At 41.6% G+C, this 72,089-nt stretch overlaps 1 protein-coding gene across 4 annotated transcripts; it reads right to left on the bottom strand.

The window, feature by feature from the left end:
* Nucleotides 1–33,473: 33,473 nt before the first annotated feature.
* Pcmt (Protein-L-isoaspartate (D-aspartate) O-methyltransferase) lies at nucleotides 33,474–62,166 on the bottom strand. Of its 4 annotated transcripts, none has more exons than XR_012966741.1 (9): nucleotides 62,042–62,166; nucleotides 57,848–57,980; nucleotides 55,351–55,487; nucleotides 54,812–54,916; nucleotides 50,398–50,518; nucleotides 49,038–49,201; nucleotides 43,178–43,272; nucleotides 37,444–37,534; nucleotides 33,474–33,775 (listed from the first exon to the last, which is right to left on the bottom strand). XR_012966741.1 is itself a non-coding variant. In XM_076190845.1 (8 exons), the coding sequence occupies exons 2-8, from the start codon at nucleotides 57,969–57,971 to the stop codon at nucleotides 33,763–33,765; spliced, it is 759 nt and encodes a 252-aa protein (XP_076046960.1). In that variant the 5' UTR covers nucleotides 57,972–57,980; nucleotides 62,042–62,166; the 3' UTR covers nucleotides 33,474–33,762. The 4 variants fall into 4 exon arrangements, 1 of the variants encoding a protein (XP_076046960.1); XR_012966742.1 differs by having other exon boundaries at nucleotides 57,848–57,977; nucleotides 62,042–62,153; XR_012966743.1 differs by lacking the exon at nucleotides 62,042–62,166 and adding an exon at nucleotides 61,805–61,826.
* Between the last annotated feature and the right edge of the window lie 9,923 nt (nucleotides 62,167–72,089).

Below are 72,089 nucleotides of genomic sequence, written 5' to 3'. Positions count from 1 at the left end.
GTCGACCCCACCTCCCCCTCCCTATCCCCTCCCTTCTTAGCCGGCTAGCTCGAGCCGGGCGTCGCGTCACTTCAATGAGAAATGAAGGCTTCGCCTGTGGGAGGAGGGAGGGACCCTAAATCTGTGCAGGTTTCTTAAGCCGATAAGAAGAATTTAAGCGGCACGAGCCGCGACAAAGAAATATTATCGGCTGAAAGAAACCTGCACAGCGAAGCTATGCATGAGACGAGGACAGGTGGGAGGAGAGGTGAAGCCTGAATCAAACCGTTATTACGTGTGTCTTTCCTATGGGAGACTTATTCATTTTATCACTCAGTAGAGGGGAGAAAGAAACGTCAAGTACCCACGCCGAAGAATGTGACATGCACAACATTGCACTGTTCACACAATGCGTAAATTATACGAAATTTGTATCCTGTTCAACGGTTCCTGGCCCCTCCCCACTCCTCGGTCGCCCTTTGCCCCCTCCACTTTTTTGAGATGAGAGGGGTGGAGCCGTTTCCATGGCGACACATGGGACAGGGGCGACCGAGTGGTAGAGACACCGTGTCCCCAAGGGAGTCGTCGATGTCCAGTCCCTAGGTCCCGCACCCGCTCCACAGAGTGGGTGCGGAGAAACTCCAGCGATGCCACAAAGTCCCTGATGCTGTGGGCGTGCGGGGCATGGCCCGGGTCGGCTCTCTCCCAAAAAGCGGAAGGGCAGGTGCGCCCGGGACCTCGGGGTTAGGGGAATCCTAAATTTCGAGTTGTAGAAGAGATGATCCTCAGAAATCTCTTCCGTGTGGTCCACGTAGTCTTCGAACGCACGGACCGGGCGCAGTGGATGTGGGCGTCCTCCCTCCCGGAAGGATTGTATTCTGAGAGGGCCGATCATGTCGTCCGCTCGGCCGTTCCTGGCCAGGAATGTTGGTGATGGAGAGAGGGTTAGGGCCGAGCTGTCCTCCTCCAGTTTGGAGACGGACGGGTGGCGGGTGATTGCCGCCAGCTGTGAAGCCCTGTAGTCCGTAGTCAAGGCGAGCAGAAAGGCGACGCGTCGAGGGAAGTGTTCGTCCTCCATAATGGCCCTTTCGAACGCCAGGTACTGCAGAACACGATGCAAGGACCAGGCCAGGACCGGTTGATGTCTCGGCTCTCTCGAGGCGCTGATCCCCTTCATTAGGAGGGTTCACGCCCTCTGTGGCACTCGGATGTTCATGCCAAAGCGTAGCGGATCAGTGAGGGCTGTATAGTGAGGCAAGATAGTCGCCGGTGCCCTGTTGGTGGAGGTAGCCAGCCAAGTCAGGAAGTCCGGGACCATGCTGGCGGAGATGGTCACCATCGCGCGTCTCCGAAGGCAGTTCCGGAATCTCCATCAGCAGGACGGAAGGTGAGCTCTGAGCATCTTGTCTGCTGCCTCTGTAGAGAAGAGTTGGCTGAGAGCTCCCCGTAGAAACTCCAATTATCAAGTTGGAGTGACGCTTGGAGAGGCGCGGTAAGGCTGTTGGCTAGGCAGGCTGACCCCAGTAGAAGGGGAGAAGGGCCCCATCTCATTAGCTCCCCGAACCACGGCTGGGTTGGCCAGTAGGGAGCTATCAGGAGGACCTGACCCTTGAAGGATCTGAGGGTCTGCATCACCTTCAGGAGGACTAGTGTCGCTGGAGGAGGAAAATGAATACGTACCTCCAGCTGTTCCAGTCCTCCGTGAAGGCGTCTGGGCCTCCTGTGCGTGTCCTTTGGATGCAGATGAGGTAAAGGGGGAGCTGGGTCGTGTTTGGGGAGGCAAACAGGTCCACCTCTGGGGTGCCGTAGCGGAGGGAGAACGACTCGAACACTTGTGGGCGTAGTTGCTACACTACGTAGATCTCTTGAAACCTGGAAAGAGAGACCGGCGTAGGGCCCCCGACCGAAGCCAGGGACGCAACAACCTGTGGAGTGCTGAGGGTATCGGCCCGGGCAGGTCACGCGGGAGAAGCAGTATGCTCCTGTCGACCTCCCGTACCAGCCGTCGGCGCCCCAAGCGGCTCAGTGGAAGGGCCGGGGTCGCGAAGTTGAGGCAAACCCCCGCCACCGAAGGCGGTAGGACGTGTGAGAGAAGCACGCTCTTTTGGCGCAGGGGAGCACCCGAAGGACGCTGACTGTGTCCCACTCAATCCCGAGCCAATAAAGTCTCTGTGTGGGAGCAAGGGCAGACCCGTCCCAGTCCACCCCGAACTCCACGTCCGCCAACACACTCAGAGCCACTGAGATGTCGGCCGATGCACCCTCCCCGGTGGGCAAATGCATCAACTAGCCGTCTAGGAACATGAGTGTGGAGACGCTTGCTTCCGTCCAACGTACGCCTACCACTCTCACTAGTTTCGTGAAGATCCTCGGGGTAAGCGAGAAACCGAAAGGGAGTATGCGAGGCCAAGTTCGTTTCCGAGCGACCTCGTCCGTGGGCGTTAGTCAAGAGGCTTCGTCCTGGGTGAAGACGTTCCCTGAGCGTCTCCCACGAAGACGGGCCTGGACCCTCGGTATGTATCCAACTCACCCCAAGTCTTCCCGCGGGAAGTCCTCGAAGCCCGTGGCGAGCGTCTTCATCCAATAGTGTGCTATGGCAATTTGTGACGTCTCATCACCCACAAGCGGACTTCTATATGTTTAATACCTAGTGACATCATGTGATTATACTGTGACGTCACCAATTGATCATGGCGCCATAGGATCGTCTCGTGACGTCACAGGGACACAAATTGACGTCATAGGACTACATGGTGACGTCAATTTATCACATAATGACGTCATCTTATCATACCGTGACATCACTGAGTCACAGTGAGCGTTGAAATAAATTTTGACATGGTAAAATTCTGGACCATCATGACTGTAGAGTAAATTAAGTTGAATAGGAAAAGTCATGTTCATTTCGACCTAAGTCACAGTGAGCGTCGAAATTAATTTTAACATGGTAAAATTCTCGACCATCATGACTGTAGATTAAATTAAATTGAATAGGAAAAGTCATGTTCATGTTGACCTGAGTCACAGTGGGCGTTGAATTAGTTTAACATGGTAAAATTCTTGACCATCATGACTACAGATTAGCTTAAGTTGAATAGGAAAAGTCATGTTCATTTCGACCTAAGTCACAGTGAGCGTCGAAATTAATTTTAACATGGTAAAATTCTCGACCATCATGACTGTAGATTAAATTAAGTTGAATAGGAAAAGTCATGTTCATGTCGACCTGAGTCACAGTGGGCGTTGAATTAATTTAACATGGTAAAATGCTTGACCATCATGACTACAGATTAAGTTGAATAGGAAAAGTCATGGTCATTTCGACCTAAGTCACAGTGAGCGTCGAAATCAATTTTAACATGGTAAAATTCTCGACCATCATGACTGTAGATTAGCTCAAGTTGAATAGGAAAAGTCATGTCCATTTCCACCTGAGTCACGGTGAGCGTCGAAATTAATTTTAACATGGTAAAATTCTCGACCATCATGACTGTAGATTAGCTCAAGTTGAATAGGAAAAGTCATGGTCATTTCGACCTCAGTCACAGTGAGCGTTGAAATTAATTTTAACATGGTAAAATTCTTGACCATCATGACTATATATTAGCTTAAGTTGAATAGGAGAAGTCATGTCCATTTCGACCTGTGTTTTTTTTTTTTTTTTTTTTTAAGGTCAAGGCATTTTATTTATGTAATACCTAGCACTTTGCGCCAACTTAAACTGTACTATTTAAAACTTATTTTCCTCTTCTCATTACACTAAATGATTGTAGTTTCTTTGAACTAATTTATACTCATTTTAACTAACACTAGACTCCCTAAGTCTAAAGTTCTTTTGTGTTTTACTTGGGGGTGGAACATCAGGTAAGTCATCTTTAAACTCAAGCCAAGTGAAGTTGATAAGAGGTTGGCTGTGGCTCATGAGAAGGGCTGGGTGGTGATTTTTTTTTTTTTTTTTTTTTGCTTAAGAAACCTGGAAGGAGGGTGGTGCCGTGAGGCGTTAGAAGACCATTGAAGCTCGGAGGTATGGGGCTGCCGAGGCCTGATGATCCTCGGGGAGCCACCCTCCGTATCATAAGACACGTCCCCTTGTCCTCCAAGAGGCCCGGGTTCTTACCACGGACGACTTGAGGACGCATGGGGAACGGAGTACCACTGGAAAAGGTCAAAGTCTACGCCTAGGGCCTGACAAAGAAAGTTATAAGGCGTTAAAGGACCATTATTGGTCGAAGGTATGGGGCTGCCGAGGCCTGATGACCCTCGGGGCGTCACCCTCCGTATCATAGGACACGTCCCCTTGTCCTCCGAGAGGCCCGGATTCTTACCACGGACGACTCGAAGACGTATGGGGAACGGATTACGAGTGGAAAAGGTCAAAGTCTACGCCTAGGGCCTCACAAAGGGAGCCATTAAGGCGTTAGAGGACCATTATTGGTCGGATGTATGGGGCTGCCGAGAGGCCTGATGACCCTCGGGGGCACCCCTCCGTACCATAGGACACGTCCCCGTCTTCCGAGAGGCCCGGGTTCTTACCGCGGACGACCCGAAGACGTATGGGGAACGGATTACGATCGTATAAGGTCAAAGTCTACGCCTAGGGCCTGACGAAGCAAGCTATGAGGCTGTTAGAGGACCATTGATGACCGAAGGTTTGGGGCTGCCGAGAGGACTGATGACCCTGGGGGGCGCCACACTCCGTACCATAAGACACGTCCCTCTGTCTTCAAAGAGGCCCGGGTTCTTACCACGGACGGCCTGGGGACGGGGACGTATTGCGATCGTATATGGTCAAAGTCTACGCCTAGGGCCTGATACAAACCGTGAGGCAATAGAGGACCGATGATGGTCGGAGGTATGGCGCTGCCGAGAGGCCTGATGACCCTGGGGGGCGCCACACTCCGTACCATAAGACACGTCCCCCTGTCTTCAAAGAGGCCCGGGTTCTTACCACGGACGGCCTGGAGACGGGGACGTATTGCGATCGTATATGGTCAAAGTCTACGCCTAGGGCCTGATACAAACCGTGAGGCAATAGAGGACCGATGATGGTCAGAGGTATGGCGCTGCCGAGAGGCCTGATGACCCTGGGGGGCGCCACACTCCGTACCATAAGACACGTCCCCTGTCCTCCGAGAGGACCCGGGTTGTTTACCAGGGACGGCTCGAAGACGGGGACGGATTGTGCTCGTATAAAATCAAAGTCGAAGAATGGGACAAACCAGCAGCCAAGAGGAAAGCGATAAAACTAACAGACGATTAACCAGCAGGAAACGGGACCGCCTGCTCCCATGTGGGCAGCGAGTTAACCAGTCCGTCCCGTTTCCGCGATCTAAGTGACGCGACGCCCGGCTCGAGCTAGCCGGTTAAGAAGGGAGGGGATAGGGAGGGGGAGGTGGGGTCGACAATGCGCATGCCTGCACAGAGCCGGGAATTTTAAATTTCCGATGATTTTGGCGGAAAATTCAAACCACACTCAACCTTCGGGAAATGGCCATATGACCAGGAGTGTGGTATGGGATTATCGCTATAGCTTCGCTGTGCAGGTTTCTTTCAGCCGATAATATTTCAGTTTCCGATTGTAGATCTTCTATCAATGTTACTTTAATGCGGCCAGATATTCTTCTTTATGTTTAATTTCGTGTTGTTTGTAGGGTGTATTTGTTTTCTTAATTGTTTGACAGAATAGTGTGGATGCATTTTCAAGTGCAGTTATGGGCTGCTTGTAAACAAAGTTTATTGATGCTGTTCCAACTATGCGCCTGCGACTATTCTACGTATGTTCGATTTCTTATTTGCCTTCACTGTGAGGTTTTCAGTGTGTTTGGGAAGAGTGAAAGTCATGTGTACCTGACGTGAAATAGAGTATTCTAGAAATTTTGCCCAGTGGGAGGCGTTGCCCAATTGACTCTATCATGTGCCTCTGAGACTGTATCTATATCTACACACACACACACACACACACACACACACACACACACACACACACACACATATATATATATATATATATATATATATATATATATATATATATATATTGTATATAATAGCATGATGACAACTCACAATGTTTGTTCAGTACTACGTACAAGGCGACGTATTTCTTGCCTAAGGGAGAACATCCTGCCTAATTGTACGCATATATATATATATATATATATATATATATATATATATATATATATATAGATATATATATATATATATGACAGAATTCGCTTGCCAATTTGATTCACGGCAATGATTGTGCATCCGACCAGGCCATGGAGAGCGGTTGATGGTTTGAGAATACCATACTGTATACTCCCCTACGTCGAATTTAGATTAGGTGAGCTTAGAGGGCCCATTAATAAGAACTAAACCAATGAATGAATAAAATAGTAATTTAATAAAACATAAAAACGAGGGTTAAAATACTATTTCAGTAAATCAGACATGGATAAAATTTAAAAACATTAAATAATGCCATACGATCCATCTTAAAACTACGGTACACACAAAGAACAGCATTTTTGTAGTTTGAAGATGTAATATACGAAAGTACTTTCTACAAGTTTCCCTCCTGAGGTTACTTTGCATATATATATATATATATATATATATATATATATATATATATATATATATATATATATATATATATATATATATATATATATATATATATATAAACTTTGGTGAGACCGTTGAGCTGTGGTCCTTATCTGTAGCCTCTTTACAGGAGTCTAAATACGGCTTTGCCACTATGCAGTTATACGAGAATTTGGTGACAACATACGAATGCCATATGAAAGGTACTTGCGCATTCTTTCCATCAAATGCTCTCTCTTATCAGATCTAATGACCCTTCACACGCAAGCTACGCAGCATCAACTTCGAATTTTATTATTAACAAAAATGTCAACCTTCACCATATTTTGAATACCTACGACGCAAATACAGCAATGGGAACAAAGACTTGGCTAGCTGCTGATTCCGCATCAGCTAGTTTACGAACCGCGTTTTACGTATTTCGTTGCATTTATTCTACCTATAATCAGACGGAGTTATTCGTTTCTTTATTCAATATTCACTGTTCTTTTGTTACTCATTTATTATCATATACTATACATTTATAATTCTAAGAAGTATCTTATCTACCAGCAGACGTTTTTATTCAGTTGAGGACCTTCCCCCTAACGGAACGGTTGTGTCGGATACATTTGAAAACCGCTTGGCTCACTCTGACAGAGGCGGCTGTGTTCTCATTGCCACTAACCAAATCAGGTCTCCAAGACAAAAATAATTCTGACCTTGACACATACTGCAAAATGACCACTATTTTTTCTAACACAGGAGGCTTACACACCCATGCACCTTTCTTACATGTAAGCATAGACAGGCGCGGATCCAGGAATGTAATTTTTTTTTTTTGGGGGGGGGGCCGAACCGATAACCGATACTTGAAAAACGCCGATATTGTAACCCCAAGAATAATGCTGTTGGCTTGGAGATTGGTCCAGAAACCTAAGTCTGTTTTGCTCGTAATTGTATGTAAAATCATATATAATTCACAAATATAATTCAGATCATAAATTCGCACTAAGTGTTTATCCAAGGAGAATCCAACTCGAGATGGGTGAACAATGGTAATGGACCATTACCATTGTTCTTCATACTCAGGGCGTTGGGGGGGGGGGCTGGCCCCCTGCCCCCCCCCTTGTATCCGCGCCTGAGCATAGACGCAAAACATATTCTTTTAATCTCGACATAACGAGGAACGAGCACATGGTGATACGATGTAGTACACTGTATGTGCAAATCCATAAGAACGTGGAGACACCCATAGCATTCCGAGTTCAAAGTAAGAAACAAATATGTCTTGTACCAATGTGAGGCACAGGATGTAAGATATGTAACTGGATTCTGTACAGTTCGACCAAGTGTATTACGTAACCACGCTGGTGCGTATAGACATACTTTCAGCTAACCTCCCCCTCTCCCGCGGGAAATGGTGTCTTTTAGACCCAAAAATAAAAAAAGGAGCTCAAGGCTGGAAGAGCTACATGTGCGCTCGCACATACACATCTACGCAGACTCTGAGCTTGTAAAATTAGATACAAATAACTAACTAGCGTCGACGTGAGACAATTATTTACTAATGTCCCAGTGGAGGGTGTGGTAGAAGCTGTACGAAGAGTAGTTGGTAGTATGAGTGAAGAGGACCTTTCCCCTTCCGAAGATATCGTGTTTAGTGCACGTTCTTCTGTCTTTTGAGAGGAAAAAAGAAACTGCAACACAGGAACTCTAGCTGCAGTTGTTCTCGTCATAGAGAAAAAGAAGATACCACTATAGATCCATCACAGGAGAACAGTCCACGCCGAATGAATCATTATTCCTATCAAGGAAAGCTTGTAAGAGTTCACAAATCGTCAGAATGACAAACTTGAGGATTCTGGTCACGACGGAGGATGAGATGGAAGGGAATGCTATAGTAATATGAATATCAGATGGCTCTATATACAAGTTCTACAGGAAACCAACGAACTGGTGAGTTCTCGTCCTCGCGTCAGCCCACAGCGAGGAGACCAAACCAGGGTGAGCCGTAGGCTTCCTACATACCTACAGGATTTACAATGAAGATCTCCTCAGAAAGATATTGATTACATTACCTCTGCCTTCACAAAGATAAATTACCCCTAGTGGCCTTCTCGGTCTGTAAAAGAGGATGAAGAGGATACAGAGCAACCCAAACAAGAGGATACGGAGAGAAAATGACGAGAAATGCATGAGGGACACTACGTGATACAAATGAGTCAAGACATTATCAATATACTTAAGAACGCCACTTGTTAGCCGTGACATCAGGTACAAAAATTTGCTGACCTTGTGAAAGGAAAAAAGGTAAATAGGGACAATTTAGTAAGTTCATGATTAATGTTATGGAAAAAAGGAATTATGGCGAGGCTGTAAGTGAACATAAAGCTGGTCTATGCCATTGTTGGACTATCCACGTTATGGTGGGATATGTAGACGAGACTAGAAATTCCACGAACTGAAGAGGGACCAACATTTTACGCATGTACCTCAAAAAATGGGTGGTGCACATCATCACGCACCTCAACACAAGCAAAGCGAGTGGCTTTACCTGGGCTAGGAGAGCAGCGGAAGCGGTGACACTTGACTGGACAAACAGGTGACCGAATGTGATTAGACTATGAAAGGACAAACCGCACTGGGACAGGCCACATTTGGGGTAGGGGGAGGGAGAGCCACAAACAGCAGTAGACCGAGGGAGAGCGAGTCGGGATGGGGGGGGGGGGACCAGAAGCTACACTGGGACACAAGTCCCAAGGACACATTGGGATGGACTCAAGATAGTGGAAAGCTGCCGTATCATACTTTAGTTCATTCCATTGTTATAAAAAAAATCACAAACATACATGAACCCCTTTCATCATCACTTTACCTTTGTTCTGACTATGGCTATTCTATTATATTCATCTCTGTGCAACTCCCTTGGGAGCGAAATTATTAATATCTATACCTGCACATATACTGGGACCAACAATGGAAGTCAGAAAAAATAATCTCCCTCTCGTTTTCAAATCCCGCTAGCACCCTTCCCTTACCCCCTTTGGAAGTGAAGACCCGAGGTACTGGCATCCGGTCTCCCAACCAGAAGTATCTGTATCAGCACAAAATTCCTTTTAAGGAGATCTGACTGCGTACTCCTTGTTACTATAGCCTGGCGACACAGAAACTGATTCAAAATAATACAGTAAATGATAATTCAACATTTCTTCCTAGGGAGACTGGGAAAGCACAATAATCGTTGCTGGGCACTACAGGGTCACGGGTTTCCAATCGTGAAATTCGAAGCAACAATTATTACTGTTTCATACTTTTATGTGTAATCATCTACTAACGCAAAAGGCGATGTTTTGTCTAGATTCTAATTCAGAGGTTGAAATACAATATGTAACATTATTTGACACAGAGGACAACTGTGTGATGCAGGATAAAAGGAAAACGAAGAAATACATCCTTGCAGAATACTTTCAGTTCACTTTTGGGCAATAAAGTTTCCAGCTAAAAAAAAAACCGCAGGACAAGCGACTGTCAACAATAAACAGCGCGAAGGCGCGTGGCAATGTCTCATCAACTTTGCAAGCAGCGTTCAATAGAGCACCTTGTACGCCTTAGACATAATGATATTTCTTACCGTCGGCCGAGGCCTCCATGAAGTCGACGTACCTTATGAGTTGTTGGAAAGGAAGGGCGGTGTTGGAATATCCCTTCGTTATCTCTGTACTGACGAACTTCACCTCCTGACCTTTTTCTTTGACTGGGCTTGGGCGGAGTCTGCCTCAAACTTGTTCGTGGCACGCCATAACTTCTACATAATAGTTAAGTCTATGGAATACAAGATTATATATATATATATATATATATAATATAATATAATATTATATATATATATATATATATATATATATACATACATATATATATACATATATATATATATATATAATATATATATATATATATATACATATATATACATATATATATATATATATATAATATATATATATATATATATATTTATATTTATATATATATATATATATATATATATATATATACGCACAGATAATTGATTTGTTATATGCATAACTATGTCGTTGGCATTCTGTATATATGCATTGCAAAATCTAAGCAGAAACAACCCATGTCAAATTATTTAGAATAATTGAAATTATGTAAAACTCAGTTGTAGTATCTCAAACGGTGAAGGAGGGCATATTCTTTAATTTGCTTTATACCTTATAATTTATTCTAAGGTTGTATTGAAAACAATTGTGGCAGTCTGTTAACAGCACATCTTCCAAACCAATTAGAGATAGCTCGCAACTATAAATACAGAGACAATTCCCATAAACAACTCATGCAAGAGGTAGTACACTTTTCTTGTAGTTTTTCTTTGTTCAAACGTGCGTTTTGTGTGGGTGGGGGGAGGGGCAGAAGAGAAATACAGTAACATCCCTGGAGACGAATTACTTGCCAATAATTTGTTTTCATCTTCTAACTGCAGTGCTTGGATGGATTATGAAGCTTGCAAGTGGATTCAAACGGACGTAGATTGAATTTGAGCTTGGAGGCACAACAATGAAAAATATGATTGACACATTCCCATTACTTGAAAATGAAAATAAAATACAATTATCCCAAATTGTATAGTTGATTACGTTTAAATTGTATTACAAACTCCAATCCTATATAACCAATAATATTGATACAGTACATTCTGTCTGAGGAAGAGTTTGGTGGAAGGTCACGTGATCTTACTCCCCCCCCCCAACCCGCCTAAACCACTTGACTGCTAGCTTAAAGGGATCGAACTTATCTTAAGCTTATCAAATGTAGTAATAGTAGTCGTACTATCATTGCTATCATATCAACACATTTCCTGTCGCGCTGCTTCTCAGAGAGAGGACTGTTATCTCAGGGGGCATTGACTGATGCACTACCGTACGTACTGAGAAGAATTGTCGTACTGAACATAATTTCATTCTCTTTCATATGGGATGAAATCACGGTTTAAAATTTATGCATTCCCGATTTAGATAAAATTGTAGCACAATAGAATGCTCAATCGGACGACTTTAATTGGTGTTTGGTTATTCATCAGAGTACCCATGGTGAAGAAGAAGTGTGTAGATAATATTCAATTGGCGTCACCGCGTTTCCGGCCCGCAATTTTCTGGGACAAAAAACCACCGGAGCCGCGCAGACTGAGGCTTGCACAACATAGCTCAAGCTAACCTACTGATGTCCACGTCAAATGCTCGCATCCTCAATGGAAAAAGCAATAAATGCTCACAAATGTTTGCGATCTACGTGTCATGAAGCTACTTTGGCATGCGATCTGCACTTTATATTGCATACCAAAGTATATACTTATACTATATAATTTTTGTTTCCATTCTCAATATTCATTCTTATGCAATACATTAATTATCTATTTATTCTTATGCATGGTATATGTACGCCATGTTGGTTACGTAGATTGCATACCAAAGTATATCATATTTATATTATATAATTTGTTTTTATTATCAATATGTGTTCTTATGCAGTAAATTTATTAACATTACCTGGTGGCGGTCTCCCTAATACTAGAGGTTGTAAAAACACATATATGCAGTTTGAAGTGTTATTTGACCTATATTTACATTGTTTGAACATTTGTCTTTCAAATCTGTAAGTTTTTATATTATCTGATTGACGAAAAGTTAAAATTTTAGTCTCGCAATAAACCAACCACGGCTTCCAAAAGCCGCCGCCATGCATGGCAGATTTGATGTCTGTATTATTCCAGTATCACGCAAGCACGTTTTTCATTTCTTTCGTTTTTTTATATATATTTTTCTTCTTTGTGGAATGGTTACGTTAGGTTAGATTTAGATATGTTGCATTAGGAGCTATTGTATATACATACTAGTACATATACTAAAGGCTTTTCCCCCTTATAAAGGAGGTAACCAAATAACAAAAGCATTAAAACCATTCCCACCCATTCCAACCATAACATACTCCACTCCCCTCCACCCTCTTCCCTCCCTCTTATCTTGCCACCTGGATGACGGGTCATCCCTGCATCTCGCCCACTGCCCTGAGTCAGAAGCAGTGTCAAAAGACACATCCACAGCAAGGCCGCTTCATTAAATCGGCGACCCCCCCCTCTCCGTCCCCTAATGCAGAAAAGGAGAAAACGGGGAGAAATCACTTCGGGCTGCGTCAACTTATTTCTCACACATACTTCCTCACCCCCCCCCCCCATCCGCAATCACTCCACCTCATGCATCACAGTATCATCCATACACAACCATTCTCCATTTACCCTATCTTCTGTCCTCTCCCTTGCTTCCTCAACAGACATACCCCTCTTTCCCAATGCCCCTTATACCCTATCCATCCATCTCATCCATCCTACTCCTTCCACCTCTGCCTTCCACACCTCTTTTACTAGTATTTCTTCACTCATTCTTTCCATGTGTCCAAACCATCCCAATACTCTTTCATTAACCCTATCTCCTTGAACCATCCCCATTCCTCCTCCACTCCTAGTTAGTTCTTCTTTATCCTTCACCCCCCCCCCCGCACTCCTTTCTCAGCTTCTTATTGTGTTTTCTCCTTTTCTTTTTCATTTAAGCAGTTCACTCTAAGTACCTCTCTACCTTTTGTCCTTTTCCTCTTTTCTCCATATATCCTCCACTCTCAACTTACCTTCCACCAAAAAATGATCTGGTATTCCCCTACTCTCCCCCCTTAGAACATGTACATCCTTAACTCTTCCTACTATACTCCTAGATACCACTATATAGTCCATTAATGCTCTATCTACCACCCTTCCATCCACCATCCTCTCCTATGTGTACTTATACTTGACTTCTTCCTAAACACTGTATTTGCTATCATCAACTCTCTAGACACATCTCCACCATCAACTCTCCACTACGATTCTTTCCTGGAACTCCACACTTCCCAAACACTCCGTCTATTGGTTCATTTCATACCTTAGCATTAAGATCTCCCAATACCACTACATTGTCATTTCTCCCTAATCCCTCTATGTTTTCATTTAAATCCATCCAAAAGGCCTCCCTTTCCTCTACACTCTTCTCACTACCAGGCCCATATGCACTTACAAAAACCCACATTTCCCTTCCCAGTTTCACCTTCATCCACATTAACCTTGAAGAAACCTCCTTCCACTCCACAACACGCTTACCTATCTCTTTACTTACTAGATAGCCACCCCTTCTCTCCCTTGTCCCCTCTTCATTCCTGAGAACCTGCCAACTACACTCCCAAACTCACACTCGCCCCTCCCTCTCAACTTAGTTTCACTCAATGCCAACACATCCATCTTTCTGCTCACATGCTGCCTATCTCTTTCCTTTTACTTTCGTCTGTACCACATCCACGCACATTAAAAGACCCAAACCTTAGGGTACTGCCTTGTCCTAGTCCCTGTCCCGTTTTTGTTGCCTCTTACGACTCAAGTGGGAAGACTTGGTGGCAGTATTCTTTCCCCCACCACAGGGGCTATTGTACAACGTAAATTTCATATCAAATATATGTGCTTGTGTGATTCTGGATTTTTATCACATAACCTAAAATCTTAACTTCCTGTCAATCAAATTATATGAAAACTCAGATTTAGAGGACAAATATTCAATGTAATTATTGGTCAAATAAGATTTGCATAGACCTTAATTTTCTTTTAAAACTAAATATTTGAAACTAATACTGATGTTATTTCATTAAAAACTACCAATTCTGACAAGTATAATGTACCAATACCCTCTGTGTCAGCTTTTGTTTATAAATCACAAATAGCCTAGGACATTAAATCTCAACTCCTTAAATCATCGACAACAATTGCTTCCATTTGTAATCTACACAAATGCCACATTAAGTTTATTTCTACTATTTTACTAAATGCGGCGGACGTACCCTGCCCCACTAAATGACCGCGGCATCAATACGTCACCGCTTGGAATACTATTGGAGGACGGGAGAGGCGAGTGGTCATTATCATTGAAAAATTTTGTCGGCTATTTCCAGTGAATGCACTTGCTATATGGACGAGGTAATGCGTGGATATTTGTCAATTTTTTTATAGGTTAGTGTCTTCAATATTGTGGGATATTGGGTTAGTGATGAGTACTCTTAATGCAGCAGAGACCTTTTTGTCAGGAAGTGGTGGGTGCCAAGGGATGGAGTTGGATATGTCCGCTTTCTGAGAACGTGGAGTATTCTGCCCACACTGGTGTTTAATATTATTTAGACTGAAGTGTCTGCCATTTTTTTTTTTTTTTTTTTGGGTCACATTTTGTGTGTGAGTATGGGGGAGGGGTCACATTTATCTTCACAGTCAGGTCATGTAGGATTGGGTTTGGAAATGCAATGTTTCTTAGTGGTGACGCGAACACAGTCGTCGATTGCTGTGGTTTCGCTTCTCGATAACGTCGTCTAGTACAAGCTCGCTGGCGGGGTGATGGACTTCAAGGACTCATGGACCATTGGTCGCAGCCGAGCCAGGTCGTAGTATCACATGAAGAATAGTCACCCCAGACTTCGGCAGGGTCACAATTCTTCTTGTGGGCCATCCTGGGTTTACGATTCTTCGTTTGTATAAGTTGATGACAATAATCATAACCTTCATTCAACCTAACCTAACGTAACCTAACCTAATCTAACAAACCTAACCTAATCTAACAAACCTAACCTAATCTAACAAACCTAACCTAATCTAACCTAACTTAATCTAATCTAACCTAACCTAATTTTTTTCCACTGTTGATACTCGGTGTACTGGGGTGACAAACTATCACTGACAGTTCTTCAGGTGGAATCTCATGGGGTGACGATTCTTTATGTGGAGGTTCTGGGGTGACAATTCTTCATGTGCCCCGAAAAGTTGAAATCTGGCTCAGAGAGACGGGCCCGGGGAAGGCGGGACATCACCTGGATGAGGGCCGTCTTGAGCACGTCGCCGAACCAGTTCCCGGAGTTGAAAGGGCGCGAATCGGATTCACCGCATGGGCCGCCCACGAGTGACCGGTGGGGTCTCCCTCGGCTTCTAGTGGACTCCGGAAGGAGGGCTTCACTTCACTCTCCCTTGAGTCAGCCAAAAAACGGACGAGAAGACATGCAGAAAGCCTCGTAGCCCGTAGGCGAAGAGAGATAATTCCCGCCTCCTGTCTGAGATTCACCACCTTGGCCCATGGAGGGGCTGCGGTGACAATGCGGAGAGCCTGGTTTTGAAGAACTTCGAGCTTGTCCTACGAACTGGGCCAGAGGGAGATGAGAACCACAGCAGCATAATCCACCACCGTACGTACCGCTTGAATATAGTACAGCCAGAGGGCCTTGTGCCTGGCACCTAGCTAGGGGTCTCGTCATGGTCCTGTGGAGATTTAATCTCGTCTTCGTGGCCTTACGGAGGTACCCGACCTCCGGAGAGAAGGAGAACCTGACGTTAATCAGACGCCCAAGTATTGATAGGTGGAGATCCAGGGGAGGATGTTCCCCTGAAGAGTAAGGTAGGGCCGTTGTTTCCGCATCCTCAGACTCATTGTCCCGATAACCGAGCTAAGGAGAGTGAGGAACGGAAGCTCTGCTCTTCAGACGGAGCTTGCGGTCATCTCCAAGACCCTGGACCACATCCTCTCTGCTGGGCAGGGGGCAGTCGCGATCCATACAGACTCAAGGGGTGATATTGTCGTCATTCGGTCCACGAAGACAACGGATGACCTCTAGTTAGCGACATCAATCCAGCACTCGCTGCAGCCTTTGGACCAGAATGGAAGGTCTGAAACGTTTCACTGGATCCCCAGTCACATCGAGATTCCAGGGAACAGTATTGCGGATGCTACTGCCAAAGCAGCGACGAGGTTCGGCAGGATCGCACTGCCCTTGGCACCCATGATCACATTGATCATCATAGGCGTCACTGTTAAGACGGCCGGATTAATTGCCAGGGCCAACCACAACAGTCAACTTCATACTTCGGAATCAGCGCTGTGGTACTACCTCGTCACTAGTTACGAGGCAATCCATCTACCTCCTGGTAGAAGGGCGGAATCTACCGTCTACAGGATCCTCTTAGGATATCGCTGTGGGTGGCAAGTACGTCGCGCGGGAAGACACGAACGCTGCAAACTCAGTGGGGCCGAGATGCAACAGCCCCTCCACCACTACCTGCTAGAGTGTGGAGCCACGGCCATCCTTCGCCTAGGACTCATCCCGCCACTCACCGCGGCACCTCAGTCTCCCCTTCCGAGGCAACCCTCAGCTTCTTGGAGACACAGCCTCCCACTAGCGCCGCCTGCGGTTGGGGGGTAACCCCATTCCCCTGAGATCATGGTGCCCCGCTAATAAAAGTGGAATCATGTGGACAACAAACCCTGTATATGAACTGTTCCGGACTACCTGCCCCACAAACCAAGAAAAAAAAAAAAATTGACGGCGAGTCCCTCTGGAAAAAGGTGGACAGTTGGTCCAGTGCATTATAGATTGTTCTCAAGTTTGTCGGAGGGAGGGGGGGGGGTCAGTCTCTTTGAGCTGTTCACGGGGAAGTGCTCCTGGTTGAGGTTTGGATGCAACAATGGGACTTCGACTTTGGGGATGAAGGGTGTTGCTCCTTTCGTTGTTATTTGGTCACCACTGTCATTATTTTTACTGCATTAGGGTGACCTTGCTGGGGGCCTGCTCCCCAACCATGTTGGAATAAAAGCCGATCCCGAGGCACATTCTTTAGCCTCTTCTTCGTGTAGGGTGAGCAGGATGAGCCCTAAAGAGGGCTGCTCAGCCATAGTGTGGATTGTGACAAAGGGCTTCCAGACTTCAGCTCCTCTAGCCCCTACCATCATGCACTAATGCTGGAGGACATTTAGGTGTTAAGTGAAAGAATATAATTATTGATAAACAGTGTGAGGGCTGTTTCATAATGTTTTAGTTATTGCCTCACTCCTGACAACTCTAAGATGAGAGTAGGTACTAAGGAGCACTACTTGGAGGTGATAGGGAAGCAATTGGTCTTCCTCTTCCACATGTCTACTCTGAGTCTTGCCTAGAGATCCTGCTATCCTTTTCTTAGTAGGAAGATGAGGTGAAGGGAGTTGTGGGAGACCAACCTTTCCTCCCTGGTGAGAGTGAGGGGAGATGGTTCTTTTTGAGGCACATTTTTTAGCCTCCTCCCTCTGAAGGGTGACCTGAGTGGATCCTAAAATGAACTGCTCAGTCATGGAGGTTGCTGTCAAACTGTACAGCTCCCTCATTCCCAATACAGGGCATTGGGTCTACACCTCCTACCATATTGGTGGTATCCAGAGATCATATCTTATGATCCCACCAACACACCATCACTAGAAGCCTGGGTTAGTAATGGGAACAATTAAGTCTTGACAGTGCCTGAATATGTCACTCTCAATCATTACCTAATACTTAGCATGAACTTCCTTCGCGGGAGATGATAACAGAGGACACCATGAAGAAGTGGTAGGGCATATGTTCATCTCCCTCCAGTAAGGAAAGTCTGGAGAAAGGTCTAGGTCTCAATGTTTGCTGTCTTGTAATAAAAGTCATACTATTTCAATTATGTAATAAAAGTCATACTATTTCAATCAACAGACTTGCAGTTCCATTTGAAACTTGAATAAACTGACAAATAATTTTTCAGCTGTTTGACGCATTATTACTCTAATATTGTACTTGTATCTTCTAATCTTGATATGTTGTGGTGATGAATACCCATATTTAGTAGAGCATTTTAATATACAAAATCAGCACTACAGAAAATGCAAACCATGAAGAAAAAGTGCTACCTCACACAATGTTAAATTGCCATAACTTTAACAAGGAAAATGCAAGTTATATTGCAGCTCTGCATTTTTAAATACATAAAAAAGTATATGTACCCAAAGATAATCATATGTATAAAAGGTGTATTGGAACAGATCATATCTTCCTAATTTGACTAAAATATTTTTAAGTAAAAACAGCAAACAGTACATTATCCATAAGTTAATCCAAGATCCTTTTTTGTATTACTAACATATATAAACAAACTTTTCCACCCATTGAGTTAGTGTAAAAAGACATCTAAAACATAAATGACACACAATATGAAAGGTAAGGTGAAGAGTCAAGAAGAAACAAAACAAGTCTTCATTTTTCCATTACATACCAAAAAGGTGTACATCTAAAATTTCAAAGTTCAACATACAATAATTACCATATGTATGGTTATACACCAATTACAATAACAGATTCTGGGATAAGGAATGAACTGCAATAATTAATTTCTTTTACAGCTAACACACAACTGAATTTATAAAGGATTCATTACATAAATCCAAGGGTTTCATTAATACCTTAATACAGTATTTTCAACTTTAAAATGAGTTGCTATTTCTTTACAATTATTTGTTCTAACCACAGTGATAACAATAGATTATCTATTCATTCTTAGACAGGTCAAAACTTCTTCCCAAATTTTCCAGTATGATATTCATACCCAATGAAAATTTCAAATACATTTTCTTGATCTTGACTGAAATAACCCCCAAACTACTACCAGTTATCTGATACAACTGCTGGTACTGTATCAATTTTATGATATTTCTGAAATAGTTTAAATAAAACACTGCAGGCTGGGTGATTTCACACACTGAGTACCAGTGGGAATAGAAAATTATCAATAAAAGTAAATATTATTGAAAGCTCCAACATTATTCAAGTGATGCTACAATGAAGAACCTAGCAACCACACTAATACAATATCTCACTCAAAATAAAAGCAATACTCTCTCACTTTTTCTTACAATATGACCTAAAACATTCCATCATCACAGCACAATTAATCCTGTATACATTTTTCTGTGTAATACAGGATACTGGGCAACAATTTTCCAGTGAATAGTTATGTCCAACTTAAGTGAAGCATGAGTAAATGGCACTGCAATATTTTATACCTACATGGAAAATAAGCTGTTAATTATTTTACCACCGATTGCAGCTCACTTCATAATTCAGACTTCTTAAATACAATACCAGTGATTAGTTATTCTGATATTTATGTTTTTAGACACTTTTCATCATTTCATGCCTCCTTAAAAATAAAGCTCTCACTTCCTTGGAAATGAACACCAAATCAATACTATTCCTAGCTGTTCTCCCTTCATTTTACAGTACAGTAATGCTAACCAAATGATGCCCCACAGGACTTGTTATATATGTCCACTTGTGTTTCCTTGATTATACTGTTTCCTTACCATTATTTGTACTCCTTATCCCTAAGCCATTTCTAAGCATACTAACCTGAACACTCATTAATTCAAACAGCATTCCAATAAAAGTGAGTAAAATTTACATATTTGAAATTTCTTCCTACACATGTAACATTTCAATATACATACAATATGTGCCCAAAAGTTTTGTTGCAAATATGATCTTGTAACTAAATTTTGGTAATAAAATCACAGGCTCATTTCTTAACATTTACATTTGCACCATAGATCCTGACAATTTTCTGTTGTGATGAATACCATCAATGTGCATATTAATGCCCACAGCAATCTAAAGTGAACAACTCAATTGAAAATGTGCGATTATGGTATGATTTTCTTTAGTGGAGATCAATCCCTTCTGGTTGTCCTGCAAGATGTAGAGTTGAGCTGATCCTTTTCAAAAATCATTAACTCTTACCCCTCCATCAAGAAATGCAGACCTAAGGAACTGATACTCTGTCTCTGATCTGGGTCCAAGATCTTTCTCATCAGCTTAAATTGTATTAAACTTTCTCACACATGGAGAGCTAACAACTAGTGATTGTTCCTTTTCTCCTCCTACTTTCAGTCAGTTACAATGAAACAGTCCCACACCAATACAACACAGACAACAATTCAAAGTTTCTTCTCAGATATCAGTGGGAGGGAAAGAGGATAGCTAATAGTTGCTGTGAGGCTGCAGCTTTTCTACTCAGTGAAAATCAAAGCAACAATTACACCCATCCCTCAATTTATTGGACAATAGGGGTTAATGTGGGGAACATCAATCTAATAAACATAATAAAGTCAAAGATGGGATGGGATGGGGTGGGATGAGGGATGGGGTAAGGGGGTTAAAAAATCTATTGAACCACTGAATTTTGTCTGTTGCCTTCAAAATGTTGAATTGCGGGCAGATTTTATTACTGTTATTTTCCCTTGCAACTGGTTTGTGTTTTGTGTACTTAAGGTGTAAAATAGGAAAGAAACCTTATTCATCTCATGATGATGTGTTTGTACAAGGTAAGACAATAAAGGAAATTTGTGAAGTGTCATTTAAACGGACTTCATTGCAAGGGTGGGTAAAGCATTTTCCTGACAACAGAGGGGCTTGCATAGTGATTTCAATTTCTGGAAAGCCACATAAAACTCCATCCAGGACTTTGAAAATGATCAAGAAACAAGTTGATAAGGCTCCATAGAGAATGTACAGGTTTTAGGGACCTGAAACGCATACACTTCCTCCTTCCCAAAGCTTGAAGCATGCATTATGAATATTTGGAATAATTTTTTATGATTCAAGGCCACAAAACTTGCTTGATATTCTTTCAAAAGACTTAAACACAGGTTATCAATAATAAAGGATGACCAATAAATCAGGGTAAGTTCTAATCACAACACTTTCAACTTGTAGTTAGTCTATACACAGTAAGTCCTCGTTATATGGTACACATGCATTCCTGAAAACCTTAATGTAAATTGAAATTACTGTATACCGATACCATTATAATATGTAATAATAGGATATGGCAGACGTACCTTCTCCCTGCTCTTTCCTCTTCAAAATATCTAGAGGATACCGTATCCGTGAATTTTTCTTACCGTAAATAGAATCAAGGGTAGTAATTACCAAATACCGTAACTGAATTTACCAGATAAAGAATTAGCGTATAAGGAGGACTCACTGTACCTATGTTAAAGAAATTTGTAACAAATCTTTTGGCACATAATGTATGCAATCTCATAAATCCTTCACAAAATATAAATCTTACCTGTCTACTAGGCATTTTCATTCTAGTTTTCTTAATGTAAATATAAAATTATATTACTAAACAATAAAAAATTAAGACATAATCAAACTGAAAATTAAGAGAAATCTTACTATCTTAGGCAACATTTTTTTGTTTGGGGTAATAACAATGACTGAACTAATGTGAATGGGAGAATACAACTATGATTAATTTCTTAAAATCTTCCTGTATGATATAACTGAAACCACATATTTTAAAATTTCATGACCCATTACAATTTCTCTGAATCACTTAGCCATTTCTTGTCCACTTAGAACAAACTACTGTAGTTTTTGTAACCCTTGTAGCAACATTCATCATCATCATCGTCATTTTTACATAATATTATGAAAAAAGAAAAAAGTAATCCAAGAAAAATGTACCTGCTTTCCATGCCAGACTAATCAACAAATAATTTCCTTACTGAAAAAGGTTAATTTAGACTAAGCTCTTGTAATGTTATTTTCTTTTTCTGTGATGATGAATGTGTTCTTTATATTCACAGATCTACACTTTCTTTCCAGCAAAAATGCCACTCACATGCACATAGCCATTCTGAAGGAGGTAACATTAATATTCAAAACCAAGAGGGGCATGAGGTATATCTACAATTACACAGTGCCAATGACATAACACATTTAGTAATTTCCAGACAGTAATAAATATCATGTACAAAGTAAGTTGAATGCTTACAAGTTTAACTGCACCCAGTACTGATGATGAGACCACACATGAAACTTCTAAAGGAACAAAAGTATTTGAATAAAAAAACAGAAGAATGCAGTGCCACCTGCTTGGAACATGAAGACATACCACAACAAGAATCTTGGTAAATGCCACCATGCACTCAAATGGTAGTAGTTGAGCACTAACACTGCCTTAGCAAGTTTCATTAACAGACTGCAGTCTATCAAGACATACTTGGTCTCCAGTCCTATACACATTTCATAGCACTAAATACTACTCCAGCCTAATAAAGAAACTCCCACTATATTAAGCAGCTGTCTTTCCTAGATGTTACATGCATAGCAATACTTATTGTTAGGACACAAGTGGTTCTTTTGTGTAACTGCCTCCTGTAAAGTTGTATTACAATACTACCTTTAGCATGTACAATAATATATATATATTTTTTGTCAAAGTGCAAACCAGTAGTAATGGGCCAGGAACATTCACCACTTTTCACTGGACCCTGCTGTCTGAATTTGCTATTTCATTTGTATATTAAATGCTTATGATTTTTTTGTGAACACTCAATTCTAATGCACTTCTGGTCACCAGAACTTTGTAGTTCTGTATAGCAATATTCATGTGTATTGTGCATTTAGCAAATGGCTATCTTGTTAGTTGTAGTTTGGTTATATTGTGGTGCTCACTTCCTAAAATGTCTTATGTGATTATTTCATGAAGAACAGTAGCTTTACACAATAAAAGGGCTTTTGTCAGCCAACTTTTCCTGTGACTACTAATCAAGATCATTATAAAGGCATACAGAGCAGAGGCTGCTAGTACATAGCATCTTTGTGCCTAGCTCTGACCATTGTAAAAAGAAATGAGCAGTGAAAGAAGCAGGTGGTGACAAACTACCCCTGAACTATTGTTTACTTCTCATTACTAAATGTAGACCAAAGAGAGACAAGCTGGTCAACACAATCATGAAGTGGCTATTCAGTATTTTGTGTACATGTAGATGTGCATGTGTATACATATATGTAACATAATAGTGGAAGAAAATGTACTAGGAGTTGTAGAGGCATTGGTCAAATGGCAACATCATTTGACCAGAAGTTGACAGTTTATGTTTAGGTCTGTTACACAGTGGCAAGCCTAAGAACAAGTACAAATGTAAAATAATGTATAGTTTCCTTGAAAAAGAGAGAAAACATCAGCATATACATTTCCAGAAGTTACAGTTAAGCTTTAAATTCATGCACTGGTTGATTTTCCTCCTTCCATCATCCTTTCATTAAAGGTGTATACACTTTCAGCAAGCTCAACCTCTTGTCACTAGTGAGAACAAAATGTGATTTTCTACTTATCCAGACTATGTTGAATATGAGCCAAAATCCTATCAGGCACATGAGTCACACCTTAGCATACCAATGAACCCATAGATCAAGTGTTAATGGTCCATTACCATTCCTATTCCATAAATGACACCTGCCCTTCAATTTTAGGTGGTACCTTAATGAACACTTATTCTAAAACAATGTTGCCATTTCTCAATATTTTCCACAAATTTAGCAGAGCTCCATGTGCATCCCACAATAATGTATGTTATCTATACACCAAATTATTTTCCCCCCATATAAGGGAGGTAGCCAAGTCATGTATGCATACACTATGACCTTAATTTGGAATAATGTATGCATATGTTTTTGTATTTATATATATATATATACATACATATACCAAAGGCTCTTTCCCCCTACATGGGGGATAGCCAAAAAGAAAAAGGCATAGAAACCACTCCCGCCCATTCCATTTCCTATATATTCCACTCCCCTACACCCTCCTCCCTCCCTCTTATCTTGGCACCTCCTGGATGACGGGTCATCCATGCATCCTGTCCACTGCCCTGGGTCAGAAGCAGTGTCACAAGACACAGCACATCCACAGCAAGGCCGCTTCATAAATTTGGCGACCCCCCCTCTCCGTCCCCTCATGCAGAAAAGGAGAAGACGGGGAGAAATCCCTTCGGGCTGCGTCAATTTTTTTTCATACATACTTCCTCACCCCCCATCCCCCACCCACTCCCCCTCATGCATCATAGCATCATCTATACACAACCCCTCTCCAATCACCCCTATCTTCTGTCCTCTCCCGTCCTTCCTCCTCAGACATTCCTCTCTTTTGTAATGCCCATTTCACCCCATCCATCCATCTCATCCTAGGACGCCCCCTCATATTCACTCCTTCCACCTCTGCCTTCCATACTTCTTTTACTAATCTTTCTTCACTCATTCTTTCCATGTGTCCAAACCATCCTAATATCCTTTCATCAACCCTATCTCCCAGTTCCCTTTCCACCCCTGTTCTTCTCCTCACCTCCTCATTTCTTACTCTATCCAGCCTAGTAACCCCTATCATACTTCTCAGACATTTCATCTCAAACACATTCAAACTCCTCTCTCTCTCATGTTCCATGTTTCTGCCCCGTACATTGCTGTTGGTACAATCACTCCTTCATATAACCTCCTCTTAGCATCCATTCCCAGATGTCTATTTCTCATTACACTTTTCAATCCACCAAGGCATTTAATTGCTTCTCTCAATCTACATTCTACCTCCACCTCCACTCCTCCCTTTCCTGTCACATTCGCACCAAAATATCTAAAACTATCCACTTCCTCCAGTCTCTCACCCTTAATGCTCACCTCCAGCCTGCTGTCACTCTCTCCCTTTGTACATCTCATCACCTTTTACCCACATTTATCTTCAGCTTCCTTCTTTCACACACCTTCTCAAACTCTGTCATTAACTTCCTCAATCCCTCCTCTGATCCTGCTACAAGCACAGTGTCGTCAGCAAACAACAACTGGCTCACCTCCCACTTTTCTCCATTTTCTTTAATCATCTCCAACCCCTGACCCACTACCCTTGCATTCACCTCTCACACCACCTCATCCATGTAAAGATTGAACATGGATGGGGTGGTGTGTGTACACATACACACACATATATCTTCGAAAAATCCATTTCCCCCTTATAAGGGGGTAGTGGTCAAGCTGAAGGGAACACCTACCTTTCACCCATCCCACACCTATCCAAAAACCCTTCCATCTTAGCTTCTTGTGGAAAAAGGGTCATCCCTCTCCACTACCCACTCTGAAGTCAGAGGCTATCTATGTATCTATATACTAAGGGTTTTTTCCTCCTCAAAAGGGAGGTAGCTAAGTCGTTCCTCATGAATGACAAGTCATCCCTGTATCCCATCCACTGCCCTGGGTCAGAAGCAATGCAGCAATACACAGTGCATTCATAGCAAGGCTGCTTCACTTAATTGGCAACCACCCCGACTGTCCCCTAATGCAGAAAATAAAGAAGACAGGTTGAAAAAATCTCTTTGGGCTGCATCAAAATATCCACATACAAGTCAGAGGCATACATACATACATATACCAAGGCTTTTTCCCCCTAACAAGGGGGGTAGCCAAAAAGAAAAAGTCAGAGGCAATGTAGCAAAAATAATGTATCAACACAATATCTGGGTCCAAATTACTTCTGGGCATGCAGAACAAGAAATAATCACTTCAAAGCTCTAGCAGACTGACAGATCGTCAATTATCAACACCTCTTCTCCTTTAATACTCTGCAGTGTTCAACAAGAACACTGCCACCCTGTTCTCCCATATGTTGTAAATAGTGACTAAATGAGGTGGAATGAGGGAACCAGAAACTCTTTCTTTTCATACACTTCTCCCATGAATGGTCAAAACAAAGTTATGGTTTGACTTGGTCATTCCCTTTGTAAGGGGAATTAGGGCCTTTGTATATACAGTATATATTTTCTTTATAGGATCATGTTATATTTGCCTTTTTACTTAACTGAAATAGTCTTGCCACTATTTAATTTTTCCTTATGTAAAAACCAGTATGGTCTTCTTCCAACAACTCTCAATCAAAGACACATTTGTTTATATTCTATAAGTCCAATGGTTAAAACAATGTGACCAGATGTCAGCAGTGAAAAATGTTAGTTGGTGAAGGTGCTGAGGAGGAGCATACATCAGAAGGCTCCAAAAAGAATATAAAAAAATTAGAAAGAATACAAAGAGCAACAACAAAACTGGCACCAACTCTGGAACAAAGAAGGGAAAGAGGAGACCTACCATCTACAGAATTATGAAAGGAATGGAAATCTTAGATAAGAATGATTTATTGAAATGGGACAATGGAAAAACCAGAGGACACGAAATGGAACTCAAAAAAGATAATTACAGGATAAAAAAAGAAAAAGAAAACTTCCCACACAGTGATAGATACTTGAAACAAATTAGACAAACAAACAGTGTGTGCAAACACTATTCAAGATTTTAAGAAAAAACTTGATGCTGAAAGATACAAAGACGGGTCACCACGAGCATAGCTCCCTTCCTGTATAATACAACTAGGTAAATACAAAACTATTACCAATGCCATCACCTTTGTTCTATGTGCTTAGACTGCTGGAACATGTAACAGTTATTGCTGGATATTGGAAAAAAAAAAGTTGCAGGATCTGACCCCACAATTAGGAGGATGCAAAATCTGTACATTTCTGATTGTCTCACCAGCACATACCAAGAGAATATGAGCACTATATCTAAATCATTATCTGGTCTCAGTGTGCTTCATATTCAGAGGACACCAATAATAAGTACTTGATATTGAGAATTCTGCACAATGGATATCAGACTTATCTCATCACTCTCCATCTTCAAAATCTGTCAATACTCTAACCTCCATCTGGATCTGTAGGAATAGCCTTGAAAGTCTACTATTCATTCTGGACTAGACTCAAGATTTCTATTACCATTCCCCCTGCCCTTTTTCACATAAGGAGACCTGAGAGTAAGCAAACGTTCCCCTCCTCCTTCTCCATCCCTTGATAGCTGGGAACACAGAAACTGACCTGGACTAACACAAAGAAAACAATCCAAAGTTTCTTCCCAAATGACCTTTGCTGATTGCTGCAGGCTTCCAATCAGTGAAATCTGAAGCAACTGTTATGGCCAGTAGTGGAAATGAACATCTTAAACATTAATCCAATAACCTATTTACCTATATATCAAGGTCTTCTTCCCCCTTACAAAGGAGGTAGCCAAGTCAAAGGCACCCACCCACTCCCATCCACCATCCTTGTTTCCCTCCTATCTTAGCTCATCATGGATGATAGGTCATTCCTGTCTCCTGCCCCATGGTCAGAAGCCATGCAGCAAGACACAGCACATCCATAGCGAAGCCACTTCACTTAATCAGTGACCCCTCCCTCATGCGGAAATTAGATATGGGGAAGAAATCCCATAAGGCTGCATCCAACATTCAAATATCATCTACACACAACCACTCCCCCACATCCAATAATCCAATAAAAGTGCTAATTTTCTTACGTGTTTTAATCCATTAACCTTTTCATCATTAACATCAACTAAAATTTTTGTTGATGTTCATTAATCCATTACCTGTATGAAAGTGGCAGTTGCTGACAAGTCTATAAACACCACAAGTGAGGACGGAGCCTTTATTAGTATGAGGTTTCCCTTATTACAGCTTTTTCAAGTACTTGAAAAAACTGTAACAAGCAAAACATCGTACTAGTAAAAGCTCCATCCTGACATGGTGTTTATTTCGATAATTCCTTACCTATTTTCAGTAAAAGGTTAGTCTCTGAAAATTTTTATATAATTTAAATCATCACACAGATAATGTTCATGGTAACTAAAACAACAGAACTTTAGACTGTGGACAGTAATTCACAATTACTCTTGGATCATGTACTGGACTCATAATCAACAGCTCTTACCCTCCTGGACAAGAGCTCAGAACTCATATATTGCCCAAGTGTGTAGTGATGGCATCTCAATCAAGTACAGTGTAAAAGTCTAGGAAATTGTTATGGCTACTGAGAGTGATGTCAGCAAAGCTTAGATAGATAATTAATGACTGAGCTGCCTAAGAACCTCTGGCCTATTTTGACAAGTTTGTCCTACAGAAAAATGGAGGGGAACAATTACATTTCTCAATGTAAAGTCTGCCTGCTTAAACAGCAAAATATTAAAAACCACTTCAAGAAACATACTGTCAAGACTTGTAAGGCAGCATCAATTCACAGCAGGAAGAGGCATCTCTCCAGCCTTAGTCAGTTTCTTGCCATTGGTTTCTTTTGCAGGACATCCTTCGTCACTCCAGTGAGGGATCCACTCCACCTACCACCAAGAAGTTAATCAAGCAACCTTACCAAATGTCAGTAGGTAAGTCCTTTTAAATAAGTGACACTGGCACTTGCATCTCCCAGGCTTGTGTGGACAAGGTAATTGTCGACATGGTGGAGGGTAGTGGAATATATAGGAAATGGAATGGGTGGGAGTGGTTTCTATGCCTTTTTTTTTTGTCTACCCCCCATGTAGGGGGAAAAAGCCTTTGTTATATGTATGTAGATGGTTTGCTGCCCCATGACAGTGAACAAGCACCTGCTTGAGAGGAAGGACTCAAAGATGAAGCAGAGTAGTAGTATCACTTGCATTTCTATCAGTTTTTAATTCTGTATGGGAGAAAAAAAAAAAAAAAAAATCTGACAACTGACTTCATTTAATATGCTGGCAGAATTTACGCATTGATCTTAATATAACTACTTATTGAATTGATGGTTTATAAAGCTAACATTTTTCATTAATTCACCCACCACTATTAATTGTTATTCATATGGCCTTTACAAGGGGAAAGGACCACTGGTATATAAATATATGTTTGGAGAAAGATAACTAAATTCACCCATAAACACAGCTGGATATCAAGAGCATTTGATTCCACTCCATTTCCAGGTGTTGATTTTTGGATGGGACTGCACTCTAAAATGAAAAACTAAACGTCTTGTGTTTCCCTCTAAACTCTTAAGTGACGAAGAAAACATTTTATCTATATTCTTTTGATAGTTACAACACTGATGTAAAATATTTACATCTTTACTATTGGCCTAATTACACTTTATTATGCATTAGGAATGCTGTGTCAGAATATCTGCACCAGATAGTAATGCTTAAACTGTTGAACCAACAGTGATGAGAATACAGTGCACTACAAAAGGAAAGGGAAACTGATATTGTTTACACACTACATATAATTTGTTCACTGAAAATCTGCATCCAGGTATATCTTATTCCAGCCCAGGTATACAGTCTGAGTAACATTTTGTCACTGCCTATTAACAATTATATTCACACTCCTTTGCATACCACACCTGCCTTATTACAAATAAACAAACAAATAAATAAATGATAAACCTACCTATATACAAAATAAATAATAAGACATAAATCATGTCAAGTATTGTTCACAAATTCAGATAAGAATAATATTAATTACTGATTGCTTGTAAGTTACTAATTTTTACCCTTCCCTACAGATTACAATTGATGTCTATTCATATGAAAAACATCTACTCTATAAATTACATGTAACACCCATAATTCAAAGATATCATGGGTTATTGAAAAATCTTATTCCACGAAATATTTTGTTCTGTGGTTATCTCTAATGAACTATTGTAAATACCATATAAACTTTACTGAATCACAAAGACCCACCATGTCTGGCTAATTTCTCTCCAATTTGCATTCATAATGGTATCTATCATTCCTGAAATATTGAATCAACTAACTTGCCTATAGCGGGTGTATTTACCTAATTGTAGTACACAGGAAAATGAGTAATGCTCATTGGGTCCTCTATCCTACCTAGCCTCAAATGTACAACTGGTTGGATGATGGTTGATATACTGTTTAACTATTCTCCACGCAAGTCACATTAGCTCTCTTCATCTTCTTGGCAATACAACTACACAAACCAGCTGAATATAAGATGGTTATATATTTCTGAATAAATAATTAACTGAAATTTTGATGGTCTGAGCAAGCTTATTTCCAATCAAGTTAATTAGTTTTGAGTTTCTGATTTCATTAGCTTATGAAAACTGATGTGGAATCAGATGCTATAAGGGAATGTAGTAATTTCTCAATCAATAAAGTTCTGGCTTGTCTATGGCTAATTACTTATCTATGAATCTATAAATACAATTTGGGCAATTAACAACATGAATCACAATGGCAAAAGCCGACAAGACTGTGAGAATAAACACCTTGTGAGATCGAAACCTTTATTGGTACTACGTTTCGCTTGTTACAGCTTTTTCAAGGTTTCGATCTCACAAGGTGTTTATTCTCACAATTAACAACATCTTTGGCTACTGCCATATTTCTCTTTACCCTACTCAAAAAGTTCTAGAAATAACTTAAATTTGAAGATCCATTCAAATTCATGGAGATTACTCCTGTTTCTTGGAATTCTGTTAATACTTTTAGTGTACCTGTATGAACTTCTGAGGAAGTGATTTTCATGTTTCTATAATGCAGATAATATTTGGTTTTTGAATTTCACATTACTACCACTTCATAGGACTTAGGATCAACAGCAAGTACCTGCATGTGGTGGTCCTGAAAGATGGGCATCTGAGAGAATTATCTCCTTACCATCCATCTTCAAAACCCATTATCATGAACACATCTGTTTCAAGGTGCAACCCCAAGAGCTGGCACTCTGTCTCTAGAACTGTTAAAACTGTATATGAATCTGAGGCTAGGTATGATAAATTGGAGAATAGGAGACAGGATCCTATGAATGTTGCTTCTTTCCTGTAAACTACAATTGTAAATATAGCCATGGCTTTGCTGTGGATGTACTGTGTCTTACTGCATTGTTTCTGACCCAAGGCAGTGGGCGGAATACAAAGATGACCTGTCATCCATGAGCTAAGATGAGGAGGAAAGGGTGGTGGATGAGGGTGAAAGGGGTGGGAGTGGGTACACGCTTTTTGACTTGGCTACCTCCCTTATAGGGGGGAAAAAAGCCTTTGGTATATAGATAGATAGGTAAATACACTGATGTAAGTCTCTGGGAATGTTAGCCAGAGATATCTTCTCAGGTATTCATTTGATTGTATTTACATAACTATAATAAACTGGAGAGGAGCAATGCCCGAGGAATCTGTCTCTTACATATATATATATGTATATATATATACATACATATACATACCAGAAAGCCTTTTCCTCAGGTAAAGTAACTCTGCTGTGGATGTGCTGTACCTGGCACATTGCTTCTGACCCAGGGCAGTAGGCAGGATACAGGGATGACCTGCCATCCATGAGGAGCTAAGATGAGAGAGAGGAAAGGGGGATTGAAGTGGAAAGGGTGGAAGTGAAATGGGTGGAAGTGTGTACTTACCTTTTGACTTGGCTACCTCCCTTGTCAGGGGGAATAAGTCTTTCATATATTGATAGATATATTATCTATTATTATTTTACTTCTGGATGAAGACCTAGTCCTGTCTCCAACCCACTGCCTGGGTCAGAAGGAATGCAGTAAAACACAGCATCTCCAAAGTAGGGCCCAAACTAGCTTAAAACTCATGTCTAGTTCCAACTTCGACTATATCACTGTCTAAGCTATTCTAAGTGTTTATACATCTGTATAGAACATGACCAACACTCCCAGATTCTTATTTATCTATTTCTCTCTTTTTCCTTGTAAATTACGTATTTCCCATTCACTAAATAACTAAAGGTTGTTTAAAGTTTTTATCCATTTCCAATCATTTTAATTTTGTGGTGTTTAAAATGCCAAGTTTAGAAACTGGTAAAAGCCCAAAAAGACCTTCAGTGAATTGCTTAATGAGTCAATTACACAGCAAAAGAAGAGGACAACCTACACTGGTCATGGATAACTTCACCTTATAAAAAAAAATATCCGCAAAATTGTGGGTGACACCGACTACCCCAAGAAACATACAAATGGATTTTCACTCCAGAAGAAACACTGATCTGCCCTAGCTATATGTAGTGGAGGTATGATCTTCATACAATATGAAGGATATAAACAAGCTAGAGAGAATACAAAGAGCAGTAACCAAATTTATTCCCATGATGAACACTCCCAATCTTTTTTCCTTCTTTTAAATTGAGAAGAAAACAATGGGTGGTGGATGGGAGTGGCTGTGTGCCTTGCCTGGCTACTGCCCTTAAAAGCAGGAAGAAGCCCTTGGTATATGGATAGAAATGGATGCATTTCCCTTTGAATAGACTACGAGTCTTTTTTGTACTCGAGTCTAATTCCAATGTTTCACTTTTTTTTTAGCAAGTTTATTATCCACATTTGGCTCCAGTCATACATTATACTTTTTTTTCCTCTTTTTTTTTTAGCCATTTGTGGACTTCCTCTTTCATTCAGTGGCTGTCATTCCATCATGTAATTTACAGTAATCAAGAACATTATGGGTACCTGTACCGACTCTTGTTGACCTCTGCTACTGACTTCCCTCTATACTACTGTCCTCATGCATCATTCTCTTAGGAAATCTCTCATTCTGTATCTACATAAATGCTAAAAGGCCTAATTGTATTTATACAGCTGTATTTTAAATTATGGCAGTGTCTCAAAACTTAATTTACCCGAAGTTTTAACCATTAATAGGTTTTTGAGCACACAAAATCTGTTAGTAACATATTCCAGTGACTACTCTTTTATCTAGAAAGCCTTTTTTTTTTAATATCTCACACAATTTTCTTTTGCAATTTCAATTCATGACCTTTTCTCTTCCTTCTTATATCTTAATGTGACTTTATGTATGACCCCGTGGATAACAGTCACCCTATTTCTTGCTTAAGATGTGAATGATCCAGTCACATTTTCCCCTTTTTTCCTTCCAGATTTGTCAAACCAATGTCTCCAATAATGTATAGTCTTTATTAAAAACCCATTCTGTGATAAATCCTTAGATCTATACTAATATTTTCTAAGTAGTTCTATGTGAACTCCATGCTAACACAAGACAAACTAGTGTGAAGCAGAGTGGCTAGGAAAGCAGTGAGATGAATATAATGCTATGAGAATAATTCTTAAAAAAAGAGTGAAAAAGAGGGTAAATAAATTAAATGAGGAAAAGGTTATATCTAATGACTTAGAAGTTCTGACAGGTATATAACAGAATACTTACCTGTTATCAAAAACCCTGTATATCATATTATGTTCAATATCTACAGCAAAAGATTCTGATGGACTACACATTTTCAAGGCAGTTCTCTTACAATATTTACTGGTATGTATATTTTTCATTTATACAAAATTTGTAATGCAAAATATTTTAATTCTCCAATAGTAACACAAAATGTTTAATCACATGGTACAGCGATGAAAACTTAGATAAACTTGTGCCATTGCTAGCGCTAACATCTACAGGCTTAACGATACTGCAGCCACAGCTCTTCCAGCAGTCCAACATAAGCCAATGGATCAAGTACACTTTTCTTGCAGCCTGTTACGTTGGGCTCACAAGGGTGCGTGGGGGTATGAAGAAGCTGGAATCTATAGAAGTGGGCAGCACCTGCAGAGTATTATTATACACCTGGCGTCACTCACAGCTCACGTCTGTTGGAAAATTTTGACAACAGAAATATGAAAATCTTAAACCATGCACTAAATTTCTTCTCTAAGATAAAATAAACAAAACTATACCAGTATACCAAACACAAGTTGTGGAAAAAACAAACACTAAAAGCAAGAACTTATTTTCCAAAAAAATCTTTTTTAAAAAAGGAGTTTCAAAGCTGACATTCTCTCGCACTATTCACTGGCAACTGTAAGTGAAAATTCAATCTTACAAGAAGCCTAATTTCAGTGACCAGTTTCGCTTTTCATTTACTTCCTCCTTTACATACGAAAAACAAAAAGCATCTCAAATTTTGTGTTTAGCAATGTAGCAGTGGCAGTGGCTACTGAAGCATGACTGACTCACTTGATGGGATCTTCCTTTTCTCTATGATAAATTATAGATAATTCCTGGGGCATGCCTAAGACTGCAGATTTCAGATTGAGACGAGATCCTCACACTTATGAAAACTCAACTCTGTGCCACTAAACAAAGCCAATTTGATAGATACTGACAACAACATGAATACCAGTAACTACAAAGAAGTGGACATGGTGTTGGCTATGGTGTACTTACAACTATGAAAATATAATAAATATATACAATATATGTTTTATGAATTCAATACTAAAGGGCTTTTTGTGACACTCCTGACTAAATAGGATTTTTTTTCAGAGTGAAGGTGCAAAGTAGGAGGAGGAGGAGGAGAAGGATAGTGCTCAACACTGCAGATCTTACCCAGTAAGAGCAATCTTATTATAACTTTACATCAAATTAGTTAAGGTTATATGGCACCATATATGATGTTCTAATTCTCTAAACAATCACTCCCCCAAGATATTTTTTTTGCTTTTCTTACTCTATAATTCACCTCCACTCCTCCATTCCCTGCCACATGTGACCCCATATACTTAAAGCTCTCCATTTCTTCCAGTATGTTATCCTTTAAATTCCCTCTAATCCATTCTTACACACATTCCCAAATCCCACCACCAACAACAACCCTCTAAGCTACATGCGAACAACAACTGGCTCACCTCCTACTTTCCTCCACTCTCTCACCAACTTCGGCCACCTGCCTAGCACCTTTATGTTAACCTCCCTCACTGCCCTATATACATAGTGCATAACCATGGCAACATTACACAAACCTAGCATAGCCCCACCTTCACCTCAAACTACTCAAGTCTCCATTCCTGGCCCTCACATAAGCTCTAGTACCTACATAAATATGTTTGACCCCCCTCAACATTTTTTTTTCCTTCCCTCACCTCAGTAAGACAGATGGGCCAATTAATGACAGGTGCCTGCTTTTGGTGGTCCTGCTAGATGGACAGCACAGCTGTCCATTTTCAAAATTTATCAACCTCCCCTCACTTCCATCATGTTATGCAGCCCTGAGGAGCTAACAGAAGATCATCAAGGTCAACTGTATTTCTTACAATTTTTTGTACATAGAAAGCTCACAACCAGCAACTACTCCCATACTATTTTTAGCTGGAGAAAGAATTAGTCCCACACCTACAACACCCCAAAATTTCTTTCCAGGAAGATCTGTGAGAGGGCCTGAATAACATTGCCAGCCACTGAGGGGGTACAGGTTTTCCCCTTTACAAGTGAGGTAGCAAAGTCAAAAGACACGTACCCACTCTCACCCATCCACCACCCTTTCCTCCCTCTCATCTTAGCTCCTCATGGATGACAGGTCATCCCTGTCTCCCACCCACTGCCCTGGGTCAGAAGCAATTAAAGCACGACAGAGCAAGTGCACAGCACGGCTGCTTCACTTAACTGGCAACTGCACATCTATATCCCTTCAAAATATCATTCACACATAACCACTCCCTACTTCCCCCATCGCCCCTCGTTCAAGGGAACAATTCTAATTATTAATAAAACAGGAAAAAATAAAATAAAATAAATACATAAATAAACTGAATATGGAGTACAGTAATGCAATACAATTCTACCCTATTTGTTTACAGCTTGTCTTGAAAAATTTAAGGGAGTAATATTAGGAGGGGACATGTTTGAATATTAATGGGGAATATATCATGAGAGATTTACAGATGACATTCTCATTTCAGAAACAGCAGAATATTTGCAAGATAAGCTGAGTAGTCTCAACAAGTAGTCTCTAAGTAGATTTGAAGATACATTGAAATTGTGGTAAAATTCAGTTCAAAGTAGGGCAATTATACTTTATGGTGAGCATCTTGAAGATGTCAGATACTAAAACTAAATATCACGAAAATAATATAATACAATAATGTATCAGAATTGGTTGAAATGCTTTTTAATTAGGAACACTATGAGGAACTCTCTGGTTAAAATATAAATTCTAATCTGTGCATGGAATGCTTGCTGGCCAACCAGTTGTTATTTTGGGTCATCCAGTTTGATACTTTCGGTGTAGGTCAAGACTGGAGGCAGAGTGAATCTACCACACAGTAAGTTCATAGTAAGGGGCCTTGTCATTCTTTTATCCATTCATTCCTATCTTTTGCACTCTATCTTCCTTGCTCAACAGACATTCCTCATGCATCAAATGCTCCTTTTACCCAATCCATCCATCTCAATCTTGGTCTTTTTCTATAACTAGGTACATACATACATATACCAAGGCTTTTTCCCCCTTTCAAGGGAGGTAGCCAAAAAGGGAAAGGCATAAAATCACTCCCACCCATTTCATCCCTAAATACACTCCACACCCCTCCCACCCTCCCTCTCATCTGAGCACCTCCTGGATGACGGGTCATCCCTGCACCTTGCCCACCGCCCTGGGTCAGAAGCAGTGTCGCAAGACACAGCACATCCACAGCAAGGCCGCTTCATTTAATCGGCGACCCCCCCTCTCCGTCCCCCCTTGCATATAAGGAGAGGACGGGTAAATACAAATAAAACACAGACTAAAGTCCAATGTTTCTTCCTTGAGAGATCTGTGGGAGGACCTGATGATCATTTTGAACCACAGTGAGGTTACTCGTTTCCAATCAGTGAAACTTGAGGCAACAATTAGAATCATTACAATTATTTACTATCATATACCAAGGTATTTTTCCCCCTTATGCAAACTTTTGATGTGTATCATATAATAATCACTATGGGAACAAAGTGAAGATGTTATTCCCCTATGTTCCCACTGTGAAATATCTTGCCTTGCCACTGAAACACACCCCTTACATAAGACCGTCAACTCATGACTGCCACAAAAATATGATTCATGCACTGTTGTGGATTTCTCAAGAAAACAATATTCCCATGCTTAGCAATACTGATCAGAAATTGATCCTGTGAATAATGCTATCATAACACTTATCAATAAGACCTATGTATACATGAGATACACATATGCAGGCAGAGTTCACAGCCCAAAATACGATTTTCAGAAGTTCTCCGAGGTAAGACTTGTTAAATCAAGTTAACATTGTTCAACAGAACCTAATGACCAATCTGTATGACTAAAGTGCATAGAAACCTCTCTATGATCATAGTACCAGATTGTTATTGTTCACTGAAATGAAGTTTCAGTAGCCAAGAGTACAGGCAAAATAGGCATCAGTAAAATGTTTCATCCACAAACACAAAGATGCTAACAACGAGCATAAACAGAGCAAACCAGTGTTAATGATGGCTCTTCAGTTGCCTGGTGCACCGTCATGCTTACAGGAATATTGCCGTTGCAGGGGAGGGTTGGCTTCACCTGACCGTACTGGCAGCGTGCACCATGCCTCCTCCAGTCTTAATATTTCCATGGTCTGAGGAGTGTACATTGTGTAAGGAGAATTTATAGGACACAACAGGGTTATGGGAGAAAAATGGGTAAAGGTAAGTGTAACAATGACTAAGGTTATGATGAAATGGTATAATTCCACAAGGAAAGAGAAGGGAAGCAGGACAGTTTTATACAGACTGTATGCAGATTGAAAGAAGAGATGGAAAGAATGAAAACAATAAAAGGAAATGTTGCCTTGAGTTTTTTTCTGATTGGAAACCTGCAGAGGCATGGTCTCAACACAAAGTAAAGAATACAGGAAGCAGTGACCATGCTTGTTCACAAATTTGTAGATAAAACATATAGTTAGTCATTTTAAAGCTATTACCAAAGAAAGAAGGGTTGATATGATTGTAGTGTTTACATCATTAAAAGAAGTAGACGAAATAAGAAGGTTTCTTGGTTTGGAACAGTATTACAAAGTCATGGGAAAAAAATTGAAGACCACATGTCTGACAGATGTCACAAAACAGCTTTCAAAACAGATGCATCAATTCCTGGAATAACCTAGGTGATATAGCCCCTGCTACAACCATAAATGGATTTAAACAAACTTTGTCAGATATGACAGATGGAGAAAAGATGGGTCTACACAAAAACGTAGCTCATATCCTGTATATCACAATTAGATAAATATGGTTAGCTAAGCAATATGAAGATAATCTTCTTTCAGTTACAGTAATTGGAAGGATGTAAAAAAGCCACCTGTCTTTGTAAATGAGTGGTAAGCGAGAATCACCTGTGCCAGCCTGAGAACACACTGCAGCTATTGCACTACTTACATCAGTGGTTACATGAGAGCATATACCATATTTCTGCTTCTCTAAATAAGTAAAAAGTTTTCATTTGCTGTCCTTAGTTCAGAGTGGATACTGGAAATGCCAACGTAAAAAACACATGATATCTACATATGTATGTGTGCATAATAAGATATGAGAGAGAGAGAGAGAGAGAGAGAGAGAGAGAGAGAGAGAGAGAGAGAGAGAGAGAGAGAGAGAGAGAGAGAGAGAGAGAGAGAGAGAGAGAGAGAACAGAAACAAAAAACAGAGGCAGAGACACAGAGAGGCTGAGAGACAGAGAAGGAATGAAAGAGGGAGAGATGCAAAGAAAGGAAATAGGAGAGATAGTAGAGGAATAAAAAAAATACAGAAAAAATAAAATGAATAAAGGTAAAAGAAACTCATTACTTGAGTGTTGATTTATTCCCAAAAATCATACCTGTATGAACAGTCTTCTGGGATACATTAGAGAGGTGGAAATGCATTTTTAGAGATTATTCTTGTATTCAGATGCAGCGTTTAAGAGGGAAAGTTGTATGCACCTTCTGATATATGTCATCCATAAAGCTGTGTCCTACAAGGATACAAGTGTGCAACCTTTCCTCCCTTATCAATATCAATTCTATCCAAAATTTGGTGGTAGCGTTGGTGTCTTAGTGGTGCGTGGTAGTGACTGATGGGTGGTAGTGGGTGGTGTAGGTGGGTGTTAGTGAGTGTTGGAGATTATGGTGGTAGGTGGTGGTGGGTGATGGCGGTGGGTGGTTATGGTGTTCTATGAAATAGACACTGTAAATCACATCAGATGCAACATAAAGTAGTATACCAACAAACCTAAAAACAGTTACATGGTGAACCTACATCACACAAAAGTACAGTTTTTAAAAATAAGTTACACACATGCTTCTGAACATAATTTGTATTTACAATTGTGAAATTCTATCAATGAAGATTTCTGTCATTGGTCTTTAGCTTTCTTTGCTTATCTTTTGCATATAATTATTTCCCATTTCTAAAGCAACCAGTACAGACTGAATATCAAGTTGATCTGAACTTTATCTTCCAAACATGCTGGAAGCACTTATCAAAAAAATGTCTATTTACTCTTTAAAATCTTCCTTATGGCTTCCCATTTTCTCCAGGCTTTAACAACTCCAGTTTAATATGGGGCACTGCAAAATAAACTTTCTATGTTCATCCACTTCAAAACTGACAAGAAACAGACGTGATGCCTTGTGGGTTGACAGTCTTCTGACTGGGCACAGAATCTCTCTCCAACAACTTCAACTATTTCCTCTACCTTTTCACACAAAGAGAGCTGACAACTGGCGAGAGATTTCAATTCATAAACAGTTACAGACAGACATGTTTACCATTATTTGTGTTACTTTTGCTTGTCTTGAAAATTAATTCTCTACAGTGATGATTTCTGGGGAAATCTGGTGACTTGCAGAATCTAGTGTTCTGATGAGGTGCATTTCTTTACCGATTAATACATATGCTTTTGCATGGACATACCTTGGAAGAATAACTTGCTGTATACGCTTTTTTATTCTCATATTGGGAATCATTAAAGTAACATTATGTGATAGGTGTGAGAGTTCAAAAGCTTTTATTCACAAGTGTTTGCCTATCATTCTCATGTGATACTCTATGGGGAGGAGTGGTTTCTGTATGTAGGTATTCTTGTGATGTTACTCTTATTCTTAAGACTTTTGTGTTGTCTGCTGGTGAATGAAACGGAACCGGGATAAGGAAACTCTTAAATATAATAAAAGTGAGAACAGCAACTGAGAGAAGTGGTAGATGAAACATTAGTGCTCTATATAACCTCTAAGGTAAGGGCATGGGAGGACAAATACAAGAGAAGTGATAATGTGGCCCTGATGGACAACAATGAACAATATAAGGACAAAAGAGTTTAAAGAAACAACAAGAGTGTGGGGTGAACACACACCAGCCAGACAGGATTTGCTCACAACCTGAGACACAGATTCTTTCAAATACATGTCCTATGGGAAAAACACCTCACAGAATTGGAGTGAAGGGATCAATTGCAGAGTTTGAACAGTAACAAAATAGATTTCTTTTATAACAACCTTTTTATCTATGGATTAAATAATTATTTTTTCATAATGGAGTCTGCATGAGATTTTGTTTATATAATCTCTGGTGAGACTATATGCCAGGAGGATGGCAAAAAACAGTTTTCTGTAGAGATGCATCAACTCTTGAAATCACTTAGATGATATAGCCAAGCTAAAACCTTGAGCAAATTCATAACTATATATGACAGTTGAAGAAAAAGAAAAGAAATGAAAAAGGGGGGGTTGAAACAAATTTTATATACATAAATGAAAATAAATAAATAAATAAATAAATAAATTTATGAGTGTAACTCCTTTCCTGTATATCACAACTTGGTAAAAATTTGAGAAGAAAATATTTTCTCTTAAATACATATAATTTTTTTTAATTAGAGTCTTAGCCCTCCTAATATATACATAAAAAGTGATTGCCAAGACCCTTTCCCCAGATAAAGGGGTAGCTGAGTCAAAACACAAACTGATTTCATACACATTACAACCTATTTTATGCCCCTCACATCTCAACATCATATGGACAGAGGTTCCTCCCTGTATCTGCCACATTGTTTGGCAACCCCCCTCCTCATCCCTTCAAAAAAACTTGAGCAAACAAGAACATTCCTTCATGCTACACTTATAATTACTTTCTCTATTCACTCCCATTCTTTGCAATCTCTTTTTCTTACTCCAAAGATACTCCTTGTAATCCAAGTCCCCTTTGCCTTATCTACCCTTTGATTGATTGCTTCCAAGCATTCTTTTAGTGTCTTTCTTCATTCATCCATTCCATATGCCCTAACCACCTCAATACTCTTTGACCTTGACCTACCCTATCTGACAGCATTTTCCACCCTTGTTCTTTACCTAATCTCCACACTTCTCACTCTTATCTATCCTTGTCAGCAACTACTGTACTTCTCATTTAATCCACCAGTACACTTTCCTTCTTTAGACATACCCTGAACAATCTCACCAGCCATTCCACTACAAGTATTCCACATGATGACCATTCAACCCAGGTGTCTTTCTAGTTTTCATCTCTTTCCATAGTGTGTTCCCTCCTCTGCTACAGACTCGTCACTCTCCTCTCCTATCACAGTTATTTTCATGGCAATTCCTGTCACTATCAGAACTTTCATATCCTCCTGTACATTCAACAACTCACTGAAATACTCTAATTATCTTCCTCTCACAGCCTTCATCTTCATTATCTGCTCCCTTTATCTTTTCCTCTACCTGACTCACCTCTGCACTAATCTATTTTTTACTTTCTACCCTCCCCATACAGTTTTGACTGATATATATATATATATATATATATATACATATATATATATATATATATATATATATATATATATATATATATATATATATATATAATTCATTTGATGTGAACTCCCCCTTTCAGAGAGGACTTGGATGTTCTCTCTTTCTGGAGGACATTCTGAGGCAGGGAATTTAATGAAGTATCACCTTACTATGCACTCACCTGCTGCAAGACAGATTCAATCCATTTCTCCTAATCTTGTGCCCAATTACTAGCACTCTAAATCATTTGACCAGGAAGTATGTACACACACAGACACACATTATATATATATACACACATACATATACTAACAGCTTTTTCCTCCTTACATGGGAGGTAGCCTAAGTCAAATTAAAAAATCCACTCCCATCCATTTCACACACACACACCAAAATCTTCTTCCCCTTCTAAGGGAGGTAGCCTGCCAAGGCATTCTACCATGCCCTACTCATCCCACCATTCCCATCTATCACCCATTTGTTGGCTTTTTATCTTAGTTCCTTATTGATGAAGAGTTAACTCTGTCTCACATCCATGGACTGGGTAAGTGTGTATGTATATATATATATATATATATATATATAGATATACACACACACACACACATACACATTGATGAGATATTGACATGGCTGGCCCAAATGGATTTATTCTTGTCTGCTCTGTACATTTCTTGAGTGCACGGGGAGGGGGAAGCTGCCATGTAATGAAGTGGTGTGGCTAAACTAACTCTGGCTATAAGGCCCTATTGTGGAGGTAACATGTCTTACTAAATGGTCTCTGACCTGAACAGTGAGGCAGGGGTCAGGGATGACCCTTTATCCATGAGGTTAAGATAGGAAAGGCAACAAATGGGTTTTTGGATGGGTGTGTGATGAGTGTAGGATGGCCATATGCTCTGACTCAGCCACTCCCCATTACATTGGGAAAAAGGTTTTCTGGCATATGTTTAGTATATGAATATAGTTGCCCACACCCTTCTCCACCCTAGCAACTGATGGGAGTTGGAATCTAGAGATCACCTGGACAACTAGAGCTTAGACTGGTTCTGGGCATCAATTCTAAAGTCAATGTCTTCATAACTTGAAGAACCCCTGTATATTTAAATGCATAGATACACAAAACCACATTCATAAATATTACAAATTCTCACGCGCACACACACACACACACACAGAGTAATATGAAGGCAATTATAATCATACCTTTATGATGTCCAGAAGCAGATTAACTTTGCAAAAACTGACTAGAATGTTCTCATTACCATGACCTTACATCTTATCACTCTGAAATTCATCTTGCCCCAGGTCTTTTCAAAGCAAACTTTTCATTTTTCCTCCGTATTCTTACTTTCCTCCTTTTCCTTATTCTGACTGTCATGCTCACTGCTCGGTTCACCTTTTAGTCGCTCTTTCCTCACCTTAAGTTTTGCACACCAAGCACGTACTAACCTTCCTGGCCACTGGTAGTCCTTGTCCGTCAATGGTACGTAAATGACTCCCATCATTACTTGCCTCTTCACAGTGCCATCAGGTAACTTGTCGATCTAAGTAAAACATGAAATACCCTTAGAACACTACATGTAATCCTGCTCATCAAAATCCTAAATCAAACAATATAAGGGTCTAAAGAATCCTCTTTACAGCCCAAGACAATTTTCCAAAAATTCATATGAAGGAAAAGGATATGGTTTTGCTTATCCCATGTTAGTCTACGTGATTAAAAAAAAATAACAATGAAAATAAATTAAAAAATATATAAATGCAAAGAAGAAGAGGAATGAGAAGATTTTTTCTTGAGGGAGAGGGGACTTTCATGGATTTGAAGATGTATAACAGGGTAAACAGAGGCTCTATGGAATGTGTTGCAGACATATGGAGCTGGGGGTATGTCAACTGAAGGTGGTCAAAAGTTTTGACACAAGTAAAGAGCATTAATAGATTATATGGTGATGCCCATTACAAGCATTAGAACAGTTCTGGACCTAATCATGTTCATAGGAGAGCGGTGCATTGTCTGACCACCATTTGATGGAAATACATGAAGGGATGGAGAGGGAGGGGGGGGTCGCTGAATTTATGAAGCAGCCTTGCTGTGGAGTGTCTTGTGACACTGCTTCTGACCCAGGGCAGTGGATGGGATGCAGGGATGACCCGTCATCCAGGAAGTCCCAAGATAAGAGGGAGGGAGGAGGGGAGTGGAATATATAGAAAATGGAATGGGTGGGAGAGGTTTCTATGCCTTTTTCTTTTTGGCTTCCCCCTGTGGTGGGGGCAAAAGAATACTGCCACCAAGTATTTCCACTTGAGTCGTAAAAGGCAACAAAAAAGGGACGGGGGATGGGATTAGGAGTCCTACTACCTGTACCCCAAAAGGGGATATTCCTAAAAAAGAAAGTAAAGGCATAAGAGGGTCTAGGAGCTTTCCAACCAGTACCCTAAGGTTTGGGTCTTTTAACCCCTTCCATACGGTGCCGCACACGTAGGCGTCATGGACTTAGATCTCGGTGGCAGCAGCCAATGCCAGCCGTACGACGTGTCGTAATAATACTCGCATCATAAAATATAGTCACCGCTTATATCGATCGTTCTCTCTTCACCCGTGAATTTTGATAACCATAGAAAATGCGATTACAAAAGAATTAGAAAGAATGTCATTATGGAGGGGCGACTACAATAAATATAATCAAGACGCCGATATGGCAGCCTCGCGAATACACTCGCTCCCCATGACGCCTACGTGTGCGGCACCGTATGGAAGGGGTTAATGTGCATGGATGTGGTACAGATGAGAGTAAAAGGGAAGAGATAGGCAGTATGTTTGTGAAAAGAAAGATGGATGCACTGGCTTTGAGTGAAACTAAAATGAAAAGAAAGGGCAACTGTGAGTTTGAGAGTGTAGCTGGGAGGTACTCAGGAGTGAAGAGGGGACGAGGGAGAGAAGGAGTGGCTATACTAGTAAGTGTAGAGAAAAGTAAGCAGGTAGTGGAGTGGAAGGAGGTGTCATCAAGGTTGATGTGGATGAAGGTGAAACTGGGAAAGGAGATGTGGGTTTTTGTAAGTGCGTATGGGCCTGGTAGTGAAAAGAGTGTAGAGGAAAGGGAGGCTTTTTGGGTAGATATAAATGAGTGCATAGAGGGATTAGGGAGAAATGTCAATGTAGTTGTATTGTGAGATCTAAATGCTAGGGTAGGAAATGAACTAATTGACAGAGTGATTGGGAAGTATAGAGTTCCAGGTAAAAATCGTAGTGGAGAATTGATGGTGGAGATGTGTCTTGAGAGTTCATGATAGCAAATACAGTGTTTAAGAAGAAAGTCAAGCATAAGTACACATGGGAGAGGGTGGTGGACGGAAGGGTGGCAGATAGAGCGTTAATGGACTATATAGACTATATAAAGGTGACCAGGAGTATGGTAGGTAGAGTTAAGGATGTACATGTTCTAAGGGGAGAGAGTGGGGGTCAGATCATTTCCTGGTGGAAGGTAAATTGAGAGTGGAGAATAGGTGGAGAAAGAGGAAAAGGGCAGAAGTTAGGGAGGTACTTAGGGTGAACTGCTTAACTGAGGAAAAAAGGAGAATGAGTATAAGAAGAAGTTGAGAGAAGAGTGGGCAAGAGTAAAGGATAGAGTAGAACTAGGAGTGAAGGAGGAATGGGGATGGTTCAAGGAGGGAGTCATAAGATGTGCAAAGATGGTGTGTGGAACACGGAGGGCGGGAGGAAATAGAAGGAAGGGTAGTGAGTGGTGGGATGAGGAAGCAAAGAAGAGTGTAAAAGAGAAGAAGCAGGTATTCATAGAGTGGTTACAAATTAGGACGAGGGAATCGTATGAGAGGTACAAAGTAAAGAGAAAGGAAGTTACATACATACATACATATACCAAGGCTTTTTCCCCCTTACAAGGGAGGTAGCCAAAAGGGAAAAGGCATAAAATCATTCCCACCCATTCCATCCCTGAATACACTCCACACCCCTCCACCCTCCCTCTTATCTTAGCACCTCCTGGATGACAGGTCATCCCTGCACCTTGTCCACTGCCCTGGGTCAGAAGCAGTGTCGCAAGACACAGCACATCCACAGCAAGGCTGCTTCATTAAATCGGCGACCCCCCTCTCCATCCCCCCATGCATAAAAGGAGAAGACAGGGAGAAATCCCTTCAGGCTGCGTCAAATTTTGCTCACGCATACTACCTCACCCCCCATCCCATTCCACCTCATGCATCACAAACTCATCCATCTACAACCATTCTCCATTCACCCGTCTTCTGCCCTCTCCCGTCCTTCCGCAACAGACATTCCCCTCTTCCCCAAAGCCCCCTTCACCCCTCCATCCACCTCATCCTAGGACGTCCCCTCATGTTCACTCCCTCCACATCTGGTGGTAGATAGAGCATTGATGAATTATGCTGTGGTAAATAGGATTATGATAGGAAGAGTTAAGGATGTACATGTGCTAGGGGGAGAGGGTGGAGGAATATCAGATCCTTTTCTGGTGGAAGGTAAGTTGAGAGTGGAGGATAGATGGAAAAAGAGGAAAGGGACAAAAGTTAGGGAGGTGCTTAGAGCGAACTCATTAAATGAAAAGGAAAAGGAGAAGGAGTACAAAAAGAAGCTGAAGGAGGAGTGGGAGGAAGTGAAGGATAGAGTAGAGCTAGGTGTGGAGGAGGAACGGGGGTTGGTTCAAGGAGGGAGTCACAAAGTGTGCAAGGATGGTGTGTGGAACAAGAAGGACAGGAGGAAATAGAAGAAAGAGTAGTGAATGGTGGGATCAGGAAACAAAGAAGGTTGTAGGAGAGAAGAAGCGAGCTTTCACAGATTGGTTACAAAATAGGACAAGGGAGTCATATGAGAGGTACAAAGAAAAGAAAAGAGAAGTAAAGCAAAAGGTAAAGGAGGCAAAGAGGAGAGCAGATATGAAGTGGGGTAAGAGTATGACAGAAAATTTTGAAAGTAATAAAAAGATGTTTTGGAAAGAAATTAAGAGAGGAAGAGGAGGTGAATCAAGTAGAGAAGACAAGGTAAAAGGTGCAGATGGAGAGATGATAATGGAAGAGAAGGCAGTAAGGGGAAGATGGGGAGAGTATTTTAGGGAGTTGCTAAATGTGAAGGAGGTAAGGGAGGGAAAGATAGTTGCAGTGGGAAATGCTAAGAAAATGAGAGTGATGAGAATGGAGGAGAAATAAGGAAGGATGAAGTGAAGGCAGTTGTTAAGAAGATGAAAGGAGGTAAGGCACCTGGTCTGGATGGATGCCATGCAGAATGTCTAAAAAAAGAAGGTACAGTGATGGTGGACTGGCTGGTGAGGTTATTTAATGTTTGTTTAAGAGAGGGTAGAGAGGGTAGAGTGCTGGAGGACTGGAGGAGTGCCTGTATAGTTCCGCTTTATAAAGGAAAGGGGGACAAGTGTGAGTGTAGTAGTTACAGAGGGATCAGCTTGTTGAGTGTAGTTGGGAAGGCTTATGGGAGGGTCTTGATTGAGAGGATTAGGAGAGGAACAGAGGGAGTAATTGGTGAGGAACAATGTGGTTTCAGGACAGGTAGGGGATGTGTAGATCAGATTTTTGTGGTGAGGCAGATATGTGAGAAAGCTATAGGAAAAGGTAAGGATGCTTTTTGGGCTTTTATGGATCTGGAAAAGGTTTACAACAGGGTAGACAGGAAGGCACTGTGGGAGGTACTGCAGATATATGGGATAGGAGGAAAACTGTTAAGAGCCATCAAGAGTTTTTATGAGAGTAGTAGAGCTTGTGTTAGGATTAGAAACAGAGACAGTGAATGGTTTGAGGTAAAGGTGGGACTTCGTCAGGGATGTTTTATGTCACCCTGGCTATTCAATCTTTACATGGATTAGGTGGTGCAAGAGGTGAATGCAAGGGTAGTGGGTCAGGGGTTGGAGATGATTAAAGAAAATGGAGAAAAGTGGGAGGTGAGCCAGCTGTTGTTTGCTGACGACACTGCGCTTATAGCAGGATCAGAGGAGGGATTGAGGAAGTTAGTGACAGAGTTTGAGAAGGTGTGTGAAAGAAGGAAGCTAAAGATAAATGTGGGCAAAAGTAAGGTGATGAGATGTACAAGGGGAGAGAGTGACAGTAGACTGGAAGTGAGCATTGAGGGTGAGAAACTGGAGGAAGTGATTAGTTTTAGATACTTGGGTGCCAATGTGACAGGAAAGGGAGGAGTAGGGGTGGAGGTAGAACGTAGATTGAGAGAAGTAAATGCCTTGGTGGATTAAAAAGTGTAATGAGAAATAGACATCTGGGAATGGATGCTAAGAGGAGGTTATATGAAGGAGTGATTGTGCCAACAGCAATGTATGGGGCAGAAACATGGAACATGAGAGAGGAAGGGAGAGGGAGTTTGAATGTGCTTGAGATGAAATGTCTGAGAAGTATGATAGGTACTAGGCTAGATAGAGTGAGAAATGAGGAGGTGAGGAGGAGAACAGGGGTGGAAAGGGAACTGGGAGATAGGGTTGATGAAAGAGTATTAGGATGGTTTGGACACATGGAAAGAATGAGTGAAGAAAGATTAGTAAAAGAAGTGTGGAAGGCAGATGTGGAGGGAGTGAACATGAGAGGACGTCCTAGGATGAGATGGATGGATGGGGTGAAGGGGGCTTTGGGGAAGAGGGGAATGTCTGTTGAGGAAGGACGGGAGAGGACAGAAAATAGGGCTGAATTGAGAAGGGTTGTGTATAGATGAGGCTGTGATGCATGAGGAGGAGTGGGTGGGGGATGGGGGTGAGGAAGTATGTATGAAAAAAAAATTGATGCATCCCGAAGGGATTTCTCCCCGTCCTCTCCTTTTCTGCATGAGGGGACGGAGAGGGGGGGTCGCCGATTTAATGAAGCGGCTTTACTGTGGATGTGCTGTGTCTTGCGACACTGTCTACCCAGGGCGGTGGACAGGATGCAGGGATAACCCGTCATCCAGGAGGTGCCAAAATAGGAGGGAGGGAGGAGGGTGGAGGGGAGTGGAATGTATTGGAAATGAAATGGGTGGGAGTGATTTCTATGCCTTTTTCTTTTTGGCTACCCCCTGTGTAAGGGGAAGGAAGCCTTTGGTATATGTATGTATATTTATGTATGTACATTTAGAGTTAAAATATAATAAAGGGAAAAGAAAAGGGAGGGGGGGAGATAATGGCTGGCAAAGAACTAGTTGTATACAAAAGAGAACAAAAGAATAACTGGCAAGGCTGTGAGAGTGATGTGTTGAAAGTTATATGATGTCCCCTACTCATTCTCTTGAAAAAGGGAAAAACAACTCAATAAATACACCAATAAATAAACAAATAAAATAACAACTTACCTGTTCAAGATTCTGATTAGCCCCTTCTGGACCAATGGGAACAATAAGTCTGCCTCCAGGTGCCAGTTGATCCACAAGAGGCTGCGGAAGGCTCGGTGCAGCTGCACCTACGTGAATCGCATTATAAGGTGCTTCAGCCTCGTAACCCTTCCGTCCATCACCAACTGTATGTAAATAAAAATCAAGTAAATCAGTCCAGCTAAAGGTTTGTGCTTTTCATGTAGGATAAATTTATTGAAGTAGTTTAAAATTATACTTATATACCTAGGGCCTCTTCCTCATAAAGTAGGTCATCAAGTCAAAGGCATGCACCCATTCCATTCCCATCCACCACCCGTCGTTTTCTTCTTATCTTAGCTCCTTATAGAGGAAAGGTCATCCCTGTCTCCTGCCCACTGCCCAGGTCAGAAGCAATGAAGTGAGACATAGCACATCCACAGCAGGGCTCCCCCCACTTCACTAACACAGCAACCCTCACCCCTCATCCACCCATGCAAAAATTAATAAACAAATATATAAATATCAATGATAAATCTATCTATAGATTTACCAACGATAAATATAAAATAATTGCAGATTCAATTTTTATGCTGAAATTTGACTCATGTTTACCTCCTTTACAGCCCCATCCATGTACATATTAAGCGACCATGGAGAGATTACAGAACCCTAGTGTAACTCCATCTTCACCTCAAACACCCACTTTCTCATTTTCCAATCCTAACACATACTCTATTATATACATACATACGTATACCAAAGGCTTTCCCCTTACAAGGGAGGTAACAAAAAAAACAAAAGTATAAAATCCACTCTCACCCATTCCATCCTCACATACTCCACTCCCATCCACCACCCTTCCCTCCCTCTCATCATGGCTCCACCTGGATGACGGGTCATCCGTGCACCTTACCCACTGCCCTGGGTCAGAAGCAGTGCCGCAAGACACAGCACATCCACGGCAAGGCTGCTTCATAAAATCAGCGACACCCTCTCTCCGCCCCCTCATGCAGTTTCACCACCCTCAATAGATTTCCCCTAACAACCATAACACATTCCATAATGCACCACTACCAACCCCTGTCATTCCCCTTTTCCAAATCCATATACCCCTAGACATCCTTGCCCTTCCAAAAATTTCTCAGTGCATCAGTCTTGCTACAAAAAGTTGATCAATACAATCTCTTCCTTTCTTAAACCCACACTACTCTTCCCAAATTACTCTCACTCTTACCTTCCTAATCCTATCAATTAACACTCTCCCACCTTAACAACTATGTTTAATAGACTGATCTCTCTTATAACTATCAAATTCATACTTGTTCCTTTCATTCTCATCACACTCTTAACTAAAACTCACCAACTAGAGAAACTACTCCAGATGTGAGCAGTTCCGGACTGTCCTTCTTAATATTCTCTTCCGAAAACTTGACCAGTTCTTCTACATGATCAATACCTACAGCTTTACCTGTCTTCCCAACCTGAAAGTTTAAACACATTTAAACATGTACAAAAATAAACAAAATAATAACTTTATCATCTGCATATCATATCTTTAATTAGTCTATATACAAGTTATTGCAATTATACATACAGGAGTCCCTCAAATAACGCGGATTCAAATAACACGGATTTTATTTCAAAACTATCTCAAATGTAGAGAACCGTTTTAAAATTCGCGCCGAGTCGGGCACGTATACGCACACGCGTGGCAACATCGCAAACATTTGTGGTGACTGCAGACATTTGGGAATGGATGCGAAGAGGAGACTGTATGAAGGAGTGATTGTGCCAACAGCAATGTATGGGGCAGAAACGTGGAACATAAGAGAAGAAGAGAGAAGGAGTTTGAATGTGTGTGAGATGAGGTGTCTGAGAAGTATGGTGGGGGTTACTAGGCTGGATAGAGTGAGAAATGAGGAGGTGAGGAGGAGAACAGGGGTGAAAAAGGATTTGGGAGATAGGGTTGATGAAAGAATATTAGGATGGTTTGGACACATGGAAAGAATGAGTGAAGAAAGACTAGTAAAAGAGGTATGGAAGGCAGATGTGGAGGGAGTGAACATGAGGGGACGTCCTAGGATGAGGTGGATGGATGGGGTGAAGGGGGCTTTGGGGAAGAGGGGAATGTCTGTTGAGGAAGGAAGGGAGAGGACGGAAGACAGAGGTGAGTGGAGAATGGTTGTATATGGATGATGTTGTGATTGCATGAGGAGGAATGGGCAGGGGGGTGGGGGGTGGGGTAGTATGTGTGAGTAAATTTTGACGCAGCCCGAAGGGATTTCTCCCCGTCCTCTCCTTATATGCAAGGGGGGACGGAGAGAGGGGGGGTCGCCGATTAAATGAAGCGGCCTTGCTGTGGATGTGCTGTCTTGCGACACTGCTTCTGACCCAGGGCGGTGGGCAGGGTGCAGGGATGACCCATCATCCAGGAGGTGCTCAGATGAGAGGGAGGGTGGGAGGGGTGTGGAGTGTATTTAGGGATAAAATGGGTGGGAGTGTTTTTATGCCTTTCCCTTTTTGGCTACCTCCTTTGGAAGGGGGAAAAAGCCTTGGTATATGTATGTATGTATGCTTTCTATTTTACCATATACAGTCGATCCTCATATAACGCGGTCATTATATACACTGGGAACTGCTCAAACAAGGGTGTGGGGCGAGGGGATAGCCGCAGGTGGCTGCCTGCGGTCACATGTCAACCTCCGGGTACTGATGCAGGAGGGGAGGGAGGGGAGGAGAGGGGGAGTAGGGGTGGTAGGGGGGTAGCCAACAAGCTTTAGCTTGTCACTTCCACCACCTGCACTGTGCTATCGTGAAATTTTACCGCCCTAACCTGTTGAAGTGTAACGTTTCTTTTGTTTGGAACACAACTAATAAGTCTGATAATGACTGCGCTTTCCGTGTCTTAATTTCTCTTATAAGGTTCTTGTTGTTACTGGCGGTGGTGGTTTGGGAGATCAAAAACAGACATATACACGCTTACACACATGTAGACACGCACACGTAGACACGCGTTAGACAACCAGTGTATGTTGTGAATGCACGTGCATGTACACACAAATATGAACACAGACACATGCATGTAATGCTTACTTGTACATGTGAACACAGAAACATACACGCATGTACGCACACACGTGTATATGCCACATACACACACATATGTATATACGCCACATACACATATGCATATATGCCACATACACACACATGTATATACGCACAAACACATACATACGCCACAAACGCCACATACACCACATACACGTGCACACACACACACACACGTACACATACACATACATACGGTTCTTGGTATTTAATATGGAAAGTCAGCTTATGCGGTAATTTCAGGAACCTAACCCCCACGTTATTTGAGGGACTCCTGTACATATATATACCAAGGGGTTTCCCCCCCTTACAAGGGAGGTAGCCATATATATACCAAGGCTTTTTCCCCCTTGTAGGGAGGTAGCCAAAAAGGAAAAGGCATAAAATCATTCCCACCCATTCCATCCCTGAATACACTTCACACCCCTCCACCCTCCCTCTTATCTTAGCACCTCCTGGATGACGGGTTGTCCCTGCACCTTGTCCACTGCCCTGGGTCAGAAGCAGTGTCGCAAGACACAGTACATCCACAGCAAGGCCACTTCATTAAATCAGCGAACCCCCCTCTCCGTCCCCCATTGCATAAAAGCCAAAGTCAAAAGGCATAATTCCACTCCCACCCATTTCATCCCCACCCACTCCATTCCCATTCACCAAACTTCCCTCCCTCCCTCTTTTCTTAGCTCCTTTACCCATTTTCCTTTATAAATACATACATATACTAAAGGCTTTTTCCCCCTTATAAGGGAGGTAGCCAAAAAAACAAAGGCATAAGATACACTCCCACCCATTCCATCCCTAAAATACTCCACTCCCCTCCCTCTTATCTTGGCACCTCCTGGATGACGGGTCATCCGTGCATCTCACCCACTGCCCTGGGTCAGAAGTAGTGTCACAAGGGCGCTTCATTAAATCAGCGACCCCCCCTCTCTGTCACCTCCTTATATATATATTTATATATATATATATATATATATATATATATATATTATATATATATATATATATATATATATATACATATATATAAAACAGCCTAATATATCCGAAAACTGTGGCATTCAATTTAAGCATCCACAGTAACCTTCCCCAGCACCTGCCAATATCTGTCTATATCTACACAACAAGAGCTTTTTCCCCCTTACAAGGGAGGTAGCTAACTCAGTGGCATGTACCTATTCCCACCCATTTCACTTCCCTTCACCACCCTTCCTATCTCAGCTCCTCATGATGAAGGGTCATCCCTGCATCCACCAACTGCCCTGAGTCAGACACAGCACATCCACACCAAGACCATTTCACTTAATTGGTGACTCCACTTCTCCATCCCCTCATGCAGAAAGAGAAAATAGGGAGAAAGCCTTCAGGCTGTGTCAAAATATCATTCACACATAAGCACCCCATATCCCTCCCTTCCTTACATAACAATATCATCTATACACAGTCATTTTCCACTACTCCCTATCTCCTGCCTGCTCCCTTCCTTCCTCAACAGACTTTCCCCTCTATCACAATGCCCCTTCACCCCATCCATCCATCTCATCCTTGGTTGTCCCCTCATGTTCACTCTCAATCTCTGCCTTCTACACCTCTTTATCTAATCTTTCATCACTCATTCTTTCCATGTGTCCAAACCATCCCAATAGTCTTTCATCAGCCCTAGTTGCCATCTCCTTTTCCACTCCCAATCTCCTCCTCACCTCATTTCTCACTCAAACCAACCTTGTAACCCCTACCTCATTCTCAGACATTTCTTCTCAAACACATTTAAACTTTTCTTCTCTGCCTCTCTTAAATTCCAAGTCTCTGCCCCATACAATACCATCAGCACAATTACCCCTTCATACAATCTCCTCTTTGCATCCATTCCCAGTTGCCTATTTCTCATAACACTTTCTAATCCTGCAGGAAGCCTCTTGCTTCTCTCAGTCTACAACTTACCTCCACCTCCATTCCTCCTTTTCCTGCCACATGCGACCCCAAATAACTAAAGCTATGCACTTCCTACAGCCTCTCTCCTTTATGACTTACTTCCAACTCACTACCATCCTCTATCCTTGTATATCTAATCACCTTGCTTTTACCCACATCTACCTTCAACTTTCTCCTATCACATACCGTCCCGAATTCCATCACTAACTCCCTTAATCACTCCTCTGACCCTGCTACAAGTACAGTGTCATCAGCATACAACAACTGGTTCTCACTTTTCTCAATTTTCTTTAACAATCTCCAGTCCCCTGCCCATTGACCTCACCTTTACCTCCCACACCACCCCATCCACGTACACATTGAACAGCCATGGCAACATGACACAGCCCTGATGCAGTCCCACCTTAACCTCAAATTGCAGGCTTTAATACTCTCATAAAAACCCAACATACCCATTCATGCACACATACATACAAAGGGATGGTTGTGACAAGAAAAGGGACAGCATCAGTGCTCAAAAAACTAAAGCAGGTTATCAGCCATCATGGGACAGTAACTGTTAGAATCAGGAGTTGTTCTTAGAGCATAATTGGTGGTTCTGAACTATGTGAAGAAAACCAGAAGGAATAATCTGTGGAATAATCTGTGCCACTGTTCCAAAGAATTAACTCTATGTGATTGGATAAATAAATCAGAGCATTATTTCAATACATGAACTATACAATACCCACCATGTGGCCAAAGCAGGAGGTAAGATAACCACTACCAGATCCAACATCTAGGGCTCGATTTCCTTCTTTCAAATGGTTCTTCAATAACTCTAAAGCATGGGCATGCTGTAAACAAAGAGAATTCCTCATATAAATTTTCCAAAGTAATAAATAATTGCTGTTGCCTCAAGTTTCGCTAATTGGAAACTGATAGATCCAGTGACTGCTATGACTGGCAATAGTCCTCAGTTTCTCCTACAGTCCTCTCTTGGAAGAAACTTTAGACGGGTGTCTGTATTGTACATGTGTGGGATTGCTTATGTCTTTGTAATGCAATTTCTTCTAGATAATGAAGCTAATCACATAACAAGAAATAACATTAAGCAATGGGTATTGCAACCTACCTACAAATATATATTCCCATCTAAACACACAATACAAAAATCTTTGTTTCTTGCACATAAAACCAATTTACAATGCTATACAATTTTTTAAAATATTCATACAAGAGACAGTATATTCAATGGTTATTCAAATACAGAAAATAATGTGACACAAACCATGTGAGGTGCACTAATTGTAACACCATAGCCAATGCCTTGGGGGGAATCCATGTAGGCATTGTGGCGTGCATATTTTCCACGGTCCACTTTGAGCATCACCCTCTCAATCTCAGGGGACTTTATTATTTCATTGGCTGGAAAATCATACATACAATTGACCAAAAAACATAATCTAGTGTCATTCATTTTTACATACATATACCAATGGTTTTTCCCCCTTACAAGGGAGGTAGCTAAAGTCAATAGGCATAATTCCACTCCCACCCATTCCATCCCCATTCACTACTCTTCTCTCCTTCCCTCTCATCTCAGCTCCTCATGGATGACAGGTCATCCCTGCATCTTGCCCATCACCCTAGGTCAGAAGCAATGCATCAAGACACAGCACATCCACAGTAAGGTTGCTTACGGTAATTTAACCCCTTCCATACGGTGCCGCACACGTAGGCGTCATGGACTCAGATCTCGGTGGCAGCAACCAATGCCAGCCGTACGACGTGTCGTAATAATACTCGCATCATAAAATATAGTCACCGCTTATATCGATCGTTCTCTCTTCACACGTGAATTTTGATAACCATAGAAAATGCGATTACAAAAGAATTAGAAAGAATGTCATTATGGAGGGGCGACTACAATAAATATAATCAAGATGCCGATATGGCAGCCTCGCGAATACACTCGCTCCCCATGACGCCTACGTGTGTGGCACCGTATGGAAGGGGTTAATCAGTGACCCCCCACATCTTCATCCCCTCATGCAGTAACATTGAAGATGGGGAGAAATTCCTTCAGGCTGCATCAAAATATCATTCACATATAACCACTCCCTAATCCCCAACCATCCCCCACCCACTCCCTTCCATGTATCACATTCTCTACTCTCCTCTATCTTCTGCTTTCTCCCTTCCTTCCTCAACAGATATCCCCCTCATGCTCAACGCCCCTTTTACCCCATCCATTCATCTCATCCTTGGTTGTCCCCTCATGTTCATTCCCTCCACCTCTGCCTTCCACAATTCTTTTACTAATCTTTCTTCACTCATTCTTTCCACATGTCCAAGCCATCCCAATACTCTTTCATCAACTCTATCTCTCATCTCCTTTTCCACCCGCTTTCCTCCTCAACTCCTCACTTCTCACTTTTTTCAACCTTGTAACCCCTACCATACTTCTCAGACATTTCATCTCAAACAAATTTAAACCCTTCCTCTATTATGTTCCATATCTTTGCCCCATACAGTGCTGTTGGCACAATCATTCACTTTTAACAAGTCCAAGTACATAACAATGGGCTAAAAATCCTGAAAATGTTTATATCATGTAACAGTTCTAATCATGCACCTGTGGTTTCCTAATAAACATCTTTGTCATTTAATAAACAAGGTCCTAGACACAATTACACAGAAACATTGAAAAATATAGATATCTGAGGGAAGGAGGAGGGATGGGGATATCCATTTATGTAAATGGAACAAATAGAAGTATAGCTATGGACTCAGTTTGATCCTTCATTCCTGGTTCCCTTAAAACCCATCTTTGTTTCACTCATTCATTTAACCTTCTCTTTCCATTTTAGCTTAAATTATATTTCTCATAATTTTCATCCTACCCCAATGTACACTTGCCTCTTTTATTCTATAATTCACCTCCACATCCACTCTGTTCAATGCCACACGTGACCCCTAACAGCTCTCAATCCACTCCAGCCTCACCTCCTTTACACTTATCCAACCTACCACCATCAAACTTGTACATCTCATTGCTTTACTGCTGCCCAATTTACTTTTAACCTTCTCCTCTTGCAAACCCTTTCAAATTCAGTCCTCAACTCTTTTGGTATCTCCTCATATTCAGTTACAAGCCCAGTGTCACCTATAAACTGGTTTACCTCCTGCATCCTTCCACCCTCACCCACCATCTGGAAACCTCTACCTTGCACTGTCACATTTACCTTCCTTTCCAACTCATCCATATATATATAATAAACAACAATTGTGACATCACATGACCCTGACACAGCCCTACTTTCACTTCAAACCACTCTCTTCATTCAAAACCTTCAATATATGCCCTATTACTCATGTAAAAATATTCAAACAACTTCAATCCTTCAACAAGGTTTCCTATATTCCATACATCTGCAAACACTCCATAACACTGACTGAAAGAGGTACATGGAGGGGATCAGTTCCTGGCTGTCAGCTCTCCGCATATGAAAAGGTGAAAAAAATACACTTTAGTTGTAAGGGATCATAGGCCAAGTACAGATACCAAGTGTCAGCCCCTCAGGAAAAGAAGACAAGGAGAAAGGAAAAAATACATAAATAAAAATATTCTGAGTCAGTTGTCTAACCCCCCCCCCTAAAAAAAAAAATAATAGATTTAAATTACTCAATTTTGAGGCATTTTGTGAATACAAAAAATTAAACAGATTTGTGATCACACACACACTGCCCAACTTCATTAGCTGTGGTAAAAATATCTAAGTTACCTTTAAGATGTTGGACCATGTCCTTGTTATCTCTTCCATGGGATCTCCAGGCCATGGTTCTCACACCGATGTTCAAGGATATTAGTGTCAACAACGTACTTTGATACGCTCTTGATATATGCATTAACACCTTCTGTGGAAAAAAAATTATAAAATGACTTGACAGGTAAAATGGGAGATTAGGCACTGTTACAATTTGTGCCCATTATGCACCAATTGCCTTAAAGATTTCAGTAAGGTGAATGGACAATAATTTGTGGTAAAACTTTGACAATTTGTTTCTATCTATATATTAAGGCAGTGTTGTCCAAACAATTTTGCCTATTGTACCCTTTATTACCTTCTCCTACTGTTACATATCCCCTTCCGCCCACCATGGCTGAACAAACTCAGTTTTATTTAAGATAATGCAAATAATATATTAATTATGTGTGTGTGTTCCTTGTTTGTTCATGTACCCAGCCCTCCACTCCCTCTCTCTTTGCCATCATAGAACATGGGATGTTTCTGTTGTGTGTGTGTGTCTGCCTTGTTTGTTCATGTACCCTTATTATCTATGCTGTATAGCCCCCAGGGGGTACATGGACCCCAGTTTGAACAATGCTGAGGTAAGGGTTTTTTTCTCTCTTATAAGGGGGGTTAGCCAAGTAACTTTGTTTCAGCTAAAGGTAAAACCTCAGCTACATAAATTTCTAAAAAGATTATGACCTTCACTTAAATAAAATCCAATAACAAAATCCTATTTCAAACATGTGACCTTTCCTATAGGATAAGATTTCAACCAGTAGACAACACTGATCTTTCCTATAATTATAAGACAGACCCCTAAAATTTGTCCCCATTTCCTGTACACAAATTACTGAAATGTATCTACTTGCAAAATCATCCAAAAATACATGTATGAAATTACATGTAACATTCATCAATGAACATAATTGCATGTAACACTGTTAAGCATTTAAATCCATTCACCAATGAACATGCCAACACTAGCACTCCATGTGCTAATTAGGTACTATCAGATAAATACATGGATTACTACCGGGAGGAATATTCTGTTTACCATTCTAAACATATTACACAAGTTACCCTAGGAAGGGATATACACATCTCTTAAACATTCATGGGTTACACCAGATTCAAAGTGCATGCAGCTTGTTATCCCACGCTGCACACGCTACACCATGTTCTTGTTACTTCTTCAGTCTCACTGTAACCATGCTTATGCTAAATGAGATTATGTCTATCATGTTTATTGTTAACAATAATGCATGGTACAATACTGTTGGCAGTGGTAAGTATGTGGAAGTGAGAGTAGGGAGCAGGAATGAGTGGAGGGAGACCCCATAAGTTTTAGAGTACAGTGTAGTGTTCAGTAATGAACTGTTCATTAGTTTTTGTAACACCATTTCCATTTGACCATTAAATTGTGTGAATATGTATCCAGGGTTTTTCCTTACTCAAGTGAGAAAATGGGAAGCCAGGGGTGTTTTTATGGTGGGTACAGCAAAAATACACAGGTTTCATACACAGGTGTCTCTGTTGCCTAACTTCCACATGTTAAGAGACAACTGTCTTATCTTTAATGCGTGTGGTGAAGGTCATAAGTGTATAAAATGTGTGGCCCAGTATTTTAGTTTTTCTTTTTCCCAGTGGGTGTTTCTTAGATTTATGGTGCTCAGAGATAAGCAATGTCACTGAGGTCTCCTGAGAGAGGGCTTTATTTTGTGTCAGTCGCAGTTCCACCTTAATGAGATAAATTTGCATGTTTTTGGCTGTCATTTCATTTTTTTCAACACTAAGCTATTATTGCTAAATCATCTACTTTTATGAAAACTTTAATGTTGTGCTCTGGCTTTGATGCTGGGAGGTCATGCATAACCAGATTAAATATTGATGGTGATAGGACATAAACATAGACAAGTAAACATTGGCCCAAGGAAGAATGGCATCCAACCAGAAAAACTTGTTATTGCCAAGCAAACTTAGTCTACTTTGCAATAACACTACAATCAGACCCCGTCACTTTGGCATTTCTCATTTCTAACTCTGGCCCACAGACTTCTCCTGAAAATGTTATCTCAACCAAGTCTCATTTAATTGTCTGTCTGTGCCTTCCCTAAAGGGGAACCATGTATAAGCTTTAGGTCTTTGACAGGTGGCTGTTCTGTGATACTCTGCAGACTGCCACCCAGGAGGCTTGTCAACCATTTCTAATCATTCCTATGCATACAAGTTTCTATTTTTTTTTTTTTTTTCCCTTTTCTTTTTTGGAGAGAATGTTTCTAGGGTCTGTCAAAATCCTTTGGTGGATATTGGACATATCCCACTAGGTCTTATTGTCCAGATCTTCAATCCTACATTGATATTTGGTTGATGTGTGACACAGGAGACAGTGGTGCTTTGTAGCCGAACTTTATTTCTTATTGATCCCTGTACTTGTCAAATCTCCTCTCAAATGCTTGCACATTTGGGGTCTCTACAACAGATGATGGGAGGTTGTTCCAGGTATAAACTATCTTGTATTGAAAAATTTTAATTGTACTCTTGTATTACACATCCTCATGGATAATTTCTATCCATGACCTCGCATTTTTGGGCCTGCCCTCACATCATACTATAGCACTGGGGGGCTCCCTGGCATTGTACTCCTTGAAGATATCTTGTATGCTTCAATCATTTCATCCTTTAGCCTCTTGTACACAAGCGTTGGAAGATCGCATACTCTCAGTATTTCTTCACGAGTTTCCTCAACACTGGAATCAGCCAAGCTCCAATCTCTGAGCACTCAAAGGAAGTGATGTCCATCTTTCTGATTGGGTTCCATAGTGCCAAACTCAAGATGGGGTCTAGCCGGTGCCTAATAAAGTTTCAGCTAAAATTAACCAATCTTTTTTCTGAAGTAGCCAGATAATTCAAGAAAAGGAAAAGCTGTTCAACGATCATAATTTGGAGACAATGTTTGGGTTGACAGGCTGATATAAACAATGAAATGCTTCAAAATTTCTGCACCATCTAAATACACTAGAGAGAAAAAAAAAAAAACAGCCACACCCTGTCATTCTAATTATCAGTTGAAAAATCACTTTCCCCTTGAATGATAATATTAATATGTCATTCAAACTGACACCTCCCTCATTTCTTGAGATGAACATTTTATCAATTGATGCAAAAGGGGTCTTAAAAATCTGATTTTCATTAATTTCACATATCAATCAGAACATACGTTTACACACCTATATGAAATCCATTCTTGGTTAACAGTGTATCTCTAAGAACCTAAATTATTCTATGATCTTCTATATGAAACTGGAGGAAAGTACACTGTCTATCAACAATACAATTTTCCATTATTATTGGACAACTTCCAGAAATGTATGTCTACAAGGAATGGGGATATAATGGGGATATTCTCTTATTTATTGTTAACATGAAATGACACAATACTATACAGCTCTTATTGGTAATATTACATGAATTGACACATTTATAATGTACAGCTCTCATGGGTATTATTATATTGTTGGAACATAATGATATGGCAAAATAATCTTGTTGGTAACCTCACCATGAAAATAATCTATATATTTTCCCACAAGTTTGACATATATCAGCATCTTTACAGTATAAATTTTATATCACTTTAACGCCCTTGATATTATACATTTATGCTACGCTTTTTCCAAAAACAAAACAAACATGAGGAAACATGGCAGATTACTGGAAGATTAAAATATCTTCCAATTCACAGGACTGACAGCGCAAAAGTATTCTCCGAGCAATAATTTTTTTCAATGAAATTTCTTCTTCAGGGCACTAATGTGTGAACAAAAAATCATTCCAGGACAAAATGCCGAAGAAATGCGAATTTAAGACTGAAAGTGGTTTGATTTATATCATCTAGATAGAGTGTACACTAGTGTTCACTTGTACAATGACGTCTCATTACAATCTTACCTTGTCATATAGCTACTTTAACATGTGCACAATGACCAAACAAATCCAATGGGCAATGAAAATTGTTAATAGAAAACATCCTAAAATAAAACAGCCGTGCACCTTTACTACTATAGCTATAAAATGAACAATAAAATAAAATAGAAATTAGTGCAACATGCTTGAATATATAACCACAACTTGAATGCATATCAACATAATTTTACTGTAGAATCTTAGCAAAAAATAATTGTTTACCTTTCTTAGGGCGAGATTATTCTGCCTCTGCGTCGGGCGACCGATAGTCCCTCCGGTCTAACAGCCCTCTCGGACAAAAAATTAGCAACTATTCCACGGGCTTGGCCTATTATGAATCAGCTAGGTATGAAACGATCCCAATATATCTTAGATAAATATACTACCTACAATTCCATGTCAAACTTATATTCAAATATGCAGAATATATTGCCAGGGAGGCGTGATACCAAGAATAGCATATTTTCATCGACGTTCCTTACTGTAGTTGTCAAAAACTTATAAGGAAACTTGTGGTACGTGGGAGGAGATGGAAGTTTCGGGTGAATGCTCAATCCTACAGCTATGTCGTCATTTGTTAAATTTACAATGTCTTTTTGGCTTCCTTTTCGCTGGTGAGATAGATGGCGGCACATTTAAAGGGGATACGAGATATTTGTAATATGATTTCGTATCGCATCCCTTACTTACGAATCCAATCTACAATTTGTTATCGTTTCGTGCACTGACCAGACGACATATCATTTTAAACGTTAGCTCGTATGTTATCTGCAGTGGCGTTTATGGCCAAATCGTGTGTTAAAACGATAAGAGTCACGTGACTTTGGATAAAGCAGTCTGGTGGTAGCTAGTGTAATAGCATGTGGCAAGTTGAGCAAAGAATTAACTATTATTGACAATAGGGAAGGGGTTAACAGAAGTGATACCGAAAGAATTCTATGTGACTTTCATCTCATACAATCGATGAGAATTGGTAAACAATTGCAGAAAGCGTGTTGGATGCGTGTACCGTCTTCGTCCACCACAACTATTCCGAACATCTTTCTATTAGACTTGAAACTCGTTATGTGAATGTGGTACCTAGGAAAAAAAATACGCACATACAATACACGCTCACACGTATGTACACCACATTGCAAGAAATGTGTCGATAAATTAATGAAGTCCATGATAATACATAACCAAACTTCCTTTACCTCCAGAACTGAAGATCCATGGTATTAACACACACGCGCGCGCGCGCGCGCGCACCCTCGTTGGCGCGGTTGATAGAGTATCAGACTGTTGGTACGGTGGTGCCAGCGGTACCTAGTTCGAATCCTGCCCAGGGCTGAAATTATTTCAGTATCGCTGCGCTTCGAGTCGTTACTCCAACTCTCGTGGGCGGGGAGTTGGGGGTGTGTGTGCGTGTGAGGTCATAGCATTACCCATAGATCGGTCATACGAGCTCTGAGCTCTCTTCCGGGAGGGAAATAGCTGTCGATCACGAGTCCAACACGTGATCCAAAGACCAAGTAAATACAGTGACCTAGGGTGGCCAGACGTCCTCCTTTAGGCCGGACAGTCCTCCTTTTGATCACTTTGTCCTCCATCCGGTGCAACCTCACGCCGGACGTGCAGTTGTCCTCCTTTCTTGGGGTGTGACAAAAATAAATATAATTAGATAAATAAATAACCCTAGGTATACAATAATGCCGCACAATTAAATCATGTGGGAGTACCCAGGCCAAGGCAGCCGAAGTAGACAGGAACTGCACAAGACCAATGTTGTGAGCGTGTGAATGCACGATTCACATTTCATACATTGGACTGCAGTCCTGATGTGGCCACCGTGCAGTGTGATTTGGCAATTAATTTATGAGGTAAAGGAGTCTGAAAATGCCGAAAAGAAAGAGGGCAGAAATACAAAAAGAAATAAACCTCCAGGTATTGGTTTTTTGTCGGTTTTACTAGAAGTGAAAAATATGATTCACTTTCAGTTTTTTATTATATATATATATATATATATATATATATATATATATAATATATAAATATGTATGTATATATATATATATATATATATATATATATATATATATTACTGTATAATATAATCATCGATATGGAGTGTCCTCCGTTTTGGATATTTGGAAATGACCACCCTAACACAAACACACACGCACACACACACACACACACACACACACACACATATATATATATATATATATATACATATATATATATATATATATAAATATATATATATATATATATATATATATATGGGATAAGAGGAAAATTAAGAGCAGTCAAGAGTTTTTACGAGAGTAGTAGTGTGTGTTAAGGCGGGATTCCACCGGGGCAACATTTTGGCAACATATGACATGCTACATTGTCGCATAGGCTAAGTGTGTTTTAACCAGTTCAACAGAAGACAACATGTAGCATGCGACAAGTGGCAACATGTTGCCGTATATCCAGACGCATGCGAGATGATTTAGCCTGTTGCCTTCCCACCAGTCGCGGGAAGGATTCCATGTTGAAAGCAACAAGATGACTTGGTCGCAAGAAGACACCGTAGAATTTATAGAAGAGTATAGGAAACTGGCAGTTCTGTGAGATATACGCTTGCAAGAATACAAGAATCATCCGGCTAAACTAGATGCACTGCGGGGATTAGCAGAGAAATTTAATTGTGACGTGGCGGTGGCGAAGAAGAGGAACAAGAATTTGCGTAATGCTTTTCACCGTGAACACAAATGCCTAACTCCAAAAAATCTGGATCTTCTCCCATCAAGAGAAGCAAGTGGTTTGCCTACGACCTGTCTCTGTTCCTGCTGGACGTGGATAGCCCAAGGCCTGGCTATTCATCTCAAGCTAAACCTCAGGCTGAGCAACCAACATGTGTTAAGGGGATCGTCCATCAGAAAATCACGAAAAAATAAAAAATAATGATACGAAATTCTGAAAATATTTCCTCTAAAAGTGTTGCTCATAAGCTATCTCGTGGCTGAGTATGGAAGCTGTATCTTGATTTTTACTATCTTAAAAAAAAAAAAAATAATACTGTACCCCCCCACCCTACTGTGGCTGGGTCGTGTGCGCTGCGTACTGCATATTACGTTTTCTGTTGTTACATATATTTGCTAACAAAAGAAGCTGTGTATTTTGCACAATATTTATGCTTTTGTATGACTGTCCCTCCTTTATTCTGTCCCCCAACCCCTTGTTGCTGTCCTGTACCATTTCTCTGATTATTCTCTTTCTGATTGGGGGAATTCCCTGTGGTGGGGGAAAAGAATACTGCCACCAAGTTTTCCCACTTGGATCGTAAGAGGCGAGAAGAAAGGGACGGGGAGAGGGACTAGGCATCCTTCTCCCTGTAGCCCCAAGGGGCAAATTCCTAAATCAAAAAGAAAAGGCATAAGGGGTGCTGGCGGGCCTCGGGCCAGCACCCTAAGGTTTGGGTCTTTTAATGTGCGTGGATGTGGTACAGATGAGAGTAAAAGGGAAGAGATAGGTAGTATGTTTGTGAGAAGAAAGTTGGATGTGTTGGCTTTGAGTGAAACTAAGTTGAAAGGGAAGGGTGAGTGTATGTTTGGGAGTGTAAGTGGGAGGTTATCAGGAGTGAAGAGAGGACGAGGGAGGGAAGGGGTGGCTATTCTAGTAAGTGAGGAGATAGGTAAAGGGATAGTGGAGTGGAAGGAGGTTTCCTCAAGGATAATGTGGATGAAGGTGAAACTGGGAAAGGAGATGTGGGTCTTTGTAAGTGCATATGGGCCGGGCAGTGAGAAGAGCATGGAAGAAAGGGAGGCCTTTTGGATAGATTTAAATGAGTGCATAGAGGGTTTAGGAAGAAATGTCAATGTAATAGTACTGGGAGACCTTAATGCTAGAGTGGGAAATGGTCCAATCGACGGAGTGGTTGGGAAGTGTGGAGTTCCAGGAAAGAATCGTAGTGGAGAGTTGATGGTGGAAATGTGTCTAGAAAGAGAGTTGATGATAGCAAATACAGTGTTTCAGAAGAAAGTCAAGCATAAGTACACATGGGAGAGGGTGGTGGAGGGAAGGGTGGTAGATAGAGCGCTAATGGATTATGTAGTGGTAAATAGGATTATGATAGGAAGAGTTAAGGATGTACATGTGCTAAGGGGAGAGGGTGGGGGAATATCAGATCATTTTTTGGTGGAAGGTAAGCTGAGAGTGGAGGATAGATGGAGAAGGAGGAAAGGGACAAAAGGTAGGGAGGTTCTTAGAGTGAACTCTTTGAATGTAAAGGAAAAGGAGAAGGAGTACGAAAAGAAGCTGAAGGAGGAGTGGGAGGAAGTAAAGGATAGAGCAGAGATGGGTGTGGAGGACGAATGGGGATGGTTCAAGGAGGGAGTCTTAAAGTGTGCAAGGATGGTGTGTGGAACAAGAAGGACAGGGGGAAATAGAAGAAAGGGTAGTGAATGGTGGGATGAGGAAACAAAGAAGGTTGTAGAAGAGAAGAAGCGAGCATTCACAGATTGGTTACAAAAGAGGACAGGGGAGTCATATGAGACGTACAAAGAAAAGAAAAGAGAAGTAAAGCAAAAGGTAAAGGAGGCAAAGAGGAGAGCAGATGTGAAATGGGGTAGGAGTATGACAGAAAATTTTGAAAGTAATAAAAAGATGTTTTGGAAAGAAATTAAGAGAGGAAGAGGAGGCGAATCAAGTAGGGAAGAAAAGGTAAAAGGTACAGATGGAGAGTTGATAATGGAAGAGATGGCAGTGAGGGGAAGATGGGCAGAATATTTTAGGGAGTTGCTGAATGTGAAGGAGGATAGGGAAGGAAAGATAGCTGCAGTGGGAAATACGAAGAAAATGAGAGTGATGAGTGAGGAGAATGGAGGAGAAATAAGGAAGGATGAGGTGAAGGCAGTTGTAAAGATGATGAAAGCAGGTAAGGCACCTGGTCTGGATGGATGTCATGCAGAATGTCTGAAAAAGGGAGGTTCAGTGATGGTGGACTGGTTGGTGAGATTATTTAATGTTTGCTGGAGAGAGGGTAGAGTACCGGAGGACTGGAGTAGTGCCTGTATAGTTCCTCTTTACAAGGGAAAAGGGGACAAGTGTGAATGCAGTAATTTCAGAGGGATTAGCCTGTTGAGTGTAGTAGGGAAGGCTTATGGGAGAATCTTAATTGAGAGGATTAGGAGAGGAACAGAAGGAGTAATTGGTGAGGAACAGTGTGGATTTAGGACGGGTAGAGGTTGTGTAGATCAGATCTTTGTGGTAAGACAGATATGTGAGAAAGCTATAGGAAAGGGGAAGGATGTTTTTTGGGCTTTTATGGATCTGGAAAAGGCTTATGATAGGGTAGACAGAAAGGCACTGTGGGAGGTTATGCAGATTTATGGGATAGGAGGAAAGCTTTTGGGAGCTGTCAAGAGTTTTTATGTGAGTAGTAGAGCATGTGTTAGGATTGGAAATGGAGAGAGGGAGTGGTTTGAAGTAAAGGTGGGACTTCGTCAAGGATGCGTTATGTCGCCCTGGCTGTTCAACTTATACATGGATGGGGTGGTGCGAGAGGTGAATGCTAGGGTAGTGGGTCAGGGATTGGAGATGGTTAAAGAAAATGGAGAAAAGTGGGAGGTGAGCCAGCTGTTGTTTGCGGACGACACTGCGCTTGTGGCAGGGTCAGAGGAGGGATTGAGGAAGCTGGTGGCAGAGTTTGGGAGAGTATGTGATAGAAGAAAGCTAAAGATAAATGTGGGTAAAAGTAAGGTGATGAGATGTACAAGGGGTGAAAGTGGCAGTAGACTGGAAGTGAACATTAAGGGAGAGCGACTGGAGGAAGTGGATAGTTTTAGATACTTGGGTGCAAGTGTAGCAGGAAAAGGTGGAGTGAAGGTGGAGGTAGAATATAGATTGAGAGAAGCGAGTAAATGCCTTGGTGGTTTAAAGAGTGTAATGAGAAATAGACATTTGGGAATGGATGCGAAGAGGAGACTGTATGAAGGAGTGATTGTGCCAACAGCACTGTATGGGGCAGAAACGTGGAACATAAGAGAAGAAGAGAGAAGGAGTTTGAATGTGTTTGAGATGAGGTGTCTGAGAAGTATGGTGGGGGTTACTAGGCTGGATAGAGTGAGAAATGAGGAGGTGAGGAGGAGAACAGGGGTGAAAAAGGATTTGGGAGAGAGGGTTGATGAAAGAATATTAGGATGGTTTGGACACATGGAAAGAATGAGTGAAGAAAGACTAGTAAAAGAGGTATGGAAGGCAGATGTGGAGGGAGTGAACATGAGGGGACGTCCTAGGATGAGGTGGATGGATGGGGTGAAGGGGGCTTTGGGGAAGAGGGGAATGTCTGTTGAGGAAGGAAGGGAGAGGACGGAAGACAGAGGTGAGTGGAGAATGGTTGTATATGGATGATGTTGTGACTGCATGGGGAGAAATGGGTGGGGGGGTGGGGTGGGGTAGTGTGTGTGAGTGAGTTTTGACGCAGCCCGAAGGGATTTCTCCCCGTCCTCGCCTTATATGCAAGGGGGGGACGGAGAGGGGGGGTCGCCGATTAAATGAAGCGGCCTTGCTGTGGATGTGCTGTGTCCTGCGACACTGCTTCTGACCCAGGGCGGTGGGCAGGGTGCAGGGATGACCCGTCATCCAGGAGGTGCTCAGATGAGAGGAAGGGTGGGAGGGGTGTGGAGTGTATTTAGGGATGAAATGGGTGGGAGTGTTTTTATGCCTTTCCCTTTTTGGCTACCTCCCTTGGAAGGGGGAAAAAGCCTTGGTATATGTATGTATGTATGATAAATAATAGCATACGAGCTAATATGTTGACAGATGCTGTGACAGATGCTGTGACAGATGCTGTGACAGTTGACAGTATTATGGGAAGGCAATACGTGATTGTGTGAATAATGACGTTCAGACAATGCGTAAAGCTATCATGGCCTCCTACCTGTATTCTGTCAGCACAGATGAGAGAGATAAGATAGATTCCGAATGAAGAGGACACCCCCGTTCCGCTCTTTCACCACGTGTATCTCGTCGTTTTCAGCCGCAAATACCCTAGACCAAGATCTAAGAATATAAGGTCTAACCACTTCCGACCGAATTTCGAGGGAGTTGGCGCAGCGGGCCCGTGAACGTCACCTGGCTGTTCAAAGTGGGGTTCGCGGGCCCTATAGCTGTCAGTTGAAGCTGGCGCGTCGTTCGGGAATGTCGTTACCTTCGCTCGCACCGCTCCACGCAATTAGTTATATTCTGACAAATATTATATAAAATATATATATATAAATATATATAAAATATTATAGTTCCTGTCTATATATATGAATATATAATATATATGATATATAATATATATATATATATATATATATATATATATATATATATATATAATATATGAAATATTATAGTTCCTGTCTTCCTTGGCGTTTCACAGTTTTCTTCAGTGTTTCACAAAGAGAAAACGTACCCAGCCTAATGACGTCAGAAGCTGCGCACAATAATTCAAACGGTCTGACCTGTATATTTAGACCTTGCCCTAGACACTAGCTCTGTTTGTCGTGCTGCCGAACAATTTTGCGAAATTACTGCTATCTGAGGTAATTCCCCCTTCATAGAGGAATCTCGCTCTGGCAGGCTTATGCCCCCGCATAACTCTCCCTGCACGATTGACATAGCCCGTGTGGTTTATTAAAATTGTCTTTACAGCGGATGAGGGGGGATCCCCGTCTGAAAGTATTGCCCAGTCTCGCACACTCTAGTGCACTCGGGCCACGTATTCGATCGACTGCTGCAAGGTAGATAGGTTACGTGAAGCGAATCGGCACCAACACATTAGTGAACGCCCGCGCCCCCCTGCCCCTTAGATTTCCGCGATTTTTTTTTTTCACTTATCGATAGCTTCGAGTTCGACACTTCTTGCGTTATCAGTGCCGCCATGGCGGCCACTGACTCAGCATCTGGCGTGCCGAAAAGGCGACGATGCGCTCCAGGTTCGGCGCCTCCATCGGAAGACGAGGCTGCTGTCGTGGTGGCCCCTCCTAGTACTAAGGGTGGCAAGCTCCCCACCTTCAAGGTCGTACCCTCGGCGGGGTACGACACGGCCTTCGAGGTGGTGAGAGCTTTGGAGAAAGGCCCCCTCCGCGGCAAGCTTCTGTCCCTCCGGCCCCTCGGCGATGGTAACGTGCTACTGTTACCAAGCACTTATGAACTCGTCGAGGAGCTGGATGGGATCAAGTCGCTCGATGGTAAGCCGGTGAACCTGGAGCGGCTCAACCCAGAAGACCGGAAGCACAGACTCGTGGTACACGATTACCCGACCAGTTACATGACCGAGGCCATCGAGGACCATAGTCAGGTAATCGCGGCCACGAGGATGCGACGATGGGATAAGACGCCCACACGCCAGGTGCTGATTAGCATCAAAGGCGAACCCTTTGACAAGATCAACCTGGGTTGATATGGCAGGTACGATGTACGAACGTGCATCCCTGATCCTCTCCGTTGCTTCAGGTGTCAGCGCTATGGTCATCACCAGGCGAGGTGCACTTCGAAGCAGCCCAAGTGCGGCATTTGCAGCATGCCTCATGCCACTGAGACTTGTCTTAACAAGTTCAAGGCTGGCACTGAGACTGTTGCCAAATGCCCCAACTGTAGTAAGAAGCACCACGCCTGGAATACCTCTTGCGCAGTGCGTAAAGTTCAGGCCATTGCCTGTAAGGAGAGGACAGAGAAGCGACAGGACTTCATACCTGCCCCCCCAGGAACATTTGTATGGGGCAGCAGGAAACACTCTCCTACCACAGCACCACCACCACCTACACACAGTGCTCCTGATCTGAACAATCAGGAGCACTTTCCATCACTGAAACCAGCTCCTACACAGACTAACACTAAGACACAACCAGCTCCCAAAAAAGCCACGCCCACCTCTAAACCCGTGCCCGCCTCTAAACCTGCGCCCACCTCCAAATCCACGCCTGCCTCCAATCCCACCCCCAAACCTAAAGCCAAACCCACGCCCCCAGTACCAACCCCACGAGCACAGGACCGACGGTCCCCTCCACCGCAATATCCGTCTGATGTCATCCCCCTTAGGGAGGATGATATCGACCTGATTGTGACTGGCGTCGTCTCTGCAGTCGCTACTACCCTCGGGGAGAGCGACCCAGACAAGATGCTGGTCATGGTGGATAGGGCCGTCAAGAACGTGCTCAAACTCCTAAAAGAGAAGAGGAACCCTAGGCGAAAGGAGAGGACTCCCTCCCCCTCTACCTCCTCCTCCCCCGCCTCTTCCTCTTCCTCAACCTCCTCCTCCTCCCCTTCCACTTCCCCCAAGTCCGCCACACCCACTTTTACCATTGGGAAAGCTACACCCACATCTTCCAAGACTAGGAAAGTGTCTTCTGCTAAGCCCCAACGTCATTTTGCACTAAGACTTGAAGACTCCTCTTCTGATGAGGAGGGAAACGCTCCCACTGTTACAAAGTCGCAACCCATCTTGTCGTCTGACCGGGGAGGACAAGATGAGACCGTCATGGAAACCGACAGGGAAGAACATCGCCATGTTCAATAATCACTTAAGGTTGCTACAGTGGAACGTAAACGGGTTCCGCTGCAAAAGCTCGTATCTCCTTGCGCTTGCGCAAGAGCATGATTACGATATCATACTTCTCCAGGAGACATTGGTGAGCGATGAGGTGCGATTTCCGGGATATCGCATCTTCTCCCTCCCTCGCTTACCCACTACTAGGGGGTGCATGATCTTAGTCAAATCATCCATCCCCTGTAGTGAGATCATGGACCCTGTATCATGTGGGGATGGTGTAGAAGTTCATGCGGTTCGACTTCATTGGGCCCACGAAACGTACACCATCTACAACATATAGGGGCCAGAGAGCGGAACTGGACCTTGGAGAAGTGTGTGCTCTTGCTGCGGACAGGCTCCTCATCATAGGAGGGGACTTCAACGCCCACCATGATGTTTTGATGTCGCCCCATGGGCCCAATGTCGCTGGGCGCCACTTAAGTTACGTACTAGATGAATGCCCTGACACTGCGTTGTTGAATGATGGAGATCCGACGCACGTGCAAGGTGGACGACTTGATCTGACCTTGGCGACGGCCACTCTCCTCCCTAGGGTAACCTGGGAGGTGCATCCTATTATCACTAGCAATCACTTCGGTGTCTCTGTGCACATACGGGATGCACCACCCATAACAGCTGTATTACCTGTTCCCAGGTGGAAGACAGCTTTGGCAAACTGGCCAGTGTTTGAGAGGTCTGTTGAAGAATGGGCAGCAT

Source organism: Oratosquilla oratoria, chromosome 9, assembly GCF_046742065.1.
Source record: "Oratosquilla oratoria isolate Oo_2021 chromosome 9, ASM4674206v1, whole genome shotgun sequence".
NCBI classification, from domain to species: Eukaryota; Metazoa; Arthropoda; class Malacostraca; order Stomatopoda; family Squillidae; genus Oratosquilla; species Oratosquilla oratoria.
The sequence above is the reverse complement of the archived record's forward strand: the minus strand, read 5'-3'. Positions and strand labels throughout refer to the sequence as shown.

Bases quoted from the DNA above. Each gene is read 5' to 3' on its own strand.
- Pcmt (XM_076190845.1), bottom strand. From the start codon at position 57,971: ATGCATATATCAAGAGCGTATCAAAGTACGTTGTTGACACTAATATCC. The intron at 55,488-57,847 runs GTAACTTAGATA...ATGATTTTCCAG, and splicing joins CATGGTCCAACATCTTAAAG to CCAATGAAATAATAAAGTCC. The intron at 54,917-55,350 runs GTTTGTGTCACA...CTTTGTTTACAG, and splicing joins CAATTAGTGCACCTCACATG to CATGCCCATGCTTTAGAGTT.